This window comes from Suricata suricatta, chromosome 8, assembly GCF_006229205.1.
Source record: "Suricata suricatta isolate VVHF042 chromosome 8, meerkat_22Aug2017_6uvM2_HiC, whole genome shotgun sequence".
Lineage (NCBI taxonomy): Eukaryota > Metazoa > Chordata > Mammalia > Carnivora > Herpestidae > Suricata > Suricata suricatta.
In genome coordinates this window covers 19,957,545-20,013,632 of record NC_043707.1, presented here as the reverse complement: position 1 = coordinate 20,013,632, position 56,088 = coordinate 19,957,545, and the positions used below count along the sequence as shown (strand labels likewise).

Below are 56,088 nucleotides of genomic sequence, written 5' to 3'. Positions count from 1 at the left end.
GCAGGCTCCAGGCTCTGAGCTGTCAGCACAGAGCCCGATGCTGGGCTCAAACTCACGAACCGTGAGATCATGATCTGAGCCAAAGTTGGAGGCTTAACCAACTGAGCCACCCAGGTGCCCCTATTGCTATCTCCTTTCATGTTTGATTGATTTCTTTCTAGCATGCCATTTTAAGTCCCTCCTCATTTCTTTTTCTGTATATATTTTAGCTATTTTCTTAGAAGTTGCTCTGGGGATTATAATTAAAATACTAAATTTGTAATAATCTACTTTGAATTGACACCAGTTAGCCTCAGTACATGTAGAAACTCTGTCCTCTCCAGCTCTAGCCCCTACTGCTTTACATTGTCACAAATCACCACGCTGTATATTAACAGTGATTTATATAATTATTGTGTATGTATGTATCTTTTAAGTCTTGTAGGAAAACAAGAAGAGGAGTTACAAACCAAAAGTATAATAATACTGGCTTTTACATTGCCTGTGTATTTACCTTTACTGGCATTCTTTACTTATTCATATAGCTCTGATTTACTTTAGACCATCCTTTCATTTCAGCCTGAAACACTCCCTTAGGCATTTCGCATAGGACAGATGACTAGATACACTCTCTCAACTCTTGCTTATCTTGGATTTTTTTTAAATGCAGATTCTCTGTGTGTGTTTGTGGGTGGGGGTTGTGGTGAGGTTCCACATTTTTTTAATGTTTATTTATTGTTGAGAAGTGCAAGCTGGGGAGGGGCAGAGAGGGGGGAACCCAGGATCCAAAGCAGGCTCCTCCCTGACAGTAGAGAGTTGGATGTGGGGCTCGAACTCATGAACCAGTCATGAGATCATGCCCTGAGCCAAAGTCGGGACACTCAACTGAGCCACCCAGGTGCCCCTTCTCTTGGAATGTTTTAATTTCTCCTTCATTTTGGAAAGATAGTTTTGCCAGGTGTAGAATTCTTGGTTTTATAGTTTTTCTTTCGGCCCTTTAATTATGGCGTCCCACTGCCTCCTGACCTCTATGGCTTTTCCTGAGAAATTGGCCTTAATCTAAAGGAGAATTCTTTGTATGTGATGAGTCACTTTTCTCTACTGAGTTCAAGATTCTGTCTTTGTCTTGCAACAGGTTGACTGTAACATGTTTTGATTTAGATTTTTTTATGCATTTACCTTAGTTGAAGTTTGCTTAGATATGTAGATCGTATAGATTCATGTTTTTCACCATATTTGAGAGGCTTGGGGCCAGGATGTCTTCAAATATCTTTTTCTGGCCCCTTCTGTCTTCTGCTTCTGAGACTCTCATAATACACATGTTGCTATTCATAAGAATATTCCACAAGTCTCTTAGGCTCCGTTCATTTTTCTCCATTCTTTTTGCTTTATGCACCTCAAACTGTATAATTTCAGTTTGTTCCTCTCCCAGTCATTTTTTTTTCATCTAAGTGCATTAAATCTGATGTTGATCCCCTCTAGTAAAAATGTTTTTTCAGTATTTACTTTTCTTTCTTTTTTTGTTCTTTTTTTTTTTTTTTTTGAGAGACAGAGAGTGAGCAGGGGAGGGTCAGAGAGAGAGGGAGACACAGAATCCGAAGCAGGTTCCAGGCTCTGAGCTGTCAGCACAGAGCCTGATGCGGGGCTTGAACCCACGAACTGTGAGATTATGACCTGAGCCGAAGCTGGATGCTTAACCGACTGAGCCACCCAGGCGCCCCCTTTTTACTTTATTTTTTGACCAAAGATCAGCACTCCCCCGCTTGCGGTATGGTTCTGGTCAGATTCCAGAGTGCCAAAAAGGTTGATGCTGACTGTTTCTGCCAGTTTAATGGTTGCTTCAGTGGAAAGCCTAATCCTTGGAGTTCCCGACATTCTATAAATTTTACTGAGGTTCAATTTACCAATTTGTGTGAGTGTGTGAATGGCACTTTTGGTACCATCTCTAAGATAACAAAGGTAGCAAATATCTTTTTATTATTATTTTTTTTTCTTTTTATTTTAAGTAGGTCCTGTACCCAAGAGGAGGCTTGAACTCATAACCCTGAGATCAAGAGTGGCGTGCTCTACCGGCTGAGCCAGGCGGGAAGGCCGCTGCAGATCTCTTTTACGTTTTCTCCTGTAAATCTTATTGTTGAAATTCTGACGTTCAGCTCTATGATTCATTTTGAGTTGATTTTTGTGTGTGGTGTGAGATAATGATCTAAATTTCTCTTTTTGCGTGTGGCTACCCAGCTTGATACGTTGAAAAGACTATCCTCTCCCCACCGAAGTACCTTGGCACCTATTTTGAACATTAATTGACTCTTAAAGCTATGGGTTGATCTCTGGACTCTCTGTTCTGTCTCCTTGATGCCGATCCACACGCCAGTGTCACGTCCTCGCAAGTTTTGAAATTGGGAAGTGAAAATCATCCAGCTTCATTCTGCTTTTCCAGAATTGCTTCGGCTCTTCTGTCTCCTCTGCATTTCCATAAAAGTTTTAAGGTTCGCGTGTTAAATAATTTCTGCAAAATAACCTGCTAAGAATTTGATGAGGAATGTGATGAATCCGTAGATCAATTTGGGGAGATAGTGTGTCTTCTCATTCAGGCACATGGACAAACTCTCCATTTATGTAAGTCCTTAAGTTTTTCTCTCAGATCCCTCCTTCCTCACCTCTTCCTTTTTGCAGTCCAACATTGTGGGGCTCCATGTGATGGATCAAACGGCCTACTGGGGGTCACGGTACACCCAGGAAATGGCAGGAAGTGTTTCAACTGGCAGCTCGAAAGAAGGCAGCATCTAGAGGGTGCCCACCGGTGGGCTGGGCTGTGCACACGTGCGGCTGGGCCTGGGAAACCCCTTTCGCTCGGTTATCTTGATACAGTGGGTTCGTTTCAAGAGCAACGGCTAAACGTCGAGGCCAAATGAATAAAGAGTACCCTCAGTCGTACGTAACGCAGAAGGGATATGACTTTCCTCTTAAAGACTCGCCTTCTTTCTATCAGGCTCTGAACCCATAGCTGTGTCGTTCAAGAGGATGCTTAGGATTTTGTAAATTTATTCCTCAAATTAAGCTCTCTGGTGGTTGATCAGATCCCACAGCCATCAAGGACAGTGATTGCTGTTTGAGGAGGAGGGGCGTCTGGGTCGGGCCCCCCAGAAACAGGTTCTAATTAAGGATTGAGGTGCCAGCAGCGGAACTGGGAGGTGGTCTCAGGAAACACTTGCAGGGGGAGTAGGGGAGGGGGGCAGGGCAGGGGTGCTTTCAGGAGCAGGCTCCAGCTGTGGGCAACAGGAGCCTGATAGGCCCACCAAGGACCCTGGGAGACAGTACAGAACATTCCTCCAAATTGTCCCAGACGTGGAGCAAGAGAGCTGGGGTATTTCCTCACGAAGACCTAAGACCCATCTGTCATGGCTGCTTGCCAGGGCGGTTCTGACCCCTCTAGATGGCTCACCGTGTGCCCTGCAGCCAAAAGTCAGCCCCGAGGCAGAGAGGGGATGGTGTTTGCAGCAAGAATTGTCAGTGTGTGGAGCTGAGAAGATAAGGGTGAGGCTCCGACACCCACTACACCCTCTACAAGGCCAATGGCAGCAACGACCAGTGGGCTCCAGTCTTCCATGATGCCCTTGTTTCTCATGTCAGAGCCAAGGTGTGATTCTGGACAGTGACGTGCCCAGCTCCCAGACCACTTCCCAGTGGGCGCCTGGGTGGCTCAGTCGGTTAAGCGTCTAACTTCAGCTCAGGTCATGATCTCACAGTTCGTGGGTTTGAGCCCCACTTCGGACTCTCTGCTGACAGCCTGAAGCTTCCTTTGGATTCTGTGTCTCCCTCTCTCTCTGCCTTCCTCCACTTGTACTCTGTCTCCCTCTCTCTCAAAAATAAATATTAAAAAAATTTTTAATAAAAATACAAAAAGAATACAATAGAATAGGGGTGACTGGGTGGTTCATTCAGCTAAGCATCTGCCTTCAGCTCAGGTCATGATCTCATCATTCATGAGTTCGAGCCCAACGTCGGGCTCTTTGCTGTCAGCGTGGAGCCAGCTCTGGTTCCTGCCTCCCTCTCTCGCTGCCCCTCCCCAGCTCGTGCTTTCTCTCTGTCTCAAAAATAAATAAAAACATCAAAAAATATTTTTTAAGACTAAAATAAAATCAGGAAAGAGCATTTTCTTGCTTCCTGGAACGTGGGCATGGCGGTGGGTGTCTTGGACAACATAGACAAAGCAAGTCCTAGGGAGTGCAGAGCGGCCCGCATGGGTCCCTGGGTGACCCTGTGGGGTCCCACTCTTCCCTGGACACCCACCTCCACACTGTGACAAGGGGGAGGAGCCTCCTACTTAGGCCTCTGTCACCCTGAGGCTCTGTATGTGCATCTGAGCCTACCTTTGAACTCACACTCACAGGCGCAGATTTAGATACGCATGTGGATGCCAGACAGAGGTGGGTGGTGACATAGAGGAAATCTTGACAGCTGGCCAGACGGCTGTCGGGGTCTGTTACTGCAGAAGAAGGACAAGAGTGATATGGGGGAGGCAACTAAAAATCACTGTCGTATCCGGGAAGATAAAGTAAAACAAATGCTATTACTCAGTGCCCAGGGGTAACACAATTATTTCAGCTGCGGTCCTAGAAAACCGAATCAAGTACGCTCCGCAAAAATGGGAATGTACTGCAGGGAAGGCCGAGCTGCTCCAAAATACCGCTGGGGGTCAACAGAACTCCCAGGTCACCGCCGTCAGAGCAGGGGAATAATGGTTCCCATGGCCCCCAGCCAGAAGAACCCCGGGGAATTATTTGATTGGTTTGGATTGCTTCACGGGCCAATTCGCGCCCCAGTCTGGGGTCAGTGGTGGCTCAGCATGAGTAATGTCGTAATCACTGGATCAGGGCATGTGGCCAGAGGGAGGGGGACTCTGGGTAAATACCAGCCCGTCTCTGTGACTCTCGCAAAAAGAAGGCGGTGGCTCAATGCGGGGTCATTCTGTGCAAAGACAGTAGCCACTACTTATACTGATATTATTGTCATGCCTTCCCCCCTCCCCTTCCCCCGTAAACTCATAGTTGAAGTCCTAACTCCCAATGCGATGCTATCTGGACACAGGGCCTTTCGGAGGTCCAAGCTAGATAAGAGCATAAAAGTGGAGCTCGGATCCAACAGGCCTGAGGTCTTCTGAGAATCGGAAGAGACGCCGGGGTTCTCTCTCTCCACCGTGCCAGGACGCGGCAGGAAGGAAGAGGGCCCTGGCCAGAAAATGACGATGGTGACGCTGTGAACGTGGACTCCCAGCCCCCGGGACTGTGTGGACAGCAGTTTCCGTGGTGGAGCCTCCATTGAGGCAGCCTGAGCCGCTCAGACACATTTATCTTTATTAGTCAGGGCTCTCCGGGGAGAAGGAGCCAGCACCGGCTACTGCAATTATTAATAACACAGATAAAATTGTTTACGTTTTGAACGGGCTTGCCATTTAGCAGGCCGGGTGGCCTTCGTGTAATGCGATCCTAAGTGAGTATTCACATCCAGAGTTTAGAAGGAAACAGAGGTGCCGGAGATGAAGCAGCCTGCGCAGGACCATAGATCAGAGGGCGTGGAGTCAGGATTGGAACGTGGGCAGTCTCTCTCCACGTGACAACAAGGCTCTTTGGAGGTCATGGGAAAGTTTATGTCTAATTTTTTGTACTTTTCTGTGTTGACTTTTTAAAGCAATGTAGTACTTCTAGAACAATAATAAAGCTATCCAATTTGGGAAATTCAAAGAAGGAAGGTCACAATGTACCTGCATGCTGGGGAAAGGGCACAGCAAGAAGGGAAGGTATTAAAAAATCGGTGGAAGGGCTCCTGGGTGACTCAGTTGGTTAAGCGTCCAACTTCAGCTCAGGTCATGATCTCGCTGTCTGTGGGTTCGAGTCCCGGGTTGGGCTCTGTGCTGACAGCTCAGAGCCTGGAGCCTGCTTTGGATTCTGTGTCTCCCTCTCTCTCTTCCCCTCCCCTGCTCGCTCTCTGCATCTCTCTCAAAATAAAAAATAAAGACACGCAAAAAAAATTTTTTTAATCTATGGAGATGGGAGTAGGGGGTCCTTCCAAAAACACTGACCAAGGATGAGTGCCATGACCTTTACTTTAGGTCCAGTGGTCCATTTCACAGGTGTGAGGATTAGAGTCACTGAAACAACATGTGCTGGGGGGCTTTTCCCAAACTCAAAAGTGTCTTTTGGCCCAGAGAAACTTGAAGCTCCCTGAGACTGCATTAATAGAGGTATGGTGCCTGAAGCAAGGGAGGTTATTCTCACCACAATGGACAGACCAGCAGCCTATATGCAATTCTAAGCCCTCATTTTAAGAACACTGGCAACTTGGAGTATATTTAGAAGAAGGAATAAAGAAGGTGGGGGTGGGAGGTGGCAGGAGGGGTGTGGAGAGGGTCTGAAAACATGAGCGAGTAGAGGTATGGAGCTTGAAGAAGAGAAGATGCAACTTGGGAGGCATGAGAGCTGACCTTCAGGTTCAGACCAGTGCAGTCAGAGTTGCCTCATTGAAGGATAGTGAGCTTCCTGTCTCTGGTGGTATGCAAACCAAGGCTTGGCCACCTGTTGATGTGGGTATATGGTTGGATTGATTGAGTGTGTGGTTGGACCACAGGGCCCTAAAGGCTCCTTTCACGTTGAATGTCTGTGTGACTCTGATTTCTGGAAAGATGTGGGAGGGTTTATTCTGGAAGGCGAGTGCTGTGCACCAAGTAATGGTCGTGTCCTCCGGAAAAATTCCCACGCTACGGCCCTAACCCGGGTGTAACCGCATTCGGAGATGGGGCCACCCAGGAAGTCATTAAGAATAGGATTAGCGTCCTCATTAGAAGAGCCACCAGTGAGCTGGTGTCCTCTCTCCACGTGCACGGAGGGAAGATGCCACACGAAGACACAGCAAGAGAGGGGCTGCGTCTGCGGCGAGGCGGGTTCTCACCAGGAACTGAATCAGCCAGCACTTTGCCTTGGACTTTCCGGCCCGCAGCACCGTGAGAAAGAAGCGTCTGTCGTTAAAGCCGCCCAGTCCGCCGTGTTTTGTCACAGCTGCCCGAGCTGACTAAGACAGAGAAGTACGGCAGCAGAAGTTGCTCGCATCAGGTGCAACCTCCCCCAGGGGTCCCGGGGCTGCAGCCCAGCCTCAGGCTGCCTGCCACCAAGGTCCAGGGAGGGGTGGGCTGATCAGGGCAGAGGAGGAGGTGCCCGTTTCCCACCCCGACCCCCAATTCGACATCTGATTTTTTTTCCCAGTAGATAGAACCAATCTTCTCTTTACTGTTGAAAGTCTCAAGTCCCGTGGGGGAACGGACACTCGGGACTAAAAATAAGGCACTTGGGATCATGGCAGGTGGCGTGTGTAAGGGTGACTTGTAGGTGTTCTTGTTAGTAACAGGAGCATTGCCTAGTTTTGGGCTTTTCGGCATTGGAAATGCTAGCGTTGTATCCTGGTAATTGTATCCCGGAGTTTTATTCTGAGATGTCACCCCTCTTCCATGCTTCATTTCTCTCCCCAGGAGGACACCTGACCTGGCCCTAAGCCGATTCACTGTCTTCTTCAAGCCATATTAATTGATCCAGTTAGAGTAGGTGACCCAGCCAGAAGCAAGGAACTTACAGACAGAGCCCATGAAACTTTCTGATTGGGATGATTGGAGCAGAGACTGGACTCGGAGCAGAGAGGATATGCTAGCTGAAGCTACTTTAGATCACTCCTGGCCACGGTGGGAGAACTGGCCTCAGAAGGGAATGGAGTCAACATACAGGAAGTGACTCATGACATGAATTGAATCATCAGGCATCGGGGCCCCTTGATCCAGCTGTGCCTGAAAGCCAGACTTTTTAGTGAAATGAGACAGTAAGTTCCCTTTTGGTTTCAGGCAGCTTGGGTCAGTTTTCTTTCACTTGAAACTGAAATGTTCCTGACAGACACATTGCTGTGTGCCTACCAGTGTCACCACAATGATCTGTACGAAGTGCCATGGGAAAGACAGGAGGCAACTGATATATACCTAGAGTCATGTGGTGGGAGCATCTGGAGAAGGCTTTGCAGAGGAAGGGCCACTTAAACTGGATTTGGAAGGATGGAGAGTAGATCCATCATGTCAGAAAGATAGAAGTGACCCAAAGCTTTTCTAAATCAGGGGTGGGGAAGGGCGCCTGGGTGGCTCAGTCAGTTAAGTGTCTGACTTTGGCTCAGGTCATGATCTCATGGCTCGTTAGTTCAAGCCCCACATGGAGCTCCATGCTGACAGCTCAGAGCCTGGAGCCTGCATTGGATTTTGTGTTTCCCTCTCTCTGTCCCTCCTGCCCCCACTCTCAAAAATAAACATTAAAAATTAAAAAATATATATGGGCAGGGAGACCAAGAAATACACTTACAAATAACCTAGGGGATAATGAGAAAAACCACAGTGGAAACATTAGAGAACATTTTGAACTCAATGACGTAAAAAGCGCCTATCAAAACTTAACGGGTGCAGCTAAAATAACACCTAGAGGGAAATTTGTAGCCTTAGAATTTGTAAATTAGAAAAGAAGACACACTAAGAATGCATGTGCTGAACATCCCTCTCAAGAAGTTAACACAAGATAAACATAGAAGAAAGTCAGAGAAGGGAAATCATCGTGATAGAAAACAGACCGAAAGAGGAAGGAAGCAGAGCCTGGAGAGACCAACGAAGCCCCAAACCCGCTGCTGGGGACCCTGAGACTCGGGGGCGTGGCCGCGGGGCCTATTTGGGGACAACCCCCCCCCCCACTCCAGGGTATGGGTGGACTGGGCAGAGGAGAGTCGGTGGTGCCCTGAGCCCAGAGTGGCTTCCCCGCGGAGGAGCAGGACCAGGACTGCGGAAACCATGGAAGGTTCTCAGTGGGTTACCCGGCTGGGGACGTATCTGGCCCTTGGGGACCCTCTGCAGATGAGTGGTGGTGACTCAGACTCTGGGGCTGATTGAAAAGGACAAGAAAAGCCCCAAGGACACCATGTTCAGTTTGCCAGGAACCAGCCTCCGTCACGGGGATCTGTCACCACCACTGCCACCTTGCGCCATGGCACGGCCTCACCTCCCTTTCAGGGAGGGGCAGCCAAGCCCCGAGGGTGATCTTTGAGAAGGGACTCCTGGGCTCCACACACTAGACGCCAACAGCGCCTCTTCCCAGATGTGACAGCCGACGGTGTCTCCAGACGTTGCCATGCAGCCCCTGGAGGGGCCACTGATTTGGTGGCGTTGTGGGGGGGGGTGCTAAGCCGCCTGCCAAGTGGGGCTGGGGAGACCCCCTGCACAAGATGATAAGGAGGCAGCCGTGGAATGACCGAGCCTGGATGAGGAGGGACTCAACAGACAACGGAGGTCACGATTTTGTGCCCGGGTGACAGCTCTATCACCTGCCTCTGGGGTCGGGCGGGAGGGGCTGGACCGCACGTGCAGCTGCATCCCCACCTCGGCCACAGCCGTGCCTCCCGCTCTCTCTTGGGACCTCACACACAGCCTCGGGAAGCCTCCAGTTCTGCCTTGAAAGTGTGCCCGGAATCCACAGCGACAGCCACCGGCGTCCCTCCGCAGGGCAATGACAGCGGTGGCCGATTCCCCCCGTCCACCTCCGGGCCTCCAAAACACCCAGTTCTCCTCACTGCAGTGATCACTTTACACCTTGTTTCATTTTATTATATTTTTGAGAGAGCGCAAGTGGGGAAGGGGCAGGGAGAGTGGAGGACAGAGGATTTGAAGTGGGCTCTGCACACCGACCCGGGACTCGAACCCACAAACCGTGAGATCATGACCTGAGCCAAAGTCGGACGTTCAACCGACTGAGCCACCCAGCGCCCCTGCAGTGACCATTTTAAAGCAAAAACCTCTGGAGTCTCCTTGTCATTCTAGAAGAAACCTAGAGTCCTCTCTGGGGCCTGCCGGGCCCTCCCAGCCCCCTCCCCCCTCAGAACCCACAGCTGCTCTCGCCCCTGCAGCCCCCTGCCCTTCCTGCTGCTCCCCATTCACACGGTTCCCCTCGCGGGGCCCTAGCACTGGCTGTTCTCCCCACCTAGAACACCCCCTCTCCCCTCACCCCTCCAGATATCCGCATGGCTCCTTCCCTTTCTTCATTCAGGTCTGTGTTCGCAATGTCCCCTCCTGGGTCAGGCCGTCCCTGGGCTCCGCCCCTCCATGCCCCACCCCGCTCCCCTGTCCCAAGCCCCCCAACCCGGGCCTCATCTTCACCCTTCTGGTGGCTGCCTGTTCCCCCACATGCCAGCTTCACAAGGGCAGGGGTGTATCTGTTCTGTTCACTGCAGGACCCCCAGCCCCCCGAGAGTAGTAGGTGCTCACTAAACATCCGTTGAGAGAGTGAATGGCTATTTCAAGGCCCCGCTCTTCGCCCGCAGCCTCACTCCACGCCCACTTGGGACTCGCCCTGGGAAACAGTCAGGCTGGCCGATGAGTGACAAGGCTCTTTCAATGTCAAACGTCAAGCATGGCTCACACGGCTCTGGTCTTCTCCACGGCTTGGCCTCGCACCTTACCCACCTCACATTATGTGCTCCCGCCAGGTTTTCCTGGAAAACTAGTGCTGGACTTCAGACTTCAGTGGAGGCGCCACCTCCTCCGGGAAGCTTTCCCTGATGCCCCCAATCTGGGGAGTTGTTCCTCCTCCGGGCCCCTGCTTCCTCTATATCATGCGTTATTGGTGCTCATATACTCGACCTCAAACTCCACATGGGCAGGGACCCGTCTTGTACCCCCAGCGCCTAGAACAGAGCTGGTACTCAAGAAATGCGACATGAATGAATTGGCCTCAGGGTCACTTCCTGTTCTCCAGCCCCTCCCAGGGCCCCAGCCTCTGGAATTGCTCACCTTCAGAGGAACCATGTTTCCTTCAGGCACGTTATACCTCATTTTGGACGCTTCGAAAGCACCAGGCTCTTTCCATTTTATGGGCACTTATGGGAGTCTGACCCCCAAATCGACTCGCGGTGGAGACATCGTCAGACTGCATATTCTTTAAAGTGAGATTGTCACCCATTATCTCATTTCTGCCTCCCCAGACCCCAGAGAGCCGGGCTGGCAAAGACTGGCCCGTCCAGGCTGGGAGGGTGGAGTCAGGTGCCCAAGGAGTCACGGGTTCTCCTGGTGAAGGGCCAGTAAGGACGGCTGAGGGGAAGGGGCAGCAATGCCCTGCCCACCCCCTGTCCAATCATCTTAGTCTGGGAGCCTCTCATTTCCTGGTGACCCACATGCGAATCTCAGCGCCCAGCAGAGAGGGGGTCATCTCTCTGGGGCCGGGGTGACGGGCAGGTTGGGGGACACCAAGGTGCATATCCAGGTGGCGTTATGGGACCCCGCTGTACGCCAGGTGCTAGCATCTTATTTAGTCCCCGGAGCAGCTCGAGGAGGCTGGTGCTGTCCTTGCTCTCACCTCATAGATGAGGAGACGGAGGCACAAAGGTTTCAAGTCGCTTGTCCATGGCTGTGCAGACAGGAAGACGTGAGGCCAGAGTTCCAACCCGGCTAGTTCGGCTCCAGAGCCTGAGCCGTTGACCGCTCACTGCACAGTAACCTTTATGAAAACGCCCACGTGTGACCCTGATGAAAACGTCTCACGCACGCACGTGTGCACGAGAAATCACCAACCCTTGCTCACGCACTCAAGGGCACCTACAACCCACACCCGGAGACGTAAGTTCCCACTGGTGTGAAATTCGTCACGCGCAGTCACGGAGGCCTGTGGGGACCCACCCAGCTTGCTCGCGCACGCTCCTGAACACGTTCGCACACGCCTGCAGAGAGAGCATGCAACCTGGCCGTCCATCCGAGTGCACACACGTGCTGGTACGCGCTCATTGTCAGGTGAGCGCAGGCGTGCATCTGGGCACATGTGTACCCCTGCACAGGAGCAGGTATTTATGGAGCACCTACTGTGTGCCAGACACTGGGGGGACAGCAGTGAGGAACACAGAGCGGTCACCTTCCCAGTGCATGGCCTTTAGTGGGGAGCGGGGGAAGGGCATAGATGCGCGTGGCCGATGGCCACAGCAGATCGGCCCTGCCTATCCAGCATTTGCTACGCATCAGATGCAGAACTGAGCGTCCAGAGGCCATGTGAGCACCATTCCCCCGATGTGCACGTCCATATTACCCCTTTTTGGCAGGAGCCACAGGGCACAACCTGGGTCTTGGCAAGAGGTGAGCAGGGTGCAGGGGACAGAGCTCAAAGTTATTTGCAGCATCCTCTGTGGTCCCTGAGCCTCCATCAATCCGTTGGAAGCCAGACCGTGATCCCAGTGACAAGTGCTATGCGCATTTGCACACGTATGCACACGCCCACGTACGCTGGTGTGTGTGCACATGTGTGGGTGAGCCCCCAGCCCTCTCAGGGCCCCTTGTCCCAGCAAGAGCCTTCTCCCCAAAGTTGCCGGCCTCCTCCTTATCCCCCATCTTGTGCCTAAGGGAGCCACGGCCCAGAGCCACCCGGTTCTTCCAAGAGGCTGCACACCCAGGGACGAGGGGCACCAATGACTCGACTTCCAGGCAGCCGTGGTGAGTTTCTGCGAAGACTGCCTTCCTCAAAGAGGCTCCTCTTTACTGAAAGTTCGGGCTGCTGTGCTTTCCCCGCACTGACGCGGAGGAAAGGTCAAACTCACAAAAATGTTTACCCAAGACTATCCATCAGTCATTTGACAAGCACTTACTGACAGACAGCTGCAGTTTGCACCCTGGGCTGTGTGCAGCAAAGCGGGGAAAGAGGGAGAGGAGGAAGCAGACGGTTTGTCCTACAGAAAGGTCAGGGGCCACGCAAGGGCTGTGGTTGGTCCAGAGGGGAGGAAGCACCATGCACAAAACCGGGCGGTGGGGGAGGTGGGGAGGTGGGGGAGGGAGGGGAGGCATGCTCTGGGCAGACCCCAACTGGGGCTCTTCCGGCCCCCCAGTCACAGCTGGCAGTGGCCCATCAAGAAACAGAAAACAAAAGCTTCGTATGTGGCATTTGCTGCTCTCTGTGGTGTGACTACCTCCACCACGGCCAAGTCCAGCCTGAGCCACCAGACGCAGAGCTGAGAGAGATGCACCCAGGAGCTGGTGCGAGCCCCCCTCAGCACCCCCACGGGTCCACAGCCCCCTCTTTCCAGGGACAGGTGGAGGACGGAGCCCAACATCCCTGCAACAAGAGCCAACGTCAAAAACCAAACGACTTGTTCATTCTTCAATCTATGTCCTGGTTTGTCCTTTCATTAACTCAGCCCCCCGGGGGTGTCTCAGCCCATCCTACCATGCTGATGGGAGAGCAGAGTTGTGAGGAGCCTGGAAGACTTCCTGGAGGAGGTGCATCTGAGCTGAAACGTAAGAAAAGAGTTCTTTCCAAGCAGAGAAAAGAGCAGGAGTGACGGCTTTAGTGATCTCACGCGCTTCTAGGTGAGCCCACAGCCAAAGCATCCTGTTAACAGACTTCTTAAATGAGCCAGCGCGAAGCGCCATCCGTGTCTTCAGTCATGTCGTCCTCAGTGACCCTCTGAGGCACTTACTCTTTTTAACCTCCTCGTCCATATGGGACAACGGAGACCAAGAGAAGGGAAGCCAATGTGTCCGTGATCACTGGGTCCCTCTGAGCAGCTGAATCGGGTGCAGTATGGGGAAATTTTAGGGGGTACCCAGGCCCGGCAAGCACCTGTAGCTTAGTTTTGGGTTTAATTAAATGTCAGCATGTGGGAAGTGATTGGTTCAGCGGCAGCGGAGTCCTCGCCCCTGCACACACACAAACAAGGCAACAGGAGCGCCGTCCAGGGTCACAGTGTTTCCCGGAGACGTCAGTCAGCCCGTCAGCAAGCGCAGGTCAGCGCCGGCCTGGCCTGGCCTGGGCTGGGCTGAGAAGGTTAGAGTGAGCCCGCGTTCACTCTCGGTCTGGTCTTGTTTTCCCACGGAACATTTCATCTGGGTTACGGGGCCTGGGGCCAGGGGCTGGGAGACGCAAGAGGAAATAGATTCTGGTCCCTGTCCTCCACGTGGCTGGCAGGAGAGACAGCCCGGCAGTGACTTCCTGTGTGTTTGCAAGATTCCGTTATTAAATACAGAGAATAAAATGGACAATTACAATAAGTGATCGTGAAGGGACATGGGCTGGATAGAGAATGATTCTGCCCCGGGTGTAGGGACAGGCTCACGGGGAAATGTCCGCGGAGGCTGGGCATTAAAAGGTGATATTTCATTAATCACTGAGCGGTTGGGGGAGGGGAAGTTGGGATTGATGGTATCTAGGGGTGGCTGGGTCATGGTGTCTGTGGGTGTTTGGGTCATGGTGTCTAGGGGTGCCCAGGTCATGTTGAGTGGTGGTGCCCAGATCCCAGTGTCTAGACGGCCCCCAGGTATAATTCCAACACTAATTAGTGCACAAGCGCACATGTGCACGCTCATGTGTGTGTATGTGTGTGTGTGTGTGTGTGTGTGTGTCTACACCACCAAGCAGTTAACTCCATTCTAACACTACCTGCCTGGAGACGCATCAGATCCCACGGGTTGAGGGCTCTCGGTCCTGCCCAAGGGCCCTGCCGCACACACTTCAGACACCACTGTCGAGCCTGGCTGTCACCTGTGCATCTGGCCGACCTGGAACAGCCTCCAGCTCCTGCCCCTCGGGCCCCCCTCACTGGCTAGCGCAGCCCCGGGAACTCAGAAACGTGTCACTTACCTGGTTCCCGCCCGTGAGGAAGGGATATGACTCGGGAGCAGCCAGATTAGAGTTTTAGGGCAACATTGAACTTCATCCTTTTGGGGTTTATGGAGGCTTCGTTTCATTGTAGTGATTGGTCATTGGTGACCAAACTGGAACTCGATCTCCAGCCCCTCTCCCTCCCCCAGAGCTCAAGGACGTCGGACCCACACTTTCAACCTAATCACCTAGTCAGTTCCCCTGGCAACCAGCCTGATCCCTAGGTGGCCTAGGGACTTCCCAAAGGTCACCTCATTAGCACAACAAAAGACACATTATTGCTCTAATCATTTAGGAAATTCCAAGGGTTTTAGGAGCTCTGAGCCAGAAAGGGGACAAGACCAAAGATAAATTTCTTACCGTAAATCACAATATCACACCAGGTCCCAGATTCTAGGGTGGAGGCCACAGGTAGAGGTGTCTGTGGTGACTGGTCCAGTGTATCCAGGGACAACAGGTCGGGCTTCTCAGGGATGACAGGCCGTGGTGTCTAGGGCGTGGTGTAGGCTGGTGAGACCTGAAGAGGAGGAGCCCGGAGCTGCTCAGACCTGTGGACCAGGGCGCCCCCAGCTCCCCCCGGCTCACGGGCACGGGGCCGTTTCTTCCAGGTTTGCCTTTCCTCCTCCGCCGGTGCGTACTTCAGCTTGCTTTCGTAGGGTCTTGCTTGTTTTCTTTACATCACTTTATTTTAAAAAGAAACACTGTGTTCCTCTCGAATGGAAAACAAGAATCCCTATATCATAAATAGAAGGGAGCCGTAAAAACAAGAACAATGAAACCAAAACCGAGTTATTAAATTCTAGCAGCCTGCTGTGACCCTGGCAGGCCAGTCGGATGATGAAGAGAAAGAGAATTGAAAAAGGATTCGCGCCCTCGGTTTAGGGCTTTTACGCCACACCCAGGCGCCAACTGAAATCAACTTAGGGGCCTCAGGGCTTTGTGTCCCCCACCTGGGTCCCCCTGGGGTGAGTGACCTTGCCTACTCAGAGCCAGGAGGGAGGAGGTTTGGGGAGGTTGGTGGAGAACCCCCAGGTGGGATACTGATTCTGAGATGTGGGGACATCCATGTGGGAAGCCATTCCTTTGTTCAGAAAGTGTTTATTGAGCACCTACTGTGTACCACACACTGTCCTATGGCCCTGAGGACACAGCAGTGAACCAGCCCAACAAAAGTCTGTCCCCGTGGGGTCTACTAGCTTGTGGGGAGCCCTGAGAAGAAATAAAGGTGTTAATAATATAACAGGGGCACCTGGGTGGCTCAGTCGGTTGAGCATCCGACTCTTGATCTGGGCTCAGGTCATGATCTCACGGTTCGTGAGTTCTAGCCCCGTGTTGGGCTCTGTGCTAACGGTGCGGAGCCTGCTCCAGATTGTCTTTCCTTCTCTCTGCCCCTCCCCCACTCATCCTCTCTCAAAATAAATAAATAAACTTAAAAATTTTTTAATGTCATAATATATGTCACATTAGATAGTGAGGTGTACTAGATGCAACACGTGTGTCCGGGTGAAGAGGTGAAAATTGGGATGGATATATGGGTCTGGAGTCCGGGCAGGAGACCTGGGCTGGGGAGACCTATTTAGAAGACGTCATTCATTCATTCATTCAACAAACGTTGATGGAGCATATTCATGTACCAGTCCCTGTGCTGGGAGCTGAGCCACACAGCCCCGCCTCACGAAACTCTCCAGCCCAGACTTACTGACGGCTGTGGTTAGCTTAGAGGTGATGAGGTGCAGGGGAGGTCACCCCTAAATGCATCACTTTGGCATATTGGTTATTTTGAATCAAAGATACTGAAGACAGCTGGTGCAAAAAGGACACTGTGACCTCCTCTGTCCCCGGGAAAGCAGGACATACGTCGCCCAGGTGAAAGGTCCCCTCCGTGTACTAGGAGGTAAAGAGAAGCCCTTCTCCCCAGAGATGGAAATTCGGGGTCGAAAAAGGCTGAATAAACAAACCTTGTTACTTTTACTAATGTATCATTTCAACCCAAATTTTGTTTCGAACTCCTTACTAACTGAAGCTCCCAAAACATAGTTTTCCTTTGTCAATTCCTCGCAGATGTATGTTTGCCTAAAGTATCTCAAAGCTGCATGCTTTCGGTCATTTCTTGGGTCTCAATTTTATTATTGGATCTCTGTGTGGGCTTCATTACACTTGGGGTTTTTTTCCTCCTTTTTTTCTTAATTTAAAAAAATGTTTATTTAGTTTTGAGAGAGAGAGAGAGAGAGAGAGCAAAGTGTAAGTTGGGGCAAGGCAGAGAGAAGGAGACACAGAATCTGAAGCAGCTCCAGGCTCTGAGCTGTCAGCACAGAGCCCAACGCGGGGCTCGAACTCACAGACTGCGAGATCATGACCTGAGCCGAAGTTGGACGCTTAACCAGTGGAGCCACCCAAACGCCTTCATTTGTCTCATATCAATTTAATTCTTAGACCAGCCAGAGGAATCTTTGAAGGGTACAAGAAACGTTTTCCTCCTCAACAGCAGAATCGGATGAAATAGCCTATGGAGTGTGTGGGTGGGTGTGTGTGGTGAGGGGTGCTGGGGACCCCCAATGTTTAAGGGTAAGGAAGAGGAGAAGCCCCTCGGAAAGGAGTCTGAGCGGAAGAACGAACAAGGGCAGAAGGGTAGGGACTGAAACAGCCCTGAATTTGGAGGCTGGTCTCTGTGAATGCAGTTTCACAGCTTCTGCACAGAGAGGGGTGAGGAGTGGGTGTACAGGGAGGAAGTGGAAACAGAGAGGAGATGGCTTTCAAGAATGTGGCTGGGGAGGGAAGGAGAGAAAGAGAGAGAGAGAGAGAGAGAGAGAGAGAGAGCGAGCGAGCGAGCAGAAGTAGGAGGGGTGGAGGGAAACTTCGATGCTTGCAGGAGGAGAGTACTTGACCAGAGACCCACAGTGATGGCAGAAGCCGGCAGAGGGAAGAGGCGGGGATCACAGGGCATGATGGTGTCTGAGATCCTGAGGCAGCGGTGGGCTCACCCTTGGAGACAAGGGATGGCCCTGTTTCAGGAACGCTTCCATACCTTGAGGGGCTCAGAGCAAAATGAAACTGAAGGTCTTCTTTAATAAGTGCTAAAACGGGCACCTGGGTGGCTCAGTTGGTTGAGCATCACTTCAGCTCAGGTCATTATCTCATAGTTCGTGAGTTCAATCCCACGTCGGGATCCACACTGACAGCTCAGAGCCCGGAGCCTGCTTCTGATTCTGCATCTCCCTCTCTCTCTGCCCCTCCCCCATTTGTGCTTTGTCTGTCTCTCAAAAATAAATTTAAAATGGTAAAAAACAATTTTTTTTTTAAAGAAACAAAAATGCATTATCTTACAGCCCTGGAGGTCAGAAGGCTGAACTTGGTCTCGCTGAGCTAAAAACCAAGATGTCAGCAGTGTTGCATTCCTTCTGGAGACTCTCGGGAAGAATCTGACCTTGACTTTTCCAGGTTTCAGCAGTCACCTGCAGTCCTGGCTCAAGGCCCGGTCTTCCGTCTTCAAAGCTGGCTGTATGGGGCCTTCACATTTCCCTGGGCCACTAACTCTCCTACATCCCCTTTTCACTACTGTAAGGACCCCTGTGATTCCAAGAGCCTTGTGCGCAGCCAAATAATCTAGAGTAGTCTTCCCATTGCAAACTCATTTGGTCAGCAGACTAGACTCCACCTTCAACCCTGACTCCCCCTTGCACTGTAACATAACAGGCTCACAGTTCCAGGGACTAAGATGTAAACATCTTTGGAGGATCGGTATTCCACCTGCTACAATCTTTAATGCTGTTTTATGGCTGCACAGTGACTTAAACTCCACAGTGACTTAAACAATAGCAGGTTTATGGTTTATTTAAGAATCCAGAGGTTGATTTGATCACTCGATGATGTAATCAAGGACTCGTGGTCTTTTCTTCTCCCACGTTGCCACACTCGAGATGTTATCTTTCATCTCCAGTCTTATTCCCTCATGATCACAAAATGGCTGCCAAACCACCAGACATCACATCCGAAGCAGCATGGATAATGGCAAAGGGAGCTTCTTTTACCGCTGCTGTCTTTGGTTAAAAAAGGAGAACTGCCAGCTTCCGTGGCAAAGAGGAAGGACCCGACATGTTGACCAACTCAAGCTGAATTTACCAGCTGGGAATCAGGAAATGCCAGTTCCTGGATGGGGTGGGGTGTCAGTGTATAGGAACAAGGAGTCCAGTTGGCCAGAATCACAGTCTACAGCTGGCGTCAAAGATTAGTCTGTGGCCAGGGGAAAGGGTCAGCATGTGGCTGGGGTCAGTGCACAACCAGGATCACGAGGAATGGGTCCACAGCGTGGGTCAGAAATCATTCCATGGCTTGAGTCAGAAGTCATTCTGTGGTTGGAGGCAGGTTTCAAACTGGAGCTAGGATCAGAAGTTTGGGGGTGCGCCTGGGTGGCTCAGTGGGTTAAGCATCCGACTTCGGCTCAGGTCAGGATCTCACAGTTCGTGGGTTCAAGCCCCACATCGGGCTCTGCTGACAGCTTAGGGCCTGGAGCCTGCTTCGGAGTCTGTGTCTCCCTCTCTCTCTGACCCTCCCCTGCTTGTGCAGTTGCTCACTCTCTCTCATTCTCTGAAAAATAGGCAAATAAACTTAAAAAAAAAAAGTTTGGACTCACGCTGCTCTCTCTCTCCCTGCATCTCTCTCTGTCTCGTTCTCTGGGTTATTTACATGACGCAGTCCTACTCTGCCCTCTTCCCAGCCTCTCATCTTTCTCCTCCTCTGATAAGATCTGTTGAAAGCATGGTGACTTGGCTCTGCGGGGAAGACAGACACAGACCCTTAAAGACGGGGAGAGACGGAAACACATACGGGGAAAGGAGGAAAAGGCTGCAGTAAAACACTGAGGGCGGAAGGGAGAAAATATGTATAATGTGTATGGATAGATGGGGAGAGATATTGATCCAAACGCCGACTCCGCATATGAACAGCATCTAGAAGTGATGTGCGGACAGCTACAAACAGGAATGGGGGGGCGGGTGATGCCATTGGGACGGTTTCTGTCCTTCTGTCCATTCTGTCCTTCTGTTGTTCTCGTCTGACCTTTTGGCAATTCAAATTAGCATTACATTTAGAATGTCGTTATTTCTTTGAATTATATTTCACGTCCTCATTTCCACAGCACCCACGGACCCGTTCATTCTACCCCGAAGAGGGCGAGCCAGCCCTCGGACAACGTGAACAGTGTGCAGGCTCCATTCTGAGCCTTGCGTGTACTGACCTAAGCGCCAATAACATGTTAATGTTAACAACTGGTCGGTGAGGGCGGTCCTATTAATGTTCCCATTTTACGGATGAGGAAGTAAACACAGACGTTATGAGACTGGCCCCAGGCCACGCAACCGGTCCTGGGAGCACTCTGAGTTCCTAATGTGTGTCAGGCCCTTTTGTCAGGTGCAGAAGCGGACAGGGGACAAAGGCAGTGATGAAAGAGAGGTGGGGACAGGTGCCATCGAGATCGCCCCGCCTACTTTTCTGGGCGTGGCCCCGCCTCGGAGCTGCCGAGACAGAGGCAGGCGCTGGGGCCAGAGTCGGCCACTAGGGGGCAGCAGGGACCCAGGAGCCAGCCTGCAGCCAATCTGATGCTCCCAGTCCCCCCACTGGCCAGGTTCCCAGGACTTGTCAATGGACCTGTGGGAAAGGGTGGGATTTTGAGGAAGGACTGGCACTATCCGGCTGCCACCGGGTGTCTTACCACGACACCTGCTCCTCATCTCACCACGCGGGCGGTAGGCTACTTCTTTGCGTCATTGATGGGGTGGAAACTGAGGCCCAGAGTGGTCAAGTACTTTGCCCACAGTCACACAGCCCCGAATTGGCAAAGGCAGGTTTAAACGAGGCAGAATGAGTGCAGAGCCCTTGTTTCTCGGAGTCTCAGTGTTCTCACCTGGAAAGAGGGGGTATGCGAGAATGGGCAAATGGTGGCCAAGAGCGATCAGGAATCAGGGCTCCTCGCGGGCAAGTCCGGCCCACGACCCAGCCCCGCTGTGGGGGTCCGCTGAGGACATGCTTCTCTTGCAGTGGGGGCTCAGAAACTTCTTGCCGGGTTTTTCTTTTTCTGATTAGTAACTTTCGTGGGAAAATAATATCAGAAAGGTTATTCGACAGGATGTTCACCGAGATACACCTTCAAAAACAAACATTCATTTTGTGATCTCCCACGTGGTGCCAGGGGCAGGGGCGGGGGATGGGATTTCCGGTGGTTTTCACTTTCCTCTTTAAACCTTTATGTTTTCTCTGAATCAGAGAAGCCTGGCATGTGCGAATTTAGTAATCAGAAACAATCAAACAAATAGGCAGGGGGGCTGTATTAAAAAAAAAAAAAGGAAGGAAAGAAAAAAGAAAAGGAAATTTTTTTTAATAAAATAAGATAAAGCAGAGGCAGGCCCCCCAAGGGGAAATCTTGATAAAGTCGAGGCTGGGGGTGTGCGGGGACTGTGTGGAGGGAACCCTGAAATCAATGCATCTGCAGACCTAGCCGCTTCACTGTTTGTATCTCTGGTCTCGCTGGGCGTGGGGGGCACTGGGAAACTCCAGCCTCCAGCATCTCCTTCCGCTGCCGCACCGGGCCGCCTACCTGTAGCTCTGGGCTCCCCTGCTCTGCCAAATTCTCCCGCCTCTGCGGCTCTTGGGGCAAACATTTGGTGCAGCCAGTCAGTGCCTGTCCTTCCTCTCATCCTCTCCCTTCCCCACTGAGACAGCGGACAAAGTTATGTTGGAATAAAATGATCGAGTAGTCCTGTGTTGTCCAATCCTATAATCACTAGTCACAGGCCGCTATTTATGATTAAATGTTGGGGCGCCTGGGTGGCTCAGTCAGTTGAGCTTCTGACTTCAGCTCAGGTCATGATCTCAAGGTTCATAGGTTTGAGCCCCGCGTCAGGCTCTGTGCTGACAGCTCAGAACCTGGAGCCTGCTTCAGATTCTGTGTCTCCCTCTCTCTCTGCCCCTCCCCTGCTCACACTGGGTCTCTCTCAAAACTAAATAAACGTTAAAAACTTTTTAAAAAATAATAAATGTAAATGTTAATTAAGGCACTAGATTTTAAAAATCAGTTCCTGACTCACACTAGCCACATTTCAGGTGCTTACGGGCCACATGTGGACTGTGCTGAGCAGTGTGGATCCCTCCCCCTGTAGCAAAAGTTCTGATGCACACTGCTGGTGTAGACATTCCTTTGTCTCTCGGTGAAATCCCTTTCTACGATTTTGTTTTGAGGCAGCATTTTCTTTCTCTTTTCTTCTGCTTCCCTTCCTGTAGCTCTCACCTAAAACTTTGGTCCATGCTCATAATTTGGGTTTTTGTGTTTTCTTTAACAACGGACTCCCAGGGAGTAGCTACTAAATCGTTTGAGTGAAAGGAGTGTGCAACTAGGTGCAGAGCTCCTGGCCAGTGAGGGAGGAGGCATAAGCCAGAGGGCATGGGGATTGAGGGCACAGGCTGGCCGGCTCCCACGTCAGGATTAGTCACGGGCACCAGGAGCCATCAGAGACCCACCGGGGAAGCCTGGAAGAAGCCCAGGGGAGGACAAAGATGATGAGGAGGGAGGTGATCACCAGGACAACCCCTGGATGGAGGTGTTAATATCCTTCCTGTTTTACAAATGAGAAAGCTAAGCTGTGGGTAGGATAAAGGGGATGTAGCAGAGAAGGGGGTTGGGGCTTCATGCCCCAAATACCCTTGGGGTTCCTTGCCTAATGTGGAGACCTGGGAGACAAAGACCCAGATTTTAAGGGGGATTTTTAAAAGTCCTTTGTTGAAGAAATTTCTAGGAAGGCCCTGGCAGCCAGCCATTCCCTGGGGAAGTCACTTCCTGTGTGAGAATATCAGCAGTGAGAATTTCAAGCTGCTGCCACCCCCAACCCCCCCACCGCCTGCCTTCCCTTTGGAAGCTGAGTCCTCCACTTCCGCAAGGCAGGATGGAGACCTGCTGGAGGAATCTTCCAGGGGCTTCACTTCCTCTCACTGGCTTCTGGGGGGACCGGGGAGACGGAAGATTGGCTCGCTTCTATCGGACCACGCATCTAGCTCAGTGCATGGGCTAATGTGAAGTCAAGCCCAGATATAAATTCCTCACTCCGGCCCCCATCCTTCCTGACCTCATCTCCCACCACTGTCCCTGGCTCACTGCACTCTAGCTGAACCTTTCTGAACTGTGAACAGGCACGTTCATTATGCCTCAGGGCCTTTGCACTTGCTCTGCCGTCTGCTCAGAATGCTCTCTCTTCCTGCAGCACTTCCTGGCTTCGTCCAGTCCCTGAGGGCTCAGCTTAAACGTCACCCCCTTAAAGCCCTCTCTGTTAGCTCCCCATCTCAGACCCCCTTTCCTTCCCAGCGCCCTCTGGTGTTTGCAAGTTTTCCTGTTGCCTATTTAATGCCTGTCTCCTCCGTGGAACTGTAAGGTCCAGGAAGGAAGTCTCAGCACCCAGCACAGTACTTGACACGTCCTCAGTAAATATCGGCAGGGGGTACAGCTTCCCTGAGTCAAGGAGGGTGGCTTTAAGTCCGGTAAGAAACGGGAGGTGTCTGATTCTCTACTCGCACTTCCCAAAGCCCAGACGACTGTGTTGTGAGCCTCAGCCGACCACCTGGGTCCCTTTTCTCGGAAGATCCCGGCAGGCCAGCGATGAGACCAGCCAGGTCTGTGGCGGACCTCCAACCCGACCACCCCTCCGCCACTCACACATCTTCTCTCCGTTTGCAGCCTGCTTTTAATAGGTGATTTTCCGAGACAAGCCTCGGGCAAAATGGATTCCGGCTGATATTTAAGTGGGTTCCGCGTGGTGCATGAGATGGCCTAGCGTGGCGGCCGGGAGGTCCACCGGCTGACCTGGGTTCCAGTCCTGCCGCGGGACGTCCTCACTGGGTGATCCTAAGCCAAACCTCAACCTCTCTGGGCCTGCTTCCTTTTCAGTAAAATTGGGTAATAACCGAACCTGCCTGCTCGAGCCGTGATGTAGTGGATGTATGGCACTTAGCAGATTCTTGGCCACAAGTCCAGAGGGCTAGTTCAGGCTCTGTCATTCACTGTGTGACCTTGAGCAAGTCCCTTTTCCTCTCTAGCACAAAGATCCCCCATCTGTAAATCGTGGGGTGGTGGTAGTGGGTGACTCGGGCCTCTAAAGGGTAGATTTGGACTCAGCTCAGAGGAAGGGTTTCTAACAAACATCAGGTTGCAATGGAGGTAGTGAGCTCCCCGTCACTTCTGGTGCATTGTATAGAAGGCCAGGGCAGAAAGGAACCTCGTAAGGCCAAGTCCTGCCTTTTGCCAGTGTGGCCGTTGGGGTAGCTACTCAGGGAGCCAAGTGATCAGACACATGCCACTTGCCTGGGTGTCCGGCGTGGACAACCTACAGACCACCCGGCTCAAGGAGACACTGCCTGGGTTCAGCCACGGGCCTGCCGCTAACTAGCTGTGTGACTTTGGCAAAGTGTAGCAGCTTCCGGGTATATTCCGCCTGCAACTTCTTACCTCTGTCTGGGGCTTGTTTCCTGGAGCAGCTGGACGTGCTGGAGATTTACCGTCCTAGGGAGCAGCCCTTGACCAGACGGAAGCCGGTGGACCTGAACACCCAGGCCCCCTCACCTCCACAGGGATACCTTTAGACATGCACTGCGGTTATCCAAGGCTCCCAGCAGGTGAAGGTCAGGGGCCTGGGCCGCCCATTGGCTAACACACCGCTTACAGCCTCCCGCCCCACCCCGTCTCACTTCCCGACTCAGGAGCAAGGTTTCCTGGAATCACCTCCTAAGGCAAATAACTGCACTTGGGGAAACCCAAACAGAGACAGAAAGTTAACCTCTTGGGGCTCATTTCCTCTGGACCGAAGATTGGGTGAGTGAACTGAGATAAGGAGCTCAGGACCTCGGAGGCCAGGATGTTTGTTTAATAAATGGAGGGGGCGGGGGAAGGTGATAAAGAGGCTTTATTTATACAAAACACCACACCCTGCCCTCCGATTCCACCCCTCTCAGCGAAGACAAATATCAGGTGACAAAATAATCTTTGAGATGCAAACAAGCGTTACTCAACCAGAGGGCCCAGAGCAGGGCAGCCGGAAGGCCCAGCTGGGCCAATCACTGGACCGGAACCACTCCCTCCCTGTGTCCACCAGCAAAGGATCCAAGGGGCACAGACTGGCCCCGAGGGAGCTGGCCCTGTTCATTACGGGGTTCCAGGGCTTAACAGGAGCCCCCCCCACCGCCCCGCCCCGTCCCATTGTCTTCTCGGTTATATGGGGAACAGACAGCGGCCATGTGATCATAGTCCTTTGGTGTCTGTTACCCACACTTGACTTGGCACCCCTCCACAGCCCAGGTCCCGACCCCAATGTTAACCTGCAGAAGGTCTGTTGAATGAACGGGCAGCTCTGGGCACACCACCATCCTTCCTGGGCCAGAGTGTCTGTCCATTTCCCAAGGTCTCCCAAGTCCTCCCCCTGTGGGCTGGCGTAGTTTCTAGGCTCAGCCTCCAGTCCAGTGAGACAGCAGCAGCTAATCCCAGAACCGGGCAAGACACGAGTCACAGAGGGACGAGGTGGACAGAGCACACACAGGGTGAGCTGACAGGGACAGTGTGTGGACCGATCGAGTGGCCAGGGGCTCGTGCATAAGCCCAGGGTCCAAGGAGTTCCTGATCCCTGCAGGGCCTGCACCTTCCTTATGCTGACCAGTCCCATGGGATGTGGTGAGTCCAGGCCAAGGCTGGGAGCTGGGGGTGGGGGTGGGGGTACAATCCGGTCTCTGTACCTCCGCGGCAGACCGCCTCCCAATCTCATACCAGGGTTCTTCAAGTCTTTGGCAAACCTGCCAGGCAGATGGCGAGTCGCTTCACAGGCACGGCCAAGGTCCAGCCCTCACTTGTAGGCATAAGCGACAAGAGGGCACATGGCTAAGAGGCGATCACGCACCTGGGCTCTGGTGAGAGCATGGCCACCTTTCTGGGGGTCTGGCTCGAGCTGGGGGCATGGCTCAGGGCAGGCTGCAAGAACAGGGAGGGCGTGCCCTCCTCTGGGATGGCCAAGGGTGCCAAGGAGGCTAGAGAGAGGCCGGCCTCCAGGGGGACCCCGGTGGGCAGAGGGTCCGGGACCCTCAGGGGGCTGCCCAGGGGTGAGGACCTGTCCCCGCAGCAGCAGCCGCAGCAGGGGCTGGCCACAGCAGCCTCGCCACGCTCCTCCTGGCCGTGACACTGCTTCAGGTGGCCACACAGGTGGCAGGTGAGGGCTGAGTAGACGATGCCGCTGGCCAGGTCGTCCCCGAGGAGGTCTGCGGTCAGCTCCAGGGCCAGCAGGCTCTTGTGGCTGCTGTCTGCCTTTCCTGTTGGCTCTGGGAATCCGCCTGGGAGGAGTGAGCCCTGAGGGCAGCCAGGGGGGTCCATGTCCAGTCCGAAGGTGAACAGGGGGGCGGGGGCAGGGGTGAGGCTTTGGAAGGGCTTGTAGCCCCCGTCCCCACTGCCGGCCTCACCCCCAGATGTCTCTGGGCAGCCAGCACCACTGGTGAGCAGACTTGAGAAGGCCTTGTACCCAGCGGCCCCGCCGTCCTGGCCGCCGCCCTGCCCCACAGCGCACGTGAACTCTCGGTAGCCGCTGCTGGGGGCCGGGACCTCGGCCGCCCTGTGCTGAAGGACACTCTGGCGCAGAATGTGCTCCCAGGTCTCTGGCTCGGGCTCTGAAGGCTGGGAGGGAACGGGGAGGCTAGGGTCCGCCTCCCCCAGGCATTCAGCCACCTCTGGGTCCGAGTCACTCTCTGCGGGAGTCTGGCCCTGGCAGGTTCCGAAGCTGCGGTAGGCGGGGTTGTCTGTGATGACAGGGGACATCTCTGGGAGAGTCAGGCTGCCTGGGCTCTGGGCCAGAGTGGCCGGAGGACGGGACTGGGGGCTGCAAGGCGGCTCGTCACCCTGGGATGATGCCTCCTGGGGCCCCGGAGCCAGGAACGCAGCCCAGGGCTTCTGAGCACCCGCATTTCCCGGAGGAGGAGGAGGAGGAAGCCAGGATTCCACCTGACCCTCGAGGAGGTCCAGGAAGAGGCTTTCTGTCAGCCGGGCGGCGATGTCCTCCCTGCCGTCCTGGAAGGTGCCCCTGCTGCCCCCGGGCGATGGGCAGAAGCTCCCCTTCTCCTCCTCCTCCTCCTCCTCCTCCTCCTCCCTCGCCATCGGCGCCTCCAAGAGCTCCACGCACCGCACCACGCTGATGCTCTCGGGCCAGAGGACCGTCTTGCTGACCTCCACAGGGCCCCATGCTGCTTTTCCACGGCCCTGAAAAGGCGCGTGTCTGGCACCCTTGGAGGCGTCCTCTCCCCTTTCCGTTCCGTGCTCCAGTAAACAGGGCAGCAGCTTGGTAAGACAACTCTTCCAGCGTCTGCAAAAACAAAAAACTTCGGTCAGGATTCGGTTTCTTGGCTGGAAAACCTCCTATTCATCCTTCAAAGCCCAGCTTGAAACCAGCCTAGACTGATGTCCGTCTACTGCAGACAGGCCTCCTGACTTTAGAATCAGTGGTCTGTCCGTCTGTCTTCCCTACCAGCCCGCGAATTCCTTGAAGGCAAGGCCCGTGTCTCACTTTGAGGTCCCTGGAGGCCGCACAGACTCCGGCACCTGAAGGAAACTCGGTCTACTGAATACGGAGACATCTCCGTCAGGGATGATGGTATTTAAAATACTGGTCAGGGGCGCCTGGGTGGCTCAGTCAGTTAAGTGTCTGACTCTCGGTATCAGCTTGGGTCATGATCTCACGGTTCGTGCTTCTGAACCCCATGTGGAGCTCCATGTAGCCGTGAAGCCTGCTTAGGAGTCTCTCTGCCCCTCCCCCACTTGCGTGTGTGTGTGTACACACACACACACACACACACACACACACACACACACATGCGTGCGCTCTCTCAAAAATAAAATACACTGGAAAAAAAAACCTTATCAATTTAAGATATTTATCAGTACCACAGCACATACAGTGACTGTGGCTGTGGAGTCCGTGTGCCGGAGTGCCCTGCGTGCCCGGTGCCGACACTTTAGTTACTGGATGTGGGCTGTCCAGGGTTGAGCTAGGGGACGCAGGGGTGAAGGCTGGCTCCTCAAGGGTTCCAGCCTGTATGTGATGATGTCGACTTTTTAACAACGGCCACAGCCGTCTGGCTTGTTACCTCTACCAGCCCTGCTCAGGCCAGGCTGTACACTTCAAGGGGGGTTGGCATGAGCCTGACCCCGGGTGAAATTCAGGGGGCTTAGCCAACACGCCCACCTCCCCCGACTCCCCGCCCACTGCCTCCAAGCCCAGTGTCACCGGACCAGTCCCGAGTGCTAAGGAGGAAAGAAAGGCAGCTGCGGACCTGGGGGTGTGGTCCCACTGCCCCACTTCCAACACCCTCCAAATCCACAGAGGCTGTGACTGAGTTCATATACATACGGGCACTTGGCTGGTTCCTGGCCTCGGGACCGCCTCCCCCACAGCGACACCTAAAATACAGAGACAGCCAATGAGACGGAGTGGACGGGCCTCGCAGCCCAGCCTGGCACACAGCGCGGCTCAAGGAGTGTCTTTTGCAAAAAGACCGTGAGGCTCGACATCACATAGGCCAGGGGTCCAGTCAAGGTCCCGTCAGCTCTCTGGGCCTCAGCGTCCTGGGGAATCAAGGAGACTTCCCGGATATTAAGGCACTGGGGCTGATGGTAAAAATGGCCACACTCCTCTGAAGCCCCTCCCACCCGCTGACTCCAGCCTGGTCATGTGACTTGCTTTGACCAACACGATGCCGTGGAAGCGACACTGGCCGGCCAGCTTGAGGGAGACAATGGCTTAGTCACCACCACTGCTCCAGCTGAGAGTCGCCGACTTCCAGACTTGTGAGTGAGGCCCCTGGGAAAGGGCCCATCCTGGAGCCTCCCACTCCCGCCACAGCATGGAGCCCTAACTGCCCACCTGCAGAAGCAAGTGCTCATGGAGAGTGTTTTAGCTCTCCAAATTTTGGGCTGACTTGTTACACAGCAATGCTAACTGATACATGAACAGCATTTACTCTGTACAGGACCCTGTAATACACACTTTATATGTGTCGTCTTCATGAGTTCCAGTATAAGTTAGGGAAGCACTACTATCACCCACATGAAGAAACTGGCTCAGAGATATTAAGCAACATGCCCAAGTCCACACTGCAGGTCAATGGCAAAGCCTGGCTTCAAAGCCAGACCCCTGGACTGACTCCAGAGCCTGCCAGTGAGTCCCTAGAGAATGGAGGACATTTGGGCTTGTGTCCTCCCTTTCCCCCTGATGTCACCCAGGAAACCCCATGTGGCCATGGCATTGGAGAAACAACCCCCCCTTCATTCAGGTAGCCATCCGGCTGGTTTCAGAGCATCCCGCTCCCTCACCGGTGAGTGTGTTAAGAAAAGGCATGTGCTCACAATTTGGACCAATGAGAATTGAGGAGAGATCTGCTGGTGTTTGGGGGGCGGTTTTCTGCTCATAAGAGGAAGACGCAGGAAGACTGTCCCCGTCTGCCTCACCTCTGGCTTCTTGTCCTGGCACAGAAACTGCTCCAGGAGGTGACGTGGAGGTGACCTCATGGGTCAGGTCCTCCCCAGGGAGATAAGAAGCCTGGCGACAGGCCCAGAGGAGCCCTGCCTGGTGGATAAAACAGCCCTGGAAGCTAGAGGGCCAGGGAGCGGCGGGCTCTGGGTCCCAGTGACCACACGAAGGGGCCGACATCTGGAAGTCTTCCCGACTTCTCTGTGCACTTCCAAAAGCCGACAGATACCCGTAACCTCCCCGGTCTTTTGAATCCTGTTCCTGACACGTGCCGTCTACAGCATGCTAGCCAACCCGCTCTCCTACCTGTGGCTCCTGGATGACGATAGCCACCAGGCGGCTGTGGGCAGGGTTGGGAATCTGGTCCCACCATTCTTTCTTAATCCTGAAAAAGAAAAGGAAGAGTTACTGACGGGCGCCTGCGTGGCTCAGTTGGTTAGGCAGCCGACTCCGGTGGATTTCAGCTCAGGTTACGACCTCACGGTTTGAGGGCTCGAGCCCTGCGTCAGACTCTGAGCTGACAGCGCGGAGTCTGCTTGGAATTCTGTCTCCCCCTTTCTCTCTGCCTCTCCCCTGTTTGTGCTCTCTCAAAAATAAAATAAATAATAATAATAAAAAGAGTTATCAGGTGCCGCTTCCGTGAAGGAGTCAGAGACCGCGCCGGGCGGTTCTTGGATGTCTTGCTCTAACCTTGTTCTCCAGGCGAAGACACAGGCCCAGGAGGGAAGTGTCAGCAGGACCTGGGCAGAACCGCCGGGTTCAGGCCCCTGCACTTGGTCAGCCAGGAAGGAGCTCGCGATGGGGCCACCACTGCCTGGTGGGATTGGGAGACACCCGAGCAGCAGAGGGACGATTCTGGGTTCCCCACCAGCAATCCCTCCCCAGGGCTGCCGAGTGCAAGACGCTGGAGAGAGGCCTGGCGAGAGGCCTTCACGGGCCGAAGAGGGGGAGGGAACCCAGAGAAACAGTCCTTTCCTCTGTCTGGGGCCGCCAGGGGTCAGTGCTGAGAGGGGAGCTTCTCAGATCGCCTCTGATAGGCCTCTGCCTACTTCACTCAGTCAGGCAACAAACACATATTTATTGAGCATTTACTAGGCACCACTCACTGGTCTAGGCGTTGGGAACACAACAGTGAATGAGACAGACAAAAATCTCTGCCCTGGCAGAACTGACCTTCTAGAAGAGAGAGACATCAGCCGTGGCAACTTCCGTGTCACGAATGAAAATACAGAAGGAAGAGAATAGAGAGGAATGGAGGGTGTGATCGCGGAAGGCCTCCTGGAGAAGGAGACCTCAGAGTGGCCACGGGAGGGGGAGCAGGAGCCACGGTGATGCCGGGGAAGGGGCCTTCTTGGCAGGGAGGGACAGACAATGGGGAAACTGAGGCTCAGAGAAGTGGAAAAGACCAGCCCAGGGCCATGCAGAGCCAACCAGAATAAGACACGAAGAAGGGGGGGCACCTGGGTGGCTCAGTCGGTTGAGCGTCCAACTTCAGCTCAGGTCAGAATCTCATGGTTTGTGGGTTCGTGCCCCGTGTCGGGCTCTGTGCCAACTGCTATCTCAGAGCCTGGAGCCTGCTTCTGATCTGCGTCTCTTTCTCTCTCTGTCCCTCCCCCATTCACACTCTCTCTCTCAAAAATAAATAAGTGTAAAAAAAAAAAAAAAGACATGAAGAAGGGAACCTGAATTTCCTGCACGCCTACTGTGTGGCCAACAAAATGCAGGACACCTCTGCTCCCTCGGGCCCCAGTCATCGCTAGGCCTCACGTGGTGAGCCAGGGCTGGCCGGTCCCATTTCAGAGATGGGAGGATGGACGCTGTGAGACACGGTAAACCCAAGCGCCTAAGCTCACAGGCTCCTTCTGTCCCCCCGCCTGCCATGACCCTGGACTCTCAGCACTCTTCGGACTCGTGAACCAAGTTCGCCTCCAACCCGCAACAGAGACCTAAGGCTGAGGATTTCGGCCTCTTATGGCCACAAAGCTCCCAAGCTCCAAGGCCAAGGTCCAAACCCAGGTCTCCAGGGCAACTGTGTAGAATTCCTCTGTCTCCCGCCTTGTGCTCTGAGTGTCTGGATCTCACCCTGGGGCCCCGGGGTGACCCGTCTCCCTTCTGCTGGAGGAAAGTCCCTTCCCCAGCTCATGCTCCCTCCGGAGTGTCCCTCAGCTCAAGTGTTGTCTCCTCAGAGGGGTCTGCCTGGCCTCCCGACCCAGGAGCCAGACCAGGTCTCCCCTTCACCCTGGCAAATTCCCTTCAGCACGTGGGTCGCTGTGGAAACCAGCTGTGGTTATCACTGACCCGGTGTCTTCGGTCTCCGTCCCAACAAAGAGCATAGACAGGGTTGTCATCAGCCCTGCTCTCGGCTGTTGCCTCTGTGTCCCACGCATAGTATCTGCTCAATAAATACGTGTTGCTGAGGGACAGGACCATGAGCAGATGGACCTGGGACCATGAGCAGATGGACCTGAGGGCGTTCCCACCCCCTGCACTCCCCAGAGGGGCCGGCTTGGGGGCCGCCTGCAGTGAAGCCCAGAACTCACTTGATGACGCTGAAGTAGCAGGACAGGCAGACGGCCAGGATGACGAGGCAGGAGATGAGGACGCCGAGCTGGAGGTGCTGGTCCCAGGGTTCATAGTCTGCAAGTGTGAGGGAAGCTGTGAGCCCGCGTGCGCTGGGCGCTGCCTGCTGTTTCCGGAGCCGGAGGCCGGGACTCGGGAAGGGTCGTCTAGGACCCCGCAACGGCCGGTCTCCACCCAGCGCTCCTGCCTCATCCCTTCCTACTGCACTCTCGCCACCTGGCCTCCTTGCTCTCCCCTGCTCCCCTGCTCAGGGCCACCCCAGGACCTTGAACTCGCTGCTGTCTCTCAAGAGAGCAGGGATCTGGTGCCAGACTACCTGAGTTCCAAGCCTGACTCTGTCGTTTCCTTGCTGGCCACCTCGGACAAGGCCCTCAGCCCCTCTGTGCTTCCTCATCTGTCCACTGGGGTTAATATAGCACTGACGTGGGGCGCCTGGGGGGCTCAGTCTGTTAAGTGTCCAACTTCAGCTCAGGTCATGATCTCAAAGTTCATGGGTTCGAGCCCCACGTCGGGTTCCGTGCTGACAGCTCAGAGCCTGGAGCCTGCTTCGGATTCTGTGTCTCCCTCTCTCTCTGACCCTCTGCTGCTCATGCTCTCTCTATCTCTCAAAACTAAATAAAACATTTAAAAAAAATTAAAAAACTATATAGCACTGATGTCATAGGGCTGTTGCAGTGATTACATGACAGGGTCACGGCCATGCCCACAAGTCCCATAAGCCTTTGCTATTGCTGTCGGGGCACAGCTGGCTCCTCTCATTCACTTCACCGCCATCTGCTCCAAAAAGCTCCCTCAGGCCCTCTCTCCCGCTGTCCCTCCCGTCTCTCCATGCCTTCACCCTGATTTTCTCCCCAGACTTAATGTCATACGGATCAAGCGCTATGTGATTTATTGTCTCTGTCTCCTCTCCAGAATGTCAGTCCCATAAGATCGGGGATTTCTGTCTGTTTTGTCTCTGCTGATGCCCCGGGGTCTAGCCCAGGGCCGGGCGTGGAGTGCGAGCTGAATAACTATTTGTGGAAATAAGGAACGAGGGGCCAGCCCATCATACACGCTCCCTACAGGCCCCCCCGCTCCGTTTCCTTCCCTTCCCCAGGTCAGTGGTATAATCAGGTGGACAGGACGACACTGCCAGCGCTTACTATGTGCCTGGCATTGTGTGGGCCCCAGGGGCACAGACACAGAGAAGATCCCACCCACGGCGTGACAGGCAGGGTCAGAAGACGCCTGCGGGACACAGTGAGCGATGGGGGAAGGAGAGGAGCAGGGGTTGGGTGGGGTCCCCACCAACAGCCACTTGCCCAGCACTTAGAAGACCCTCTCTCACTGAAGGTTTGCAACAGCCCTGCTCTGCTCCCCGGAGCCGGAGCCAGTGCCTGAGGTGGCCCCACCCCCAACAGAGGTGGCCCCGCCCCCAACAGCAAGCTCTCCTCCTCCCTGCCAGGGAGCAGTGCTCCCACTCTCAGGTTTGGGCCCATCTTACTCTCCTTGCCAGCCTCCCTTGCAGCTAGGAGAGGCCCCGAAACAGTCCTGGCCAATGATATGCAAGGGGAGGTCCCCTGGGGAAGCTTCTGGAAAGAGTTTTGCTTCCAGATGAAAGGGCGACTGAGGAACACTTGCTTGTGGCAGCCTTTCATTTCTTTTAAGCCTTGGGGCCAGCAGCCAGCTTGGGGCCTGGGGTAACAAGTCCAGGGATAAAACGCTATCACATACCAGTGATTTACTTCACTGAGCTGAGGTATAACCCAGGAAAGGTCCATTTGTGAGACTTCATTTTATGTGAGATAATTCGGTGTTTCCATTGCAAAAAGGCATGAGTAACAGTGTTACATAGACCCGTTGTGGGGGTGGATTGGGGGGGGGGGAAATGCAGCTACCACATGAGAGACTACATCTCCCAGAACTCCTTGCGGTCCCATGTGGCCATGTGACTAGTTTCACCAATAAAACTTGAGAGGAAGTGGTGTGCGCCACTTCTGGGCTCAGGTGTTTAAGAAGCACTTTCTTACACCACGCACAAAAATAAATTCAACATGGATGACCTATATGTGAGACCTAAATCGAGACAGGAAATCACAACACAGGCAGCCATCTCTTTGACCTCGGCCGTGGCAATTTCTTACTAGACTTGTTGGCAGAGGCGAGGGAAACGAAAGCAAAAATCAGTGACTGGGACCTCACCAAGATAAAAAGCTTCTGCACAGTGAGGGAAACAATCAGCAAAACTAAAAGGCAACTGACGTAATGGGAGAAGATATTTGCAAATAACATATCAGGTAAAGGGTTAGTATCCCAAATCTATAAAGAACTTACCAAACTCAACACCCAAAAAAACAAATGATCCAGTGAAGAAATGGGCAAAAGACATGAATAGACACTTCTCCAAAGAAGACATTCAGATGGCCAACTGACACATGAAAAGATGCTCAACATCGCTCATCATCAGGGAAATACAAATCAAAACCACAGTGAGACACCACCTCACACCAGTCAGAATGGCTAAAATTAACAACACAGGAAACGGTAGATGTTGGAGAGGATGTGGAGAAAGAGGATCCCTCTTGCACTGTTGGTGGGAGTGCAAACTGGTGCAGCCGCTCTGGAAAACAGTGTGGATTTCCACAAAAAGTTCAAAATAGAACTACCCTGTGACCCAGCAATTGCACTACAAGGTATTTACCAAAAGGATAAAAATATATAGATTTGAAAGGGCACATGCATCCCAGTGACTATAGCAGCACTATCAACAATAGCCAAAGTATGGAAAGAGCCCAAATGTCTGTCCGCTGATGAATGGATAAAGATGCAGTGTACACACACACACACACACACACACACACACACTCGAATATTATTCCGCCATCAAAAAGAATGGAATCGTGCCATTTGCAATGACGTGGATGGAGCTAGAGTATATTATGCAAGTGAAATAAGTCAGAGAAAGACAAATACCATATGATTTCACTCATATGTGGAACTTAAGAAACTAAACAGATGAACAGAGGGGAAGGGAGGAAAAAAGGGGGACCAAACCATAAGAGACTCTTAAGGAGAGAGAACAAACGGGTTGACGGAGGGAGGCGGGGGATGGGCTAGATGGGGGATGGGCATGAAGGAGGGCGCTTGCGGGGATGCGCTCTGGGCGGTGAACGCAAGTGATCGATCCCTGAATTCTACTCCCCAAATCGATACCTCACTGTTTATTAACTAACTAGGATTTAAATAAAAATCTGGAAAGAACCAGAAATAAATTCACATCTGTTCAACTCTCTTAAAAAAACCACACACACACTCAGACTGAATCTTTGTCCTGGAGAACGGTGGAAACCACAGGGAGGAAAACCACCCGCAAACCGGTGAAGGTCACGGCCGACCGTTACGTGAGCAAGCAATACATCTCGGCCGTGCGGAGCTGCAGGCCGTGGGGCCTTCTCTGTGACCGCAGCGTCGCCTGGCTGCCTGACCGGCACACCGGGTCGTCCATTACCTGCAGGTAGGGCCGTGCTCTGGGGTGGAAACCCCAATGCTTTGCCGAGGGGGAGGTGTCTGGCCACAGAGTGAAGAGGGGGGCAGAGGCTTGACCCGCTGGGGGTGCCCGGTGGGTACTCACAGTTAAGCCACTTGGTGCTGGGGCTCCACTCACTCCAGGTGCTGTTGTAGCTCTGAGCCCACGCCCTCACCCGTGCGCTGTAGGAGACTCCAGACTTCAGGGTGCTGGCCGCCAGGCGGAAGGTGGGCTCCATGTAGGTCACGTTATAGATTCTGGACTGGGGGAGGAAGGGGACACGTCAGTGCGCCGGCTGGGGGACGGGGAGCGCCCGCCCCACCCTGGCTCCTGTCCTTGGCTGACCCCACAGTGTGAAAGGGCCACCAGCCTGGGTATTTGGTTGTTCCTCCAGTGCAGGGCTTTGTTTACCAGCCCCCACAACTGTGACCAGAATCAGGGCAGAGGAGTCAGGGGACTGGCCGACCCCCCGTCCCCAGTGCCCTGATGCTCAACGTGCAACATGACTGGGGCCAGCTGATTCACCTTTGAGCTTGAATCTCGCCTTCTGTAAAATGAGAGGAAGAGTCCTTACTGCCACTTTCTAGCTGTGTGACCCTAGATAAGCCGCATAACCTCTCTGGACCTTGATATCCTTCTTCTGCGAAATGGTGATGATCAAAGTGCCTATGCCCTAGGGCTGGTGTGAGGATTAAGATGGTTAATACAGGTCCTGTGTGGGCCTGGCACACAGGGAGCATGAGAGTGACTTTCTAAAGCACAGACAAAGCCACTGGTGTCTCCCTTCTCCCCATCATGGGCCCTCTGGACCCTTCATAGTCAAGCTCAAACTCTGGCCTAGAACCTCAGCCCTGCTCCAACTCCTGAGAAGGGACTTCCACGACCTGTTATCAAGCGAAAAAAGTAATGAAAGTAGCATATGTTGTCCACTGCCTTTTATGTTAAAAAAAAAAAAAGAGGGGCACCTGGGGGGCTCGGTCAGTTAGGCCTCCAACTCTTGGTTTGGCTCCGGTCATGCTCTCACCGTTCGTGAGTTTGAGCCCTGCACCAGGCTCTGCGCTGAAGGTGTGGAGCCTGCTTGGGATTCTCTCTCTCCCTCTCTCTCTCTGCACAGTCTCTCTCAAAATAAATAAATAAACTTAAAAAAAAGAATACAGACTCTGGGATGGCCCTGCGACCCCCCTCTGGTATCACGCTGCTGTGGAATCCCCAAGTCTTGAGTGTGGGTGGGGCTTGCGACCCGCCACGGGGTTCTATTCTGTAAGGCTATCATGGCAGCTTGCTAGCAGACTCTCTCTCCTGTGCTGAGCTTTGAGAGACAACAGGGAAGGAACTGAGGGCAGCCTCCCAGGAAGGGCCAGCGAGAACCTGAGGCCCTCAGTCCAGAGGCCCGTAGGAAACAACGCTGCCAACCACACAACAGCTTGGGAGAGACCTTTCCCCGGTCAAGCCTCAGATGAGACCACAGCCCCAGCCGTGTCCTTGACTGCGCCCTTGGGAGAGTCGAAGCTGAGGTCTCTCACCCAGACTCCTGGCCCCCAGAAACATGGGTCAATAAAACGCGTGCTGTTCAAAGCCGCTACACTGGGGTAAGTTAAGCGTCCGACTTCGGCTCAGGTCATGATCTCTCAGTTTGTGATGTTGAGCCCCAGGTCGGGCTCTGCACTGGCAGCTCGGAGCCTGGAGCCTGCTTCGGATTCTGTGTCTCCCTCTCTCTCTGCCCCTCCTCCACTCATGATCTGTCTCTCAAAAAATAGTAAGTGTTCAAAAAAAATAATAAAAACCTTTAAGACACGAAACGAAATGTGTGTTCAGGATCGATTCTGACGGCAGAGCAGTAGCCTGAGTCCTCTGCCCGCAGCTCCTCTCCCTGCCGCATCTGTCCCTTTGCAGCCCTGCTTCTGCCCGTGGGTTGGAACGGAGGTCAGAGAGAGAGTTATGAGAAGGAGCCAGGGCAGGGAGACAAAGACGCTCACTCACGGCCCTATTTTCTCTCTAAATGTGAGTAAGCAGGAAGCAACAGCTGGACCTAGGTCGCCAAAGGAATCGTAAGACCCAGAAAGGAGCGCAGGGTCGGGAGATGTTTTATTGAGAAACAGAAGAGAAATTGGAGCTTCCCAGGAACAACTTGTGGCGTGTTTTTGTTTTGTTTTATTTTGTTGACAAAAAGGGCCAGGTGTTTCAGAGGCCATCCCTGAGAGAAAGATCCAAGGGAGAAACGTACTGGTTCTGGAGTTCAGATCCTGGCTCCCCACCCCCGACTCCTCCATCTCCAGCTGCAGGACCCCGGGCGAGTCATGCCTCGGTTTCCCCACCACTGAAATGGAGACACCGACACCCTCCCACGTGCGGGGCTTTGCAGCCACCAGTGATGTTCGCTGTGCCCCGCACATTTCAGGCACACAAGAAATGGTAACCATTTACGATCCCGAACACGCTGGTGTCTCACTGTCTGCTGTTTTACTGCATATGCTGCCCCCATCCCCGTAAACCTCGGACACGACACGGATCTTCATACCCCCAAGCCTTTGCTCATGGGGTTCCCCTCTGCCTGGCCTACTGTTCCCTTCCTTCCCTGTCTAGAAAACTCGTATTCATCCTCCAATGCCCGGGCCCAAACTGCTTCCACTACAGAACCCTGTCCAGAGACTATCCAAGACCACGGGTAGCTCCCTTCCCCAAATTCTACTTCTAATGTGTCTTCTTAGCACGGATCCCGTCCACGTCATCCATGCGGAAGACCGTTACTAACATTCTTTTCACTTCGCATGGTGACAGACGGCAACCAACTTGCCTTGGTCATTTTGCGATGTGTACAAATGTCAGATTACTGCGCTGTAGCATACCTGAAACTAATATAAGACTGTACGTCAATCATACCTCAAAAGAAAAAAAAAGATTCGGTCCCACCCACTCAGAGCCATAGCCTGTGTCTGCAATATGGTAGCAAGCAGGGCGGGACACCCATCCTTGCCACTGGCACTCGAACTCCAAGCTCAGGGTGGGTAAGCCCCTGGCTCCAGGGCCAGGATGCATCCTCATTGGTCGAGACCAATCATGCCCACACTGTTCTCTAGCCTGTGATTAGAGATCCGACTCTGGCCAGTGACGAATGAGGGGACTTCCAAATCTGGGTCTAGGCCTGGGACAGGGACAGGGGTGAGGGGTGTCTCCGTGCCCTCTGCCTGCCCACAGGAGAAGCTGAGCCAGGACTTCCGAGCCCTGGGCAGCGCTGAGCATGTACACACCACTGGGCCAAGGCTGGGGTACGCTGATCAAGTCTACCTGCTGGCTGGGGGTCCAGGGCCAGGTCCCAAACCTGGTGGTGTTATAGCCAGCCCTGCCCCTGCTTCCCCTTCCCCGGGGTCTGCTCTGGGCAGCCACTGGTCCCTCATTCCCAGCCCAGGTGGCTTGGGAGCAACGGACCCCGCCCCCCGCGACTCCAGAGGTGGGCATGTGACTCATCTCTGGCCAATCGGAGCCCAGTACCAGCACCCTCCATCCTGCCCACAGCCTGGCCCAGGTTCAGAGATTTGCAAGTGACCCAAGCCCAGGCCCCTGAGCATCGGCCAGAACTCTGACTGGGACTAGGAAGGGTGGGGCCATCCCCTGTGGCTTTGGCACGTGGCCCTGGAGGTGCTGGCCGGCACGCTGGCCACCACACGCCCTGCCTCAAAAGGAAGCCCATGCAGAAAAGAGCCGGGCCAAGGGAGGGCAGATTCCTGGAACCCGGATCGAGCACTGCGGTAAGCAAATGAACCCTTGACACCCTCCTCTCCCCTCCAGACTTCGGCCTTCGGAAGCTTTGCACAGGCTCAGAATGCAGGAAGGGGGTTTACCTACAACACGGAATTGCCTATCTCTTGGCATCTGGGCGGCCTTGCCCATGCTGAGCCTCCGCTGGGGCACCCCAGCTGCTCCAGACTTGCTCCCACTCTTTGCCGTGGCCCAGTGCCAAGGGGGAAACCACACCTGAGAGACTGAGAGATGTCGGTCACCACCCGGCCCCTCCCTGGCAGCAGGTGCCAGGACACAGGGTGTGGCTCAGAAGAGGCCCTCTGCGCCTCGCGTTGTGAGTTCTAGACCGAGGAGTAGGAGGCCAAGGCAGATGGGGCTTTCCAAGGCCTGTGGCGCCGGGGCGAAAAGGAGAACGATGTTTATGACACGCTTAGTGCCAGGCAGGAGAGCCTGTCTGGAGTGCGTGCTCTGATTACGCCCATGTTACAGAGGAGGAAACGGAGGCACCCGGAGGTTAAGTGACATGGCCAGGATCACGCAGCTGCTGAGTGGGAGCAGGTATTGGAACCCGGTTCTGTGGGACGCCAGGGCCCAGGGTGTTCAGAGGTCCCTCCCACGGGGACGCCTGGGGGCAAATATGGGTGGCCGGGAATGATCTCCAGCCCCACCTGAAACTAAACCAGGAAGAGGCCGGGCCATCCCGTGTGTAGGCCCCTGCCAGTATTTTCTTGATGACGTGCTGTCCATCCGCTCTCCCTTTTAAAAACTGTCTATACATCGTTTTAAAAGGAAACGCACCACCACTGCTGTGACTGGAAAGCAGGTATCAGCCGCCGTTGGCAGCCTATAGAAGGAAATGCTCTGAGGACCAAGCGGCTGCATAAAATCATGGTACACTGGGAGCCAGGCGCGCAGGGGTGCGGGGATAGAGGGGGCGGCGGGAGACGGGGCATACCACGGAGGTGGGTGACGCACACCACGGAGGGGTGGGGATACTGGGGGGCGGGGACCAGGAGGCATGGCACACAGGAAAGTGTATGGGGACTGGGGAGGCGGTATGCACCACGGAGGGGTAGGGGGATGGGGGGCGGGGCGCACCATACCATGGAGGGGTGGGGTGGGGCAGGGCGCGCCACAGAGGGAGGGGGAGACGGGGGGGCGAGGCGCACCATGGATGGGGGGGGGACCAGGGAGCGGGGCACACAGAGCCAGGGCGGAAGTCGAGCTCCAGGGGCCTGGGTCCCCACCCACCTGAGTCCCCAGAAATGGCAGAGAGACCCGCAGGCGCACACACTCACATCCGTGGGGTCGTTTTCGTTTGAAATGTTGACCATGTAGGTGAGCTCGGAGTAGAGGTGATTATCAGGCGGGTATGGGTTACTCCACGTCAGCAGCCACGTGTGGGAGGCGTTGGGGTGCACCGTGAGGTTTCCGGGGGCCCTGGGTTTCACTGTGGAGAAGCAGTGGCTGGTGAGGCGCTTGCCCGAGGACAGTGGTCCACAGGTCCCAGGCCACTTAGGTGTTTTGAGTCAAGTACACCTCCGTGGCACATTGATGGGACACTGCGTGGATGTGGTCTTAGCCGAGGACCATCAGGATATGGATTACAATGTCGCAGGAGTGGGGATTACCGGACTTTCTACAGTGACGGCAGAATGCGTAAGGCACAGTGACCCAAAACTGGGCTTTTTCCACATCGGTTCCTTCACACTTTGGGCCACATCTACATGCTGTGTTATTATGCAGCGTTTTTGATGCGTGTGTTTTAAAACTTAGTCTCCTTTGAAGCGATCCTCTCCAGGAGAGCATAGGACTACAAAGGCGATGCACGCGTGCAGAAATGATTTTAAACCATGGGCTTGTTCTTGGGTCTACTTAAACCCCCCTCCCCCAGCGTGGGCAGGAACTGCAAGAATATTCCTCTGTGGCTCCGAGGCTGTGTGACCTCAGGCAGGGTAGTGCCTTCTCTGTATTATATTCGATTATAAAATGGGGAGAGCTCTCTTCCGGAAAAGGAGGCTCAGAGAGGTAACGTGACTTGCCCAACGTCACACAGCAAGAAAGCGTGTCCGAAACTCCCTGAATCGTGGTGAATTGCTGCGGGAACTCTGGCTACCGGGACGAAGTCGGCCTTCCATGGTCCAGACTGTCCTAAGCAACAGCAGCTGCCTGTTCCCAGAGGGCGGAAGGCCAGCTCCCAGCTCAGTGGGTGATCTGCAGGAAGCGTGCCTTCTATCAAGCACGCCTCACCTCAGTACCCCAGTCTGGGCCCTTAAATTTGGGTGGCTGAAATGTACAGACTGGAGGGGACCTGATGTATGAGGAAGCCCAGCCCCATTTCAAAGATGGGAAGCTGGAGCCCAGAAAGGAGCAAAAATCTCACCATGTCTGGGGACACGCAGAAGACTGTGTGCACCTGGCTCCCCCGAATGGAGCTTGCCTCCCCTGCCCCAGAGCCCAGCTGGGGTTCCGGAGCCGCCCCCCGCCCCCGCCCTCTCCACCCCTGCCCCACTCACCGTGATGGCTGGGCCTGAAGGATCCATGCCACAGCATCCGCATCCCAGCCCACAGGTGCAGCTGGTACACGTCAGCGTCAACCAGGTCGTCCGTCACCATGTTGCACACACATGCTGTGCCTCCTTCATCCTCAGGGACACACGTGCGATTCCTGCGGACACGGGTATTACGTTAGGCTGTGGTGGTGAGCCTGGCAGCGACCCACGGGTGTCCCTGGAGCGTGCCGCACGGAACACAGGCACTCCGGGCCTCCTGGGCACCCTGCCTTAAATACCAGATCTGGAGACCGGGGTGCAGGGAGGACAACACCCTCCTCGTGTCCTGGCCGGCCACAGCCTCTCGCCACACCCACCATGGACTTTTATGTGGCTCTGGCCGTGGTCTTGGTCCCGGCACTTGGCTCACCCTTAGAAGCCAGTGAAAGGGAAGGAACAAAGGCACTAAAGAATCTGTAATGTGCGTGTGTGTATGTGTGTGTGTGTGTGTCCCGGCAGTACCTCGGGATGGCACGGCTTAGCCCAGTGTGCGGCTGGACCCTGGCAAGCCTCGGCGTGCTGCCCCATGTCTCACGGCCCAGGCTAGGGGGCAGCTAACATTTTATGCAAAGGGCCAGAAAGTAAATATTCGGGGCTTTGAGGGCCACACTGTGTGTGTCCCAACTATTCTACTCTGCTATCGTAGCACCAAAGTGGCCATGGGTGATACAGAAACGAGTGGGCATGGCTGTGTGCCAATAAAACTTTATTTACAAAAGCAGATGGTGGGCCAGATGCAGACCTTGGGCCATAGTTTGCAGATCCCTCGTCTAGGCCTGTATTCCACATATAGGAGCACAGCCCACTGAGTGGCTCAGTCAGTGAAGCAGCCAACTTCAGCTCAGGTCATGTGGGAGTTCAAGCCCCGTGTCAGGCTCTGTGCTGACAGCATGAAGCCTGGAGCCTGCTTCTGATTCTGTGTCTCCCTCTCTCTCTCTGCCTCTCCCCTGCTCATGCTGTGTGTCTTCTCTGTCTCTGTCTCTCAAAAATAATTAAATATGTAAAAAAATTAAAAATAAAAAGAAGCACAGCCCCTCTACCTTAGTATGTAGGAGAGGCATCTGCCAGCGTGCCCTGTGTTCTGGTGTGCAGCACACCCCAGTGTGCCCGGTGACTGCGTGCCTCGTGGGCCCAATCACATCCTCGGCTCCGCCCCAGGGCGCCTTGCTTCTAGCATGCAGCTCAGTAAGCTGTGGGGAAGCCCAGGGCACCGTGGCCTGGGCCAGGCGGGCTCTTGGGGTGAACGCTCGGGCCGCAGCCCCCTCCCACTCCCGGCTCCCCTAGTGGCTGACTCGGACCCCATAAAGTCCAGCTGGTAGGACAGGCGGAGCTCGGCGCTGCAGTTGGTGGGACCATCCATCTTCCACCGGCAGACGGAGGTGCTGATGTAGTCGGAGAGGCAGGTGGGCGCATGCAGGACCTTGATGCTCCCTGGGGAGACACAGGGGTGCTCTGAGCGGCCAGAGCCAGACAGCGAGGGGGCCATGCAGCAGGGGGACCGAGGGGCCACGCCAGGAAACCACAGTCCCAGGCATGGCTATGAGCCTGTCTCTCTGCAGCTGGGTGGGGGCAGGGCTCTGTGGTGCCCCAGCTTGCCTGGGGGGGTCCTGATATCAAAGAACAGCCCCCAACCTCCTCGCAGGCCCACCTCATCCCGTGGCAACTCCACTACTTGCCCTCGGCCAAACCCAAGGGCATTTCTAGTCTATTCCATCACGGCAGGCATCTGCCCCAGAACATGAGGGCCCTCCCTGAGCCCGTCTACTGTGCCCCCCTCCCTGGCTGTGTCACTCAGGTGCCCTTGCCCTCTGGCTGCCCATTGCATTCAGACAATGTCAAGGGCAGGATGAAACACTGGGGTATTTCTTCCAGCTGGTCAGCGCAGGGCTGGGGTGTGACCCCGGCAGGCTGTGTTCTAGGTTTGCCAAATCATCCAAGTGCCCAACAGCAGCCGGGCAGGGGCCTTTCCCACTCTGATGCCAGCACAGCCTCCACGGTGGATACCAGTTTGCACACGTTCGCTGGAAAGGACTTTACGTGCCAGGTAGAGTCTTAGATGCCTAACGAATATTCTCAAACTCACCTCGTGTCCAAAACTAAAGTTGGCTTCCCCCCAGCCCCCCAAACACGGGCCCCCGACTCTGTCCTGTGCTGTGTTTTTCCATCACTTTCTAACACTCTTCACAACTGACTTATAATTAGGACCCTCTGTCACTGGCAGTCCCCTCCCACTACAACGCAAACTCCTCAAGCCCCAGAATCTGTGTTTGGTTCGCGATTATCCCAGGAGCCTGGCCTCTAAAGAGTCAATGAACCTTTGCCGAATGAACAAGCGCGTGAATGAATGAGAGGCGGTGACTTACCAGAGCCCGCCGCCCACATCAGGATCAGGCAGCTCACAGGGAACGTGAGCCCAGAGCAAAGCCGCCCCATTGGGAGATCCTAAGACACCTGCTGAGAGGAAGCGAGCCACGTTAGTGCCAAGAATGAGCCGTCTGTGTTCACCGGAGCTCACCTTATCTTTATCTATCTATCTATCTATCTATCTATCTAGCATGAAACACAACCCAGATGCACCAAGTCCAGAACACCTGTCCCAAGAGGCACTTCTTGAAAAAACATCCTTATGACTTGCTAAGTTTATGCAACTTACGGAAGTCCACAAGGCACATTTGTGTGTAAAGGCTCTGATAAGTCCTACAGCAAAGAAACTTCTTTCTCTTCATTTTACCCAATGCTTGCCTAATTTATTTCCCTACTCAACCTTCCTTTGTATGCACGAGTATGCTAAAACTCCAATTAAACGCCTAGGAGATTTAGAAGTCCTTGATATGTACTTTGGAGAGGTTAATCTGCTTAGCCTTACAAGGCTGGTTAAATAAATGGTAGAGCCACGTGATGCAGTATTAGGTGGCCATTAGAAAGGATGCTGTTGAATGTGTTGGACTTACGCCAAAGGCCCCAATTCTTCCCAGTCCTCCTGGATCCATGTGACCTTGCAGTGCCCGTCCCCTCCTAGCCCCCCCACCCCACCCTGGGCAGGGCATTCTCCTCCAGCCTTGGATTCTGGGTTCAACCACATAACTACATTTGGGCAGCAGAAAGGAGCCAAAGGCACGCACGGCAGAAGCCTGCTTTTGCACGACCACTGCCTTAAGAACACGTGTGCCAGCCTGCTGGAAGGCGCTGGCATACAGCAGTGGGCAGCCACCGCCAGCCATGGGCGGGAGATCAGCAGATGGGCAGAGCTGTGTAAGTGACCCCAGGTGGGCCACAAGCACACAGGTGACCCCAGCGAGGTCGGCCACGCCCAGGTCAGCTGGCTCTCCCGAACCCGAGCTAAGTAAGCGAATCCCACTACACGCTCCCGGGGTTTTGTGCTTTACGCTCATTCCCCCTCCAGAGAATGCCATCCCGACTTCGAGCTGCACAGATTACCTCTGTGTTCTGTGGTTCGCATAAACGGGATTGTGCACTGCCCCTAATGTGTTAAATGCATCCCATGAACACACGGCTGGGGAGTAAAAGTCAGCAAGTACAGACACCCAAGAAGAAAACACAATTCAAATCCCCCCAACCCCCAAGGTCATGCACCCATTCATATGAACGCTCCCAGATTTGTATCTATACCAACAGGGTGATAAGTACAGATTTTATTTACCCAAATCGCATTCCTCTAAAATGCTGAAACTTCCATTTTAAACTTACCATATCATCAACTATCACCCCCAGACCACCACAGACTCAAAGCACCAAGTCAGCGCGGTCCCACCGCGGGTCACTGGATGCTGACTTGTTTGTTACTGTTCCCGCTCCGTCATTACACGCAGCCTGGCGCGGGTGCCCGCCCGTCGGGAGCCACCGCCACACGTTTTCTGATCCGCACCTTAACTTCTTTCTTTCTTTTTAAGGTATGACATCAGTCTTTTTTCTCATGACAAAAGCCACACGTGATCACGGCACACAATTCGGAAAACAGAGACGTGCAAACGCACAAAACGAGTGCCTGCAGGGGGCGCCTGGGTGGCTCTGTCAGCGGAGCAACTGGCTCTGGATTTCGGCCTGGGTCCTGGTCTCCAGGTTTGTGGGATGGAGCCCTCGGGCTGGGCTCTGTGCGGACAGCACGGAACCTGCTGGGGGTTCTGTCTCCTTCCCTCTCTGGCCCTCCCCATGTGCATGTCCCCCCCCTACAATCAAAAACAAATAAATAAACTTAAAACAAAAAAGAACGGCTGCCATTCCATCACCTGGAAAAACACCACTGCAGACATCTGTGTCCATTTCTAGACTTTCCTACGCGTCCCTAGTTGGAGAGGCCGGGCTGGCACAGCGTCTGGTTTCGGACACTCCTCCTCTCCTCACAGCGGCTGCGTCGTGCACTTCCTGAGTTCTAACACCTGCTCTGTCACTCACTCGCTGTGAACGTTGAGCAAACCGCTTACCCCCCATGCCTCAGGGTCCTGCCCCGTAACTGTCCAGGCCCCACCTGACAGGGTGAGCTAACACCCATGGGGTCCTCCACAGTGACCTGCACACAGTCAGGGCCCACAGAGTCGCCGGTCACTTTAGTTAAGGAGACCTGCTCAGATGTGGGATCCCGCCCACACGCTCCAGGCACCAGGGCCGCCCTCTGAGTGGGGGCAAGGTCCCGGGGATGCTGGGAGCGGCTGCCCTCCGTGTCCCCAGGGGGTCGCGGTCAGTAAAGCCCCTCCCCCTGCCCACCGGCTGCTTGGCGGCTCTGTGCACAGCACCGGCTTCCGCATCTGCAGGGTGGAAATGAGACAGAGCCGGACCTGACAGGTGTACCCCAGCGTGGAATGAGGCGTGGACCTAAAGCACTCTGCATGGTGTCCGGAGCGCACGGAGGGCTTTGTGTCCCTGCCTCTGTGCCTCCTTCTCCACCGGGCCCCAGCCCCTTTGCACGGCGCTCCCGCCACCTGCCACATCTTCACTTCTGGCTTCGCCTCTAACACACCGAGCCATTCCCAGCTCGTACCTTTCCTCTCGCTGTCCTCTTCTTTCATCTCCCCTCTCAGTCTCTCTCTCTGTTATTCTTTTTGTGTATTCGTCTGTCCACAATGAACACATCACTCCTTAATGCTCAGTGTGTATCTCAGAAAACAATGTCATTCGCTCTCGGACACAGCCACAGCGCAGCCACAACGCAGCCGTCACAATCAGGAAAATGACACTGACTCACGACCACCTTGGGGTCCACAGACCCTGTTTCCGTCTTGCTCACTGCCCCCACGGTGCCCCTTCTTACAAGTCCAGGGTCTGGTCTCAGGTGATGCGTTACATTGGATCATGCCATCCCCGCGCCCAGGTCTCGGCTTCTGGTACTGACTGGCCACAGGAGCAGGGCAGGTACGTGGTAAGCCTGGAATCCCCGTGTCAGACAGGACGTGCTCCAAGAATGACGGGCACCCGTCAACAAAAGACACAGGAGGGGCGCTGGGTGGCTCAGTCCGTTGAGTGTCCCACTTTGGCTCAGGTCATGATCTCAGTTCCTGAGTTCAAGCCCCACATCGGGCTCTGTGCTGACAGCTCAGAGCCTGGAGCCTGTTTCGGATTCTGTGTCTCCCTCTCTCTGCCTCTCCGCTGCTCATGCTCTGTCTCTCTCTCTCTCTCTCTCTCTCTCAAACATAAAATTAAAACATAAGAAGAAATAAAAAAATACAGAAGAACCTGCTAAACAGGGTCCTGGCCCAAACAAGGACAACTGAAGCACCCCAATAAGCGTACAGTAACCAACGGTAACCCCTGGGGTTCAACATGGGTGCAGGAGTCCGTCAGGACTTAGACCAGTGAGTAGGGCAGACAGAGCAGCTGTATCTCACCGGGGTGGCCTCTAAGTATGTCTCCACAAAATTCGTATTGTTTATTAACTAAAGAACCAAAACACTTATTACCTTGCTAACACCCTATGCCTTATATATACGTGGGTGTTAAGTTGTATATAACTTTATATACAGAGACCTGGCAGGCAGCAGCTTCACCAAGTGGCCAGAGTTACCATCGCCAGGAATGGGACAGATCAAGGTCCCGAGCTTTCTGAAACTATCCTCAGAGAACAGCACTGCTTCTCCGCTGTTCCTGCCCCAAGGACACAAACCACCGGGAAGGGTCGACTCATCTAACTCACGCAGGAGAAGTCTATAAAAGACCTGGCTGGTGTGTTTCAGAAAATGCCAGGGGGCGGGGTGTGGGGGCAGACGGGCAAGAGCTGGTCTTTGTCAACCGTCTGCCATCCGGAGAGCCAGCACCTGTCTTACTCACTGCCAAGGTCCTCGTGGCTACGGTGGTATCTGGTTTATAACACCAGCTCAGTTACTGTTTGTGGTATAAAGTCACTCTGGACAGGATGTGGGGTCTCTAAGGGGCTCTGCGTGGGGCTGGAAACTCTCCCTGCGGGGAGCCTGGTATCCGCTCAAAGCCCCAACTCGCTTCCCATCCGGAGCCACAGCGAAGAACAAGGAAGGAGGGGGGGGCAGGAGGGCAGTGGTGGACCTGGGACCTGATGTCCTCCACGAAGTCCTGGTGACACTGCCTCTGACAAGTTCGCACACGGCCACAGCATCCTATGGCAGAGACGGCACTGGTGTCACTTCAGCCCTGATTTTGAATGAAGAGAAACAGAGAGGGCAGGATGTGCGGACCAGGTCACATAGCAGCAGGGCTGTGGTGGTCAAATGAAGCCGCCCGTGACAGGGCAGACTACAAAACATCACATCTATGGCCGTCTGCGTTGCCATCTTTGATCTGTTTCAGGGGGCACAATCTGAGGTGTGCATGTGTATGCATATAACCACACACACACACACACACACACACACACACACACACACTCCCCAGCTGGCTTCACGGGGACCTGCAGGGGCCGCACGTTTCACGCAAAATCACAGCCCAGGTGCAGGGACAGAAGAGCCTCCCTGAACGTCACAAGGGACGGAGGACAAAGATGCAGACAAATAAGGGAATTAAAAAGAACAATCACCAAGGGATCGGGTCAAGCACAAAGCAAGAAGAAGTCATTTTAGGGCCACACTCAGTCACGGGATTCCCGGCCCGCTGAGTCGGCAGGCAAGCCCCGACTCAACTGCCACTCCCAACGGGGACGCCGTGCACGGCGTGTCCCCCTCCGACAGGCTGAGGCCCAGCGTCTGTTTGCACTCCTCCACGGACGGATGCTCAGCTCCAGGTCACGGCCGAGCAGAACTGAGACCGGAAACGGTTTCCCTAGATCGAGCCAAAGACTTGTATAAACACAACCCCTCTTGTCAAGTCCTTCCCTGTGCCAGGCGCTTGGCTAAGTGCATCAGGAGCAGTACTTTACTGAATCTGCCTGAGAACCCCACGGGCCAGGCCGTTATTCCCACTTTGCCCCTGAGGGAACTGAGGCCAGGGAGGTCACGCAGCCTGCCTGCCAGGTCTCACAGCCGGCTAGAGTCAGAAGCCAGGTCTGTTGCCCTCCGACCCCAATGTGCATTCCAACCTTATCAGTGCCTTCAGCTTCTCCAAAGACCACAAAAAGGAAGAGCTGGCCCCCTGCTTGCCCATTTCTAATGTCATCTGCCCAAGTGAAGAGCCAGAAACAGCAGAAAAGACTTGGGGCGTTTGTGGTCTACCAATGCCCCATGTGCCAGAGATGGAGCAGCAGCTTAAAAACAAAACAAAACAAAACAAACAAACAAACAAACAAAAAACAACCAACAGACAAAAAAGCCAGTGAAAGTCGTATTAACAAAGATATGAAAGCTAGGACAAGGGAGGGGAGGGTGCCCTACCACACCTGTGTATCCCTTTGGAAGAAACCCTGCTGATCTGAAGCTTGTCAAGAGGTTCATAACTGACACAAAGAGGGCCTGAAAATCCCAGAAGGCCTAGAAAGATTTTGCCTAAAGGTTCTGCGCCCCCTACATCCTATAGGCTCATGATTCACTTAACAAACATACAATATCTACCATGTGCCAAGTTTCCTTGTGAACACTGCATTTTGACTAATTCGTTCAATACTCAACACAGCCCTACGAAGTAGGTACTATAATCCCCCCCATTTTCAGATGAGGTGAGCAAGGCACAGAAGGGTTAAGTGACTTGTCTAAGGCTGCAGAGCCAGGGCTGTCAGGAGATCTGAACAGGGGTCTTCAGGCTCTGGGGCCTCGGCTCTTAACCACTATCTCTGTCTGGAAGGCACAGTCCTTAATATTTTGGGGATCACGGATCCGTCTGAGTATCTGACGCAAACTCCAAACCCTCCTTCTAGAAAAGTGCACTCACTCAATTTTGCATTCTGTTGTAGGGGTTCACAGCTCCCCTACAGCCCAAGCTAAAAGCTCCAGGTCAAAGGTCCCTCCTCTAGGCAATGGGTGGTTTTAAAGGGTCTTTGAATTAAATTTTTTAAAAATTTATTTATTTTGGGGGGGACAGAGCTCAAGTGGGGGAGAAGTGGGGGGGGGGAGAGACACATATTCTGAAGCAGGCTCCAGGCTCTGAACTGTCAGTACAGAGCCCGACGCGGGGCTCAAACCCACGAACCGTGAGATCATGACCTGAGCGAAGTTGGATGCTTAACTGACAGCCACCCAGGTGCCCCTTATGGTCCTTTGAACAGGGTTGTATAAGATTTCCCAAAGAGCTGGTCTGGGGCACAGAGAACAATGGGGCAGGGGCAGGGGCAGGACAGAGGGTGAGGAGTTAGCTACTGACATGAGTCAGTTCGTCTCTTTGCCACACTACAGGCAGAATCATTTTTTTTTTAAAGTTTATTTTTGAGAGAAAAAGAGAGAGCACGGGTGGGGGAGAGGCAGAGAAAGAGAGAGAGAGAGGGAGGGAGAGAATCCCAAGCAGGCTTCACACGGTCAGCGTAGAGCCCCTACACAGGGCTCGAACCCACAAACCATGAGATCATGACCAGCCCAAGTCAGGCGCTTAACCTACTGAGCCCCTCAGGCCCGTCAGAGTCATTGGGAAATCAGAAACCAGGCCCCACACTGCCTGGTCAAGCCCTTCCTGAGCCTCTGGCTCCCAAAGGGTGTCCTCCTCACCCAGGGACAGGGATGCCGAGGGCTCGCGGCCAGTCCAAGAGGAGCACCTCTGACTCAGCGTTAGATCCAAGCCCGAGAGTGTAAACAGCCAATCCAAAGGGGTGCTCCCTGTGCGATTCCATTTATGTAACATTCTAGAAATGACCGAATTGTGGAGACGGAGAACAGATCACAGTCGGCAGGAGGAAGGGAGGTCCTGGTGGCTATAAAAGGACAACACCGGGATCCGCGAATCCCGGCTGCCGCTGGAGACACTGACGGGCACGCGGGGTCAGAGGGCGCAGCGCCAGGCACGCGCGCATGCGCACAAATGGGCCCTTGAAACAGGCGCTCAGCGAATTGCATCAATGTCAGTGCCCGGTTAGGCTACTGCATTTTGCAAGCTGGCACCCTTGGGGGGAATCTGACTCTATTATTTCTTAAAACTGCGAGTGCGTCTACAATTTTCTTAAAATAAAAAGCATGAGAAAATAGCAAAAACCAAAACCAAAACAAAAATCAAACAAACCAACCCTTAAACCCTCTGATGATCTGGCCCGTGACATGTCCACCATTCCTTCCTACCCCGTCCCCGTCCCCTCGAGCCTTTGGTCCCCATTGGTCTCTGAGCACCTTGACACGTTCCTCACCCTCATCTCCCTCAGAGCCTTGACACCCAGAAACCCACCTACCGAGGGGCCCCCTGGTTACCCCTCATCACAGCCCCCCCGTTTATGTCTGTCACGTTCTTATCACCATCTCTCTTCATACCACTGAGGTTACACGTGTGAATGTTTACTTCATCTCAGAATGTGGATGGCAGAGACTGAAAGAGCCGACTGCAAAAATGTTTTCAACTTCCCCAGATGAAAATGCACCATTAAAAAAAAAAAAAGCAGGACCACTGGGCAGCTCTGTTGGTTGACTTGTGATTTCAGCTCAGGTCCTGATCCCAGGATTGGGGGACTGAGCCCTGTGTTGGGGCTCTGGGCTGAGTGTGGAGCCTGCTTAAGATGCTCTCTCTCTGCCTCTACCTCTCCCCCCGCCCCCCGCCCGCCGACTCCCTCTCTCTGATTAAAAAACGAACAAACAAACAAACAGGCACCAAGCCAAGACTTGAAAAAGATAGCAATCTACATGCAGACAGCTAATGGCCTTTGTATATAAAGAGACCTCACAAATCAGTAAGACATCCCTTTAAGAAAAACAGGCAAAGGACCCAGATTATTCACCCAAGAAGTATTCAATGCTGGCAAAATTTGAAACAGCCCTGCTCATTCTGCTAGTTCACAATGTTCTGAGTGTAAGAGATCACCAATAACATTTACATTATTTGTCTATACATGTACTGCTTGTCCACCCCACACCGCGTGAGAACACAGGCCCCGTGAGGACAGAGCTTTATGGTCCTTGCTTTGTCCCCAGGACCTAAACAGTGCCTGACAGATACATAGTACGTGCTCAGTAAACATCAATTAAATGAGCGATTGGTTAAGATTCAAGAACAAATCCTATAATCTGTTCTTAAACATGGGGTGCCAAGCTTTGGCTCATGATGAGCTATGCACACAGCTCTATGAGGCAGGTTAGCATTAAACCCCTCACGTCACACCAGAGGGGACTGGGGCACGGACAAATTCCAGAGCGAAGACTTGAACCCAGGCAGCCTCACTCTAGAAGCCACGACCTTGACCCCTTGTTTTTGCTGCCTCTTAAAATGCAATCCCTGCCACCCTGGGAGGTGGTGTGATGGCCAAAACTGAGGCCTAGAGAAAAGCAAGTGACAAAGCCCTGGTCAGGGAGGCAGGCAGCAGCGCTTGGTGAAAGCCTGAGCCGGGAAGAGGTCGGACGCCCTCTGAATGGGAGACCCAATGCACTTAACTCACTCTTTGTACTTGGGAGGAGATGAGTGGCCAGTCTGGAAATGTCAAGTCCAGCGGCAGTCCAGCAGTGACCAAGCAGGCCTTTCCGGAGCCCACAAGGGTGCAAGGCCGCCCTCACCCTGCTCCTCTTTCCTCTCCTGACCGCAAACCGGCAGATGGGATGCAGCCAGCCCCATGACGGATGCATGTGATGAGGAAGCCAATGACAGCGGGGGCTGTGGGGGGCCCCTCTGGAGGAGCCACCGGCCCCTGAAAGTCCACGGTCTTAAGCCAGCCTGGAGCTTCCTCTGGCCTCCGGGCCAGCTGGGCCAGCCTGGCAGGGGGCCAGGGCCACACTTCTCCTCCCAGCGGCCGCCTTCCCAGAACTGCTGCCCATCAGGGTTCCTGGAACCCGCAGCCGCGTCAGCAGCCCCGCCTGGCCGGTGAGGCAGGCTGGGCCGGGGCTCCAAGACCGCAAGTGGAGGAGAGGGGCCCTCCTATGTGTGGGCGGGGGGGGGGGGGGCGGCGCGCTGGAGGGCGAGAACCAGCCACCTGGGCCAGCAGAGCCCAGCAGGTTCCCCGTGCACCTACTGTGTTCTCCCAGCCCTCACCCCCTCGCCCGTGCCCATGTGTCTTCTTGCTGCAAGTGTTCTGGAGCACCTACTCTGCGCCAGCATCTGCAGATGTGGGAGAAGCCATTCACACACACACCCATTCACGTCTTCCCTCTTCCCTCTGACAAATACTTGAAAAGACAAGTTACTGGAGGTTTTTGAGTAGAGTCGTGACATTATGAAACCTTTGGAACCATCTCTCCGGTTATGTGGTCTGCAGGGTGCATGGGGTCAAGGGCAGAAGCAGAGACAGGGAGGAGGCTAGCGCACTGGTCCAGGAAGCAGGCGCCGGCAAGAGCAGGTGGGATTCTAGACCTGTTGAAGGTATAGCCAACGGCATGTGCGGTAGAACAAACTTGGGGGGGGAATGCTGAGAGAAGAGAAGGAATCAGGGGTGAGAAGGACTCTTGTTTGGCCTGAGCCACCAAAAAAGCTGGGTCTGGGATTTGTCAGATGGATGCCACGGGGTGTGGGAGGGACCACGCAGGAAGCAGGTCGGCGCAGGGGCTGCAGGAACAGCATCAGCAAAGGCAGCCCTCAGGGAGCATCCACGCTGGTCCCGAGGGTCAAGTGTCTGTCCCTGGAGGGACTCCGCCGGGGAGGGCAGGGGCGGTACGGTGCGCGCAGAGAGGGGAAGAGCATCCCACGCACGGGAGGCGCCATGGGCTCCGTGAGGACAGGCCACGTCTCATCCTCTGTAAGCAGAAGGCTGCCCCTCAGCCGGCGCAGGACACCCCCTCCACAGGCAGCCACATGCCTGCTAGCCTGTTCTTAGCTCTACACTTGCGCGGCGCTCCCTCAGTGCCGGCCACTGCCCCGATGCCTGAAGTCCTCGCTGTGAGAAGACTGCAGTAACTAGGCCCATTGTTGACCCTGATGAGTCTCTGGAGGAGGAAAGGGGGGGCAGGGAGGAGAGTGATGAGCAAAGGGTGAGTGACTAGTCAGGGAGAATGGAGGCCACGGCCCATCCCCCGCCCCCCAAGTCCGGCCGTTGGCTGCAGGGATGGATAGAAGGAGGGGTCACCGGGGTACAGTACGTGACTGAGGCTATGTCCCCTGGGGCAGTGGGGAGCCCCTGAAGGCTGCTGGGCAAGAGAGAAGCAGGGGCACCTGCCAGGAGTCCCCTCCACCTCGGGTGTGGAGAAGGGCTGTGGTCCGAGACCAAGCTGGCGGGGTTGGGGGGCGTGGTGGGTGCTGCTGGAGAAGGGGGTGCTGTGTGGGGCCAAGGGGGGGGTTGAACTTGCTGACGGCTGAGCGGGTGCAAGATCACATGACCCCCACCCGTGCCATGAACAGGGGGAGCTGAAGCAGGTGGTGGGTCCCTGGGGGGCGGTGAGGACATCCAATCTAGGAGGCCGATTGTTCTACTGGCCTGGAGGCCAGCTTGGGCTGGAGACTGGCCTGGAGGTCAACCGCTGTGTCTGAAGCCGGGGGGGGGGGGGTCTGAGGGGGACAGGAGAGGGCTGGAGGCCGCGAACCTCCTTCACAGGACGTGGCTGGGCCAGACCCGATGGTGGGGGCAGCGTGTTGGGGCCGGGCTGGCCACTTTATGGCTGGGGACCGGAAGGCACACCTGTCCTGGGCAGGTCCCGGAGGCCCCAGGGAGGAGGCTGAGCCGCAGGGACCCACGTCCAGATGCCACGGCGTCAGGAATGGCAGGGGACCCCCGTCACTTGCAAGGCCATTTCTCTGCTTAGCACTCGCCCCTTGCGGCTCGCCACATGCACATGTGTCCTGAACACTGTCCAAGGGCCCAGCTCAAGGCAAGGAGGCCCCTGGGCAGCCATCCCTCGGGGATGCAGGGACACAGCTCCACACACTGGAATTTTCCACCTCTTGCAGCTAGATAAACACTGACCACCAATTCTAGCTCAGAATTACTTAAGTACCTCAGTGCACGCAGCGCTCTTGGCCACCCTGTGGTGGGGGAGGGGGGCTGACCGCAGAATGCTGGTAATTGGGGCATTACACGATGATGACATCTGGCCCCAAGATGCTGATTAGATTTGGGTTGTCTTAGGGACAGTCATGGCTCCCAGCGGGCCTGCTTCCTGAGGTCCGCAGAAGCCCCCGTGATTGCCCCTGTGTGTCCCCTTTCCTCCAGTCATTAGAGACCAGACCCTGGGGCCTTCCCAGGGTCCACCCCACCTCCCAAACTGACTGGCCTCTGTCTCGGTCGTGGGAGACTCTGCTGTGCACGGACAACTGCACTGACTCGTTTACCCCTAACAGCAACCAAGGTGCCCTCGGGTACCGTCCCCACCGAAGACACGGGGAGAGTGACGCCCGGACTCTCAGGACCCTGCCCAGGGACACACAACTAGTGCATGGGCGGATTTGAAGCCGGACCTTCTGGCTCTGGAGGCCGGCTCGCTCCTTCTCTACATCTCTGCTGGTTCGTCCGGCAAAGCCCCACGTAGGAGAAGTGGTCAAACACCGTTCCCCCCACCCTCCCCCGCACCGAGAGGGAAACCGAGGCTCGGCAGCATTCAGCGATCACCCGAGGTGACCCGGCAGGAAATGAGTGAGCTGGAAGTTGGCTTCTGCCCCTGTTTGCCCAGGCTTCATCTGTGAACTTGTCTCAACAGAGACCAGGACTTTGCCCCCTGGGCAAGCCCAGGGCCGGCAGGTAGCACGTCGTTGGCGTCGGCACTGGTAAGAGCACCCTGAGCACCTTCCGTCTGCAGACAGGTGCTGGGGGCAGAGGTGTCTCCCTGGGGTCCGTCCACCTCGCCCCCCACCAGTAGGATTCCTGTCCTGGTCAGGGACACACCAGCGTGTGGGGCCACCCCCTGCGGGCACAACTCTGGGCCTGGGGCTGCAGGCCCCGCCCCGACGGTCTGAGAGGGCTTGGCAAACCAGGGGCCCTCTCAGAGCCTGTCTCCTGTCTGCGAAGTGAGGACAGAACCACCTGCCTCGCTGGTCGTGGGAGGGGACAGAGAGACCACAGCGGGGTGCAAGAGGCACTAGGGACGGCGGTGATGGGGCAGGTGGCAAATGCCATC

General features: G+C 54.4%; 1 protein-coding gene across 2 annotated transcripts; it reads right to left on the bottom strand.

Annotated features, from left to right (window-relative positions):
- Positions 1–24,595: 24,595 nt before the first annotated feature.
- On the bottom strand, positions 24,596–52,751 carry IL4R (interleukin 4 receptor). Of its 2 annotated transcripts, XM_029946439.1 has the most exons (10): positions 52,494–52,751; positions 43,945–44,032; positions 42,880–43,012; positions 41,546–41,697; positions 40,328–40,479; positions 35,397–35,553; positions 31,747–31,843; positions 29,513–29,591; positions 28,088–28,137; positions 24,596–27,043 (listed from the first exon to the last, which is right to left on the bottom strand). In XM_029946439.1, exons 2-10 carry the CDS (start codon positions 44,012–44,014, stop codon positions 25,579–25,581), a joined length of 2,355 nt encoding a protein of 784 aa, XP_029802299.1. In that variant the 5' UTR covers positions 44,015–44,032; positions 52,494–52,751; the 3' UTR covers positions 24,596–25,578. The 2 variants fall into 2 exon arrangements, with proteins under 2 accessions (XP_029802299.1, XP_029802300.1); XM_029946440.1 differs by lacking the exon at positions 52,494–52,751 and having other exon boundaries at positions 43,945–44,035.
- Positions 52,752–56,088: the final 3,337 nt, after the last annotated feature.

What these genes read in the sequence shown, in the direction of transcription:
- IL4R (XM_029946439.1), bottom strand. Translation starts at nt 44,014, where the DNA reads ATGGGGCGGCTTTGCTCTGGGCTCACGTTCCCTGTGAGCTGCCTGATC. An exon ending in TACCAGCTGGACTTTATGGG is followed by an intron (nt 41,698 to 42,879) that starts GTCCGAGTCAGC and finishes CCGTGTCCGCAG; the next exon opens with GAATCGCACGTGTGTCCCTG. An exon ending in CAGGAACCAGCCAAGTGCCC is followed by an intron (nt 27,044 to 28,087) that starts GTATGTATATGA and finishes TTGTTTTTGCAG; the next exon opens with ACGCTGGAAGAGTTGTCTTA.